The 71,145-nt window shown below is 39.6% G+C and overlaps 5 protein-coding genes and 1 long non-coding RNA gene across 8 annotated transcripts; 3 read left to right on the top strand and 3 right to left on the bottom strand.

The window, feature by feature from the left end:
• The first annotated feature begins 3,158 nt into the window (after positions 1-3,158).
• On the top strand, positions 3,159-7,918 carry LOC126604652 (MLO-like protein 8). Of its 2 annotated transcripts, XM_050271936.1 has the most exons (15): positions 3,159-3,649; positions 4,144-4,201; positions 4,309-4,514; positions 4,600-4,716; positions 4,890-4,950; positions 5,066-5,154; positions 5,271-5,345; positions 5,426-5,514; positions 5,624-5,673; positions 5,775-5,815; positions 5,896-6,069; positions 6,740-6,775; positions 6,872-6,939; positions 7,066-7,126; positions 7,350-7,918. In XM_050271936.1, the coding sequence occupies exons 1-15, from the start codon at positions 3,455-3,457 to the stop codon at positions 7,767-7,769; spliced, it is 1,740 nt and encodes a 579-aa protein (XP_050127893.1). In that variant the 5' UTR covers positions 3,159-3,454; the 3' UTR covers positions 7,770-7,918. The 2 variants fall into 2 exon arrangements, with proteins under 2 accessions (XP_050127893.1, XP_050127894.1); XM_050271937.1 differs by lacking the exon at positions 4,144-4,201 and having other exon boundaries at positions 3,514-3,649.
• Positions 7,919-26,032: 18,114 nt separating this feature from the next.
• LOC126604837 (uncharacterized) lies at positions 26,033-27,133 on the top strand. Its single transcript, XR_007616755.1, has 2 exons — positions 26,033-26,642; positions 26,770-27,133. It is a non-coding gene; the product is annotated as an uncharacterized LOC126604837 (long non-coding RNA).
• A 9,353-nt stretch (positions 27,134-36,486) lies between these two features.
• LOC126605880 (RING-H2 finger protein ATL80-like) lies at positions 36,487-37,493 on the top strand. The gene has a single exon (XM_050273325.1). It carries the CDS (start codon positions 36,699-36,701, stop codon positions 37,347-37,349), a length of 651 nt encoding a protein of 216 aa, XP_050129282.1. The 5' UTR covers positions 36,487-36,698; the 3' UTR covers positions 37,350-37,493.
• A 6,141-nt stretch (positions 37,494-43,634) lies between these two features.
• Positions 43,635-46,376, bottom strand: LOC126604740 (uncharacterized). Its single transcript, XM_050272044.1, has 6 exons — positions 46,108-46,376; positions 45,962-46,031; positions 45,682-45,817; positions 45,250-45,577; positions 44,628-44,759; positions 43,635-44,533 (listed from the first exon to the last, which is right to left on the bottom strand). Exons 1-6 carry the CDS (start codon positions 46,202-46,204, stop codon positions 44,037-44,039), a joined length of 1,260 nt encoding a protein of 419 aa, XP_050128001.1. The 5' UTR covers positions 46,205-46,376; the 3' UTR covers positions 43,635-44,036.
• A 1,279-nt stretch (positions 46,377-47,655) lies between these two features.
• LOC126604742 (monosaccharide-sensing protein 2-like) lies at positions 47,656-51,170 on the bottom strand. Its single transcript, XM_050272046.1, has 6 exons — positions 51,076-51,170; positions 50,652-50,882; positions 49,987-50,553; positions 48,829-49,766; positions 48,507-48,694; positions 47,656-48,277 (listed from the first exon to the last, which is right to left on the bottom strand). Exons 2-6 carry the CDS (start codon positions 50,728-50,730, stop codon positions 47,818-47,820), a joined length of 2,232 nt encoding a protein of 743 aa, XP_050128003.1. The 5' UTR covers positions 50,731-50,882; positions 51,076-51,170; the 3' UTR covers positions 47,656-47,817.
• Positions 51,171-53,122: 1,952 nt separating this feature from the next.
• On the bottom strand, positions 53,123-58,243 carry LOC126604065 (monosaccharide-sensing protein 2-like). Of its 2 annotated transcripts, none has more exons than XM_050271140.1 (6): positions 58,054-58,243; positions 56,116-56,286; positions 55,265-55,831; positions 54,145-55,124; positions 53,834-54,021; positions 53,123-53,757 (listed from the first exon to the last, which is right to left on the bottom strand). In XM_050271140.1, the coding sequence occupies exons 2-6, from the start codon at positions 56,192-56,194 to the stop codon at positions 53,310-53,312; spliced, it is 2,262 nt and encodes a 753-aa protein (XP_050127097.1). In that variant the 5' UTR covers positions 56,195-56,286; positions 58,054-58,243; the 3' UTR covers positions 53,123-53,309. The 2 variants fall into 2 exon arrangements, with proteins under 2 accessions (XP_050127097.1, XP_050127096.1); XM_050271139.1 differs by lacking the exon at positions 58,054-58,243 and adding an exon at positions 56,370-56,689.
• Positions 58,244-71,145: the final 12,902 nt, after the last annotated feature.

Genomic DNA, 71,145 nt, shown 5'->3' with positions numbered 1-71,145 from the left:
TAAGAAGTTTATAACACTTTCTGTTTTTGATTTTTCAAATAAAAAATCAAAAGAGCCAGTTGTCACACTCGTAACTCGTAGGCTAGTATTATTGTATTAACGTGGATTATTGCTGTATCATTTTCTTACACGACTATTATATACCCTAGAGCTACATTCCATGCACGTTGCTTCATTTCCGAAAATAAGCGATGGACATTATTAACGCACATGTGTTTCGGTCGTTTACAATGTCTACAAATGGAGACGACACGGACATAATTAAAAGCTATGTGCTACAAGCCTAGTAAGGACTTGTATGATACAAGTACATTGTTATAGTGATGTTTCGTTCCAATAAAATAAGAAAATTTGGTAATTTTTATCCATGTAATATTGTATCATTGACACGAAATATTATTGTAGTGTAATATCGTGACTTACAAGTTGCACTCCTAAGTACAGGAAAAAAATACCCTAAAAGTTGGTTGTACAGGCATGGGTTCTTGTTTGGTCAGTTTCTTACAACCTTTCCTTTTCCCGTCTACGAATTAATTCACAGATTGACATATTAGGAAATGGTCACAAATTTATTTAGAGAATTAGGAAATGGACGGTGCAATTAGATATGAACCAATTCTATTTAAACCCAAGAAGAGTGGGTTTCTCTTCACATCTATCTTTTGCTTGTTTCCGGGCAAATCTGTTACGAAAACAATCTTCACCTTAGCAAAGCAAGCCAAGGTAACACGTCCTTACAACACTCCCATGTTTCTAAGAATGGCATATGATGTTGTATTTTTCTAATGTGAGATTCTCTTCACATCCATTTTGACTTGTATCGAGCCAACTTTTCCACCAACAGTCAATTGGTGAGGAAAATTGACATAATGTTGTACAAAATTAATTATGCATGCAAGAATTAGTCTGGTCTAAACCCAAAACTCGATGTAGGAAGTTAAATTCTAATGATATCTTCATTTACATCGAATGAGCAAGCTGTTGTGAATATGAAAGACAAATGTTTAGGCACATGATCAGTTCTCTCACTTAATCAATCTAAATTCTAATTTTCAATGAGTAAAATTACGAAGTGTAATATGAAACTCACATACTCTTGAATTGCCAAAGTGTCAATAATATCATGAAAATAATAATTGTCTAATGTTGATGCACAAAATCAGTGAGGACTTTGGTACAACAGAAAATGTTCAGCTTGTGACCTTCGCTAGATTGCTCCAGTCACTAGTGTGAATAAGTATGTAAATGGATAGGGACAGGGAAGCAAACACAAGATGAACGTGGTTCACCCAGATTGGCTACGTCCACGGAGCAGAGGAGTTCTCATTAATTGTGAGGGGTTTACACAAGTACATAGGTTCAATCTCTCCTTTAGTGAGTACTAGTGAATGATTTAGTACAAATGACATTAGGAAATATTGTGAGAGAATGATCTCTATTTATAGAAGAGAGTTTCTAGTTTCATTCTGACATTGACACGTGTCGTGTTGTGATTGGCTTCTGATGTTGACACATGTCGCGCTATGATTGGCTTCTGATGTCGACACGTGTCGCGCTGTGATTGGCCTCCTGGTTGGAGGGAAACTCTTCTGGATCCTTGATGGTATAACGTTAACCGATGTTCAGTAGTTTCAAGATTGGTCAAGTATGATACAAACAGTAGTCACCATTCCAAGCACAATAGATGCCACTATACAATGTCAACAACTCCCATCTCTTTACATGTTCTTTGTGACATCATCAATGGACTAAAAAAACCTTACATCATGGATTCATGCATGCAACAACGGCACTTTCTCATATTATATTGAAGGAATGAAAATGTTTTTTTTTTTTTCTAAACTCCCACTTGCTTACGGGAAAAAGAGATTTTCTTTGGATTTCAATACCCAAAAGTTGATAGACTCTAAAATCCCGACCATTAAAAAGAGAGAAATACATCCGAATTATTTAAATTTTTAGTATTTTGTGAGATGGCTTAGTGAAATGAGACAATGAAAGATATAAAATTAAAATAGAATGGTCCAATTCAAGATCTTGGACTCTGAGATTTAGAATGAATCTCAATTCCTTGCTGGTCAAGGCCTCTCTCTAAAAAGAATAGAGAACTGATCATTTATGCCATTAGTTTAGGAAAAGGATCATCACTAGATACTTTTTCTGTGAATCCTAGAGATTCTATGATCGGGACCGTCTATTGTATATCATGCATTAAAATTAAATATAAATAGTACTTAACAAAAACTAATCGTACAATATATAATAGACGATTCGGATCAAGAGATTCTTATAATTCTCAGAAAAATGATCTGGCGAGATCCTTTTCCATTAGTTTAATCACCGGTTGTCTTATTTTCTGGTCTGAATAGACTGAATTGGTGTGTAATAAACTTATTTAATGAGTTAAAAAACAATATAAATCACAATTCATCCTCGCGTTCCCATGTGCTTTTTATGTTTTGCTTTTTAAATTCTTTTGAGTGTCAAAGGACAAGACCTTCCGCCAGCCGACAACAGTACCAAACTGAAGGAGTAAAGGCGGCTCCCCCCCCCAGATCCCCTCCCTGGGATCCTAGAGATCAACATACGTAGACCGTAGATAAAAAATCGTGCGGTCCTAATTAAATACTTTTTATATTTTTTAAAATAAAATAATCTTATTTTACATGAAAAATATAAAAAAGGAAAAAATTATGGCCGCATAATTTTTTATCAATGATTCACGTGCGTTGATCTTTAGGATCCCCAAGGAGGGGATCCGCCTAGGATCCAAAAGTGTCTGACATCAGCAACTCACCTTATGAGATCGATTCGGACAATCCTCTTTGGAAAGAGATCTATTCGGATCTCTTCTATCAAGATCATCAAATCAAATTATCTAAATTTTTGAAATTTAATTCAACGATTAAAAATAGGAGTCCTCTTTAAAGTGTATAATAATTTTAGACATTGGATTAAATTTCAAGAATTCAGATTACATCTGATGACTTTAGTGGAAAAGCTCCGAAGATGATCTCCTTCCCTTGAAGAGTGCCACAATGCAAGCAAATCTGTCTTAATCCACTAAAACACTGCCAACTTTTTTAATTAATCTGCTTAGTGTTTTGTTTAACCGCGTATTTAAGACAAAACCAAAGTCATTGATTCATATTATTTACTCTCATCCTTTTCACCAAATCAAAACTGCTGCTTTTTGAAAGAAGAAGGAGGAATTGATTTGGGAAATGGGGTAAAGAAACCGTGTCCTGTCCTAATCACCAACTCACCATTCTCCATTGTTCTTAAAGCCTCAGTCTTCGAATTTCTTTCTCTTCATCTCCGCAGATCACGCAGATTACCCAGGAAGGAAATTCAGTAAAGTCACCATCCTTCCAAAAATTAAGTTGCCCAGATTGTTCAATTGCAGCACCGTCGCCTCTGATTACTTTCTCTCTGAAGCTCAAGAATCGAAAAGATGGCGCCTTTCTCTCTGCTGGGTGTGAGCTTCTGCATTGTTGCTGGGTTGCTGGGTACGGCAATGGGAGCAGAAGAGACCACCTCGCACGCGAGGGAGCTCGACCGTACACCCACCTGGGCTGTTGCTGGTGTCTGTGCTGTTATCATCATCATCTCATTTGGTTTGGAGAAGGTCCTTCACAAAGTTGGAACGGTAAATTTAATTTCTCTGCATCTGCAGTTGAACAATCTACCCTTTTTCAATTCTGGTCCGTTTTTTACAGTTTTACTGAGTAACTGGTTTTGTTCACATAGCTGCCATGGTTAATTTGCTGAAAAATTTTAGATCGCAGCTCAAGTTTTCTTTTCGTTGTGTTAATTAATGATTTATTAAGTTTTTTTTTGTGTTAAGAAAGTGTAAATGCTTGAATTTCAGTGAAAGGGAAAAGGGTTCATATCAATAATTCTTAAATATGTTTCATCTTAGATATTTATCTCCTTCATGGTGCTTATGAATTTACAATTTTATATTTACTTTTCGTTTTTTATCATTTTCGGTATTGTTTCGGTACAAATGCTTACTTGAAACCAGTAAGTAAATGTGTTGTGTTAAGAGCAATTTGCTAATTTGACAATGTGGCTTTATGTGCTTTTTGATTTACTTTCTTCTTACACAAAAAAAAAAAAAAAAAAAAACTTTCGATTCAGTGGCTTACGGATAGGCACAAGAAAGCGCTGTTTGAAGCTCTTGAGAAGGTTAAAGCTGGTAATAATCCTGTTTGTCCATGAAACTGATTCAATGGTTTCTGATTTGAAACTTTGCAAGAAATATCAAGTTATGGATGGACATTTGACTGTGTGAAATTGTTGCAGAGTTGATGATTCTGGGTTTTATTTCGCTGATCCTGACTTTCGGGCAGAGTTACATTGCCAAAATTTGTATTCCACTAAAGGTTGGAGACACAATGTTGCCATGTAGCGTGGCTGATGAGGAGGAGGACTCAACAGCTAGTCGCCGGAGACTCTTATGGTACGAACGCAGATCTTTAGCTACTGCCTCTGATTATAAATGCAAGACTGTAAGTTCATCCTCCTCCTCACCACTGAACTTAAGCAGTTTTATTGACAATCGAGAAATGGTCATGATCAGATTCTTGTTAACAGGGATACGAGCCACTTATATCAGTTAATGGATTGCACCAACTGCACATCCTCATATTCTTCTTGGCAGTCTTTCACGTGATATACAGTCTTATCACAATGCTGCTCGGGAGGCTAAAGGTAGGGAAATTGGCTGGATATCAACATATGAATTCTCTTGTGCCTTTTTGAAACTACGGAACTTGAATCAGACCATGTTAGTTGTTAATCAATCTACCTTACTATGCTAAAAGTTTTATCAACTTTGCCTTCAGTGATATATTCCATATTTGCTGAATGCTTCTTTTATACAGATTCGAGGCTGGAAGCAGTGGGAGGCAGAGACTTCAACTCATAACTATGAGTTCTCCAACGGTATATAATCCTTTGAGGCATTCATCCCTCAGTCGTCAATACAAATATTCAAATCTTATGCCTTGACAGCAAAGATCTATGTTGGAAGCTAAACTTGATTATGTGTCCATGCCAGATCCTTCGAGATTCAGACTTACTCATGAGACATCATTTGTTAGAGCACACACCAGTTTCTGGACTAGGATTCCATTCTTCTTTTATGTCGTAAGTGTCCAACATTTTTTTTCGTTGTCGTTCTTCATGTTAGTAATCTCAAGGTTCTGGATTTGTTCTCATAGTATATGTTAAACCTGAGCTTCTGGAAAATTTATGTTTTGCAGGGATGTTTCTTTCGACAATTTTTTAGGTCAGTTAGTAAGTCTGACTACTTAACAGTGCGCAATGGATTCATCACTGTAAGTTTCATCAATTTCACAAATTTCAGAATTCCACATTGAATGTGTCATTTCATTTTATAGAAATGCCATATTTACAGGTTCATTTAGGCGCAGGAAGAAAATTTAACTTCCAAAAATATATCAAGAGATCGTTAGAGGATGACTTCAAGGTTGTCGTTGGAGTTAGGTAATAGCAATATTTATTATCTGCTTCTTATCTTTCACCAGTGTAGATTTCACAAGCCAATCTTGCCTCATTTAGTTCGTCCTGAATTATTTGTTCATTTCGTTGGCAGTCCTGTATTGTGGGCATCATTTGTCATCTTTTTGCTCCTTAATGTTAATGGTAAGCTACTTCTTTCCAAAAAAAATCCTTTGCGAAATATTAATCCGACTTTAAAGTTCAGTTTAGTTGATTGACTTTCCTGTATAATAATGTTCTTTCAGGATGGCAGTTACTATTTTGGGCATCCTTGATCCCTCTCATGGTAAAAAATTGTATTCCTGTGAAAGATTAATCGCGTTTAGTTGAAAAAACTGAAGTTTCTGACCGTTTACATAATTTCAGATAATCTTACTTGTTGGAACAAAACTTCAAGCCATCCTGACAAAAATGGCTCTTGAAATTACCGAAAAGCATGCAGTGGTTCAAGGGATTCCTCTAGTACAAGGCTCCGACAAATACTTTTGGTTTGGTCGGCCTCATTTGATTCTTAATCTTATCCATTTCGCGCTGTTTCAGGTATTGGATTGCCTTCTTTTTTGCAGACTCTAGATCCAGGATTTGCTCTTTATCATCTTAAATACTTTCCTACATTAGAAAAGTCAAAAATCACGAACGAAGGTAGATGATGGTGTTATTGTTTGCTGGAAACTTTAGTAAAGAGCATTCCACCTTAAGAGTTGTTGATTTGGTGTTGATTCTATGTTAAATTTTCAAACAAGTCTTGGTTTTTTATTGGTTGAGAGATTGAAAAGTTTGTGTTAAATAAAGATCCCACATGTTTGTGGCTGGTTAATTTCATCCTAAATTGTGGATCAACTAAAGCCCTCTCGGGGACTTGTTTAAGAAAAAGAAAGAGAAATATCATGTAAATACCATGGAATAAGGGTTGACCCTATTCATGGGCATTCCGTTAAATTCCATTCCAAGAAGAGAAAGTTCGAAGGAAGAACACAAAAGTATTCATCCTAAATTGTTGCTACCAGATATCTATGGATGATCCTTGAACCGTACTTTCATGCTAATGGGTAATCAATATCTAATTTTACTGCTGACCGGTCTCTAAATCTTGTATCCGTCCTGCATATCGACCAACTTCTGAATTTGTATCAATTTCTCGAGTGTTGTGTGTGGATTTCTCTCATATTTTATTTTACTGGTCGTCTAATCAGTTTTCTGGTACATGCAGAACGCATTCCAAATTATATACTTTTTCTGGATATGGGTAAATGCTCTGTTGTCACTTAATATTTCTCACTCTTTGAACTTTGAAGTGCATTTCACGTCTAATACTCAAATCTCGAATGAAACTTTGCTGCAGTATTCATTTGGGTTGAATTCTTGCTTCCATGCCAATTTCAAGCTCGCAATCGCTAAAGTAATTCTCGGGTAAGCATTTTCTCCCTTGATGTATTATGTTCTTGCTTGCCTCTAATGGGATTGGTGAGGTCAAATTTGTAAGTATTTATATTTCATTAGATTGGTATGTAAAATTATTTGGAAAATATTTTGCAGGGTTGGGGTTCTCTGTTTGTGCAGCTACATTACGCTTCCTCTATATGCCCTTGTAACTCAGGTATTATTTTCGTTTATTTTCTCAATCCCGCGTTTCTTCATGTAGTGAAGTTCACTAGAAATTTTATGCGGAGGTGGAGGCATGGTATTGAGCGGTCACCAACCCCCGATGTCATGATGTTGTGGAGCACTAGAAATATCAGTGTTATGCATTAGAATTTCCCTCCAATCTCTTTCTTTATATGATTAAACTGGATGCACATTTGTTGTGGTGAACGTTGCAGATGGGCTCACACATGAAAAAATCCATCTTCGATGAACAAACATCCAAGGCCCTCAAAAAGTGGCACATGGCGGTGAAAAAGAAGACGCACGGAAGCAAGTCTCCTACTCGAACCCTGGGTGGTGGAAGCTCCACCATTTCAACGAAGGACTCCTCATCCTCGGGAGGACCAACACTGCATCGCTTCAAAACTACTGGTCACTCAACTCGCTCAGCCGCCTTTGAGGACCAAGAGACATCTGATCTCGAAACTGATCCCCTGTCACCTTCATCAACAAACTTGATTGTAAGAGTGGATCCATTTGAACAACAGACCAAGATAAATGAACCCCTCGATGGGGAACAGACCAATATTCCAGATGATTTCTCGTTCGACAAACCTGCCCCGGATAAAGAACATAATACTAGGGAGAAATATTAGTAGAATTATTTGAAATGCAGCTACACGTAGTTACATATCTTGTAAATTGAAGTTCTTGGTTATACTTTACTAGATATGTGAGCCAACAATTCATCTTCTTTGTACTGGCCTGATTTTGCTCAATGATTTTGTTATACCGATTTTCGAAACTCATCTCGGCTGACATACGTATTGATTGTGTAACTTATGAGGGATTTTGTTGTACAAGTAGATTGCAGCATAATTGTGGGAATAGTGGAATATATAAAAGACTTAATTGTAGTAATAGCTCCTAAACTCCAACTCAAGTTTAATTTTAGTCTCTAAACTCTTATATTAGGTGATATTGTCCTCCAACTTAGTACTAGTTTGGTGTTGAGATGTTTTTATAAAATGTGAGTATAAAAAATAAAAAAAAGCTAAACTCAAAAACGTGTTTGGTAAATACTTAAAAACAACTTATTTTCACAGTTTTGGGTGAAAAAAAACTGAAAACGTGAAGCGGCAAAAATGAACTTATTCTTGCAACACAACAAAAACAGTTTTTTTTTCTTCAAAACACAGCAATGCCAAACCAGCCTTTAATCCCATATTGTACCGTTGTCCGTAATTTCCAACTCTGTTTTTCCGTCTGATTTTGTTGAATAATTTTGTTCATGTCTATCACATTTTTTTGGGTCACCTTTCACCAAGCGCTAACCTTACTAACTAAACCCCACAATGATCATGGCCTATGGTTAACCTCGGGACGAAATATATATGGCTCATGTCTAACCCTAAAGCCCCAATGGGTCAATCATAAACCCTAGCTCTGAAGTCTTAAACTTTCTAATCTCTAAACCCTAACTAAACCTTCTAATCTCTAAACCCTAACCGTATCTAGAAGAAGGCTTTTATTTTTCTTATTTTCTTTTTGTTTGTTATATTGCTTGCTCAACAAAGTAGGTGTGCAGGTTTTTTCAGAGGCCGTTTTTTTGGGTTGCTGCTTGTTTTTGAAAGACTACAAAAAGGTCTGCAGCTTTATTCACCGGCTTTTCAACATAAGTTTTGTATAGTGAGTTTTCTTTTTGAGAAAGAATGTCAGTTTGCTTTTACATTGACAAGTGTTATTTTTAAAAGGGGTATTTTTCTTTAGAAGTGTATTTTTCTTTCAATAGAAAGTTTGAAATGAAAAATAAGATTTTTGGAGTGCTAATAACAATTTTCAAAGAAAAAATCAATTTGTTATTCATGAGTTTCTTAAAAAAAAAAAAAAATTTCCTTCCATCACTGATTTTTTATTGTGCTTTAACTAAAAATCAATTATGAAAATGTTTCTTGTAGTTTATGTAATTGATTTGTTTTTCAATAATCATTTTATTATATATACATTGTGCATGATTGTGTTAGTATTCTTCAAAGTTCGAGAAGAAGGTGATTGACGGCTGCATTAATGTCTTGCCACTTTCCGTTGAAAGCTGAAGAGAGATCAAACACATGAACACAAAGCTACCATCTAGTATATGTATCTAGTTGATGAGTTTTGTAAGTTTTTTTTGTATTCGTTTCTCTCTTAGTATTTTCTGGCTTGGTAGCCAGATGATTTTTTCAGTGATGGGTTTTGCCTCGTTAAATCCGACATCGTACTTACATTCTTTATATTTCAGCTAAATATTAATGTCTAGGATTTAGTTTGCATAACTGGTTATTTCAGAATGCAGGTTAATTTCTCAATGAGAATATACATTGGTTGAATTTCAAGAGTAATGCTAATTGTATTTTGGTGTTTAAGTTGGAGATGAGAGATTCAGTGCAATCCTACTCCCCGAATCGTTTTGAACTTCCAGTCTCTCGACAGGCCTACCCTTGGAGGACTAGTTGATCGAGGCGAAGGAATGTGTAGCTCTTCTAGGGAAGAATTGGATTCTTAGAAATCCTGAGAATCATGTGGGAGGAAGATTATGTAAGAGTTGAAATATATACATATATATACGCACGCACGCACATACATACACACATGCAATCATGATTCATCAAAGCTGCCATCTCAACGGAGCCTTCGAACCTGGAACCTAATGGAATAATGCTTCCACAATCCACAATTATCCACCAGGCTAGGAAGAAGGCAGGTATCCGTTGAGATGGCGACTTTGATGAATCATGATTGCATGTGTGTATGTATGTGCGTGCGTACGTGTGTGTGTATATATATATATATGTCTATATTTCAACAACATGAGGTATTTTGTTGGCCAACAACCATTGGCGACAGAAAAAATGTGTACAATTAATCAAAACAAACCGTGAGCTCCTACGGACCATATATATAAATTGCATTCGACGTTGACTGTGATTTTGGAGCTCCTAAATATGAATACTAGAACACTTCGAGAGATTGAAACTTTCTACAAGGAATAATGATTGTTCTTTGTACCACTGCTTTATGGCACGCTATATGAAGTTCATTGTGCCGATACATCGAAACCAAAGATTTATTAGAAATAGTTGATCTATCTCCTCCACTACGAAATGGTAATGGGACAAGAAACAATTTCCGTTATGATATTTGTACGATAAAATGATGTCACATCGTCGTCATCAAATAAAAAAGAATAACTCCTTACATATAAGAAAATAAGTATTTTCCATGGGACAAGCATGAGGTATTAGCTATATTATATATGCCTATTTTTGTCTACATTTTTTTCTTCATCTCTTAGTCAAGATTTGCCCTTTAATTTGAATTGGCAAAGATGTGATTTCTGAGTTTACTTTTGATTTTTCAAATGTTTTGATAATGAGGTTATAATAATATCATGTACTTGTTTTCCATGCTTGAGTTGTTGTAGATGTGCATGTCAATTGAATTAGAGTGCGATTTTAATTGGGGAGTTTTACTCAAAAGTTACTGACAACACTTTTTTATTTGGGAAATCCTAAGAATCTTCATATCTTAATCATTCATCGTATATCGTACGGTCAGAAATCATTTGACTTTTTTTATTTAAAATTAAACACAAATAATATCTAACGAAAACTAACTGCACAATGTACGATGAACGGCTAGAAATCCCCACAAAGTGAATTCGGAGAGAATCTCCACAAAATGAATCCGGATAGGATCCCCTTCCTTTTATTTGACCTAAAGGTGATTAATTATCTGTAAATACGCTTATATTTTCATGCAAATATCAGGATATTAACCCTTGATATTAGAGTGAAAAGGTAATATCGATGGCCCCAGGTCTCCCTTTTTGTGCAAAAGACGTGTTCCTATGCGACTTAAAAAAAGAGTCTTGCTAGGACTTGTTGTTGGACGGGTATGCTCAGAAATAAACTGAAAAACTTTATAGTTCTCTCCCAATTGACTACAACCGATTTGCATCATTTCTAGACATCCAAATTTTATTTCAGCGTAGTAAAGAGATTCAACATTGGGATCATGTTTATTCTTTTGACGATGTCCTTCAGAAGAGCAAACATAAAGTCTCTCTCTTGCCACGCTCATTTTTACGAGCTTTACTTTTTTCGAACACTAAAGCTAATAGTATAAGCACATGTATTGTAAAATTCAAAGGCATATTCTCTGTCTCAAAATCCATGCCTATTACTTGAACTAATTCTTTTCGGACATTAGTTTTTTCCATATCTACAGTTTCATTATTTCCACAATCTATCACATGATTTAAGTCAATACACATTTCATAATTCAGATTTGCCTTTTCCATATGCTTTTGTTCCATTGGCTTGACCGGGATTATTTTCTCCGTCCATGTCCTTAAAGAAAAATGAAAAATACAATATATAAGAATCAACTTTATATATAAACAAGAAGCAAGAAAATTCTAAATAATTCAATAAACACACACATATATCAGACCTGGTTCATACGAGTGGTATTTCGTTGCTCAACTTCTCAAGAATAAACTGCAGAGAAAATAGCAGGACAACCAGGGAGAAAAAGATTGGGAAGAGATTTGTTCACCTTGTTAACCCAACAACCACAGAAAAAAAAAAAAAAGTGAAGAATCCATTTTGGATTTGCTCACCTTGTTAATCCAACAACCAAGGAAAAAATGTGAAGATTTGTATTTTGGATTTGCTCACCTTGTTAACCCAATAGTCGGTCCTAATTAGTAATTTGGATTTTTTTTTTTTTTACTTTTATATGTGTTGACCCTAGAAACTACCAAGCCTACGTGGCGCGCAGGCCGAGTAATCTACAAGCTAACTACGTCCTTCGATGAATGCGGGGCGTGCCAACTCGTCGGTCGAGCTCGGCCGAGGAGTAAATTTGTTGGTGTTGCGTTGGTTGCGCGGCTGACTTCTACGTCTTGCGATTGCGACCGAGGAAGGAACGCGTCTCGGCCTCTTGGGTTCTCGAACCTGAAGACAAGGTTTCTATTCTTTACGAAGTTCACGAATCGTCGTCGTCGGATTCGGTCACAGTGATGTTATTTGTCAGAGTAAACTCTCGCCGAATCGACACCAAAGTGTAAGGGCACAAATACTCAAAACAGATATAAGTCTTGATGGTGAACGTGGTTCGGCCGTCCGAATACCGAACTCTAAACCCTACTTGGGAGTATCCAATCATAAAACAACTCGGCATGCAATGCGCCGAGCTCGATATACCGTAACACATCACTTCGCCGAGAAGGCTAATGAGATGACCTCAATCAATAAGGACCCGGAAATCCTCCTCGACCGAGACTTGGATAGGTAACCAACCGTTCTCACCGCAGTGCTGTTGATGCCAACGGAAGATACTGCGAGATCGACTGATTCTACGGTGATAGAGCTATCTATGCCGACTTAAGATATCACTGGTTGCTTCCACAGTGCTGTTGATGCCAACGGAAGATGTGTCAGCGAAAAAAAAAGGAAAAAATCTCAAATTGTTGAGAGTTTGCGCAGGGCAGTTTTGTATTGATTTGCAGGGGGCTTGAATGATGCACAACCTCTTCTATTTATAGCAACGGCTCCCCCCAAGGTCGAGTTAAAACCCTACTCGGACTAGGTCTTCTTCTCCTGATCAGCACCAACTCGACCAGTCCTATTTTCACTAGGATTGTGAACCTAGTCCTTAACCGAGCTGGATTCGCTTCCAGGTTATTAATCCTACCGAGACTCCCTATTGCACTAGGACTCGACTTGTCTTGTGTTGTGACCTAGCCGACCTAGGTTTAGAGGCCCACGTGCTGAACGATCCATGGCATTCTTGTCGCAAAGCCTTCCGAGCCGAGAATGATTCTGTACTCGGCTCAAACTATTATTTTGGGCCCAAACATTGCCCCCTCGCTTCTGAGGTCCTCGGCCTGAATTCGTTGGCTGAGTTTCGGCCTTGAAGAAGAGAATGTAATCCTCAGAACCCCAGTGCTCTATTTCCAAGGCGCATTTATTGAGCACGATTGCACGATCTTGATCCTGTTAACCAACTCGTCACGTGGCGTCTTCTAACACGGCCAATCCCTAATAATGACTTCTAAGGCGTGCGGCTACCTGAACCGTCATGCCATCATGACCTTATGGTTGAACCTAGCCATTCTACCTCAATCCGTGAGCCGTTTGTCATCGTGCAGACGTCGAAACGTCTTTCGCCATTAATCTCGCCATCACACGCAATCGTGCGCCCCCAAAACCTAAGACTCTCGGTCTTCTCAACTGCATTTCCTGAATGTTCATCATGATCAGCGATTCCTTCGGTCGATTTTGCCCTTTGTTTTGAATTTCGAACGATTGCCCTTCCTTCCAAAATCCTATAAATACTGAGAATCCCTTATTCATATTTTACGCTTTCAAAATCTCTCTGAAATTTCTTGCCCTTGTTCTCCAACGCAGTTCTTTTTTCCAGGTCTTCGTCTCCAAATCCCCCAACCCAAAAAAACCCATTTTTCACCGTACCTTTTAAACCTCCTACAATGGCCTCCTTCATCTCTAAGCTTTCCAGGGAATGTGATCAGTGTCAGAAGATTCTTGATCGAAGCTCAATCAAAACCATACGGTTTGAAAGTGACATGAACACTTCTCACCAAATCTTGGGTCCTCTTTTCAAAGCGGCAGTACCGTCAGCCATTACTGGACTTCTCCAGGAGCATTGCCTATCACCCTTGCTCCAAGGGTTTGAATGGTCGAGATGGGATGCGGCGAAACCTCAAGGCTCCTGGCCTTCGACTACTACAACCTGGGCAGCTTGGGTTGTTCGAATGGAAAGGCTATTCGGCGAGCAATGGAAGGCCCTCAGTATCTACGACGCCATCCTCCTTTCGTCTATGGACGTCGTTCTCGACAAGGAGCTTCTCCTAGCCGCCCTATGCTTCTGGTGTTCGGCCACCAACACCATGGTTCTCCCTCTTGGTCCCATCGGCCCCACCATTCTTGATGTCACCGCCATTTTGGGAACTTCAGCAACTGGAATTCCCATCGATGCTGCCCTCTCCGGGTACCCGTCGAATCTTGACCTGAAGACGCTTTTCGACCGATGGGCTTTTGAAATGTTGAGCCGTGAGGGTCACATCCCCTCAAAAGAAGACGTTCAGAAACTTCACAAGAACTTCTTCAACTACCACACCCTCTATCTCCATTTTCCCGGCCGAGAAGAAGAGGCCATGCGAGAAGGGGAACATGAAGCTTTCCTTTTCTATTGGTACAACAAGTACATTTGTTGTACCAAATCAAACAAATGCTTGGTCGAGAACATGCCGGTGGCCGAGGCCCTGGCTAGTGGTCACGTCCTGGCACTTAGTCCTAACATCCTGGCCCATCTCTTCCGTTGCCTGGCTGAGACGACCCTTCATAAGATCGACCCATACCAAAACGATCCCCTCTGGGTCTTTCAACTCTGGGTGCAAGTTTATTTCGCCTCCCTTCGGTCGGCGATCGTCGATTTCTCGCCAACGGAAGCGCTTGGGCCTCAGCTGGCCTCCCGACCAACACCCCATCACCAAGCCGAAGAGGTATTCAGATACTTTTTCGCCCTTGATGACCTGTCCAACGAGGAGTTCTTGATATGCCGTCGTCGAGAATATCCTTCCTCAATCAAGCTACCCACATCAATGTGGGGCGCAGACGAAGATGCCGACCTTCGTCAGTCATTGGGGTCGTTCGTGCTTACTCGCGATCTTCCTCTCGACTGTGATGGGAAACGAGCGGGCTGGGAAGTGTACCATTTTAATTTCCTTGCTCGACAGCTTGGCTACCTCCAAGGCTGCCCGGTCCCCCTTCTCTCCTCTCGAACCGTCCTAAGCCGTGGGCGCGAACCGGGCTCCTCGGAGAAGGAATGCACTATCGCCAAGAGGGAGTTCCAAGAGCAATGCCAAAGTTTCCGCCTTCGACCGGCCACCCCTGAAACCCTTTGCACTGACACCTTCGGTGACTGGTGGGAACAGTATACCCAGGAGTTCTTTGGTGCTCCGGTCGAAAGTATGTTGAACAAACTCTTCGGTGACCGGCCTAAGAAGGCCTCGGCCCCCCAAGCTCAAGGTAACCCTTTTTTTTTTTTTTTTAAATTTTGCACATTGATTTGCCTTGTTGATTTGCTTTTACTTTCTCAGGTAGTCGGCCATTGAGAAAGGTGGAGGTAGTCGCTGCAGCTGCGGTCGAGAAGAAATCGGTCGTTGCTAAGAGGGCCAAGACTGCTGTGCTGAGCAAACGGCCTCGTCAAGAGGCCGAGCCGATCATCGAACCTTCGTCGCCTGCCAAGCGGGTCAAAAAGCTGGCAAAGAAAAGAGCACGGGAGATCCACGTCATCTCCAGTCAAACTACGGAGGCGACGACTCCCGATGTTTCTCCTTCTCCCGCCGTCGGCCAAACTCTGGTTGAGAAACAGCCAACTCCGGCGCAGAAATAGTCCAAGCACGACCTGTTTCTGAGGTCGGGACACCAGTTATAGCTCCATCGGTCGAGGTTGCGCCTGTCCTAGAAAAGGCAGTCCCTGTGACCGAGGAGACTTCTCCCGCACATCCAAAACCTTTGATCCTCGTTCTGGAAGAGAACGAGGGGAGCGATGAAGTTCCATTAGCGAGCCGCCCTCATCCCCGCCGAACGGCTGTCTCGGTCAGCCCTTCCACGGTTGACCGTGGCAAGCGACCTGCTGAGGAGCCAGAGGCGACGGTGGAATCGCCCGTTCATCCTCAGGACCAGGACCTCAATATTCCTTCCTAGGAAGCCGCTTCGGCCTTCGTAAGTACCCTCTACCGCATTTCCTTGATTACTTTTCTGCCTTAGAATTCTAAACGAGGAAAGTACTAAATGTCAGGTGCCTATACATTCTTTTCATCAAAAATCCTATGCGCCGAAGGGCGTTATCTATATTTCTTGGCCACCTCAGTGGCCATCGAACGTAGATAACCTCCATCGGCCGCGTGAACTGAGAAGCAGTCTAAGACACTGGGCTCGGCCATTGAGTTCTTTAGGTTCGAGCAACGATCTTGGAGACATGGCCGAGGTCTCCTCTCGGCAGGTTAAAAGAAACGAAACCTTCTTGCTATCTTTTTTATGACTTCTTTTGAGCTTAACTTGGTTTGTGTGTTCAGGCTTCGTGGGAGGTCGAATTCAAAGCTCTTTTGTCCAGCACCACCGGAGGGTCTGGTCCTTCGGCCGCCACAACTGACACTGCTGATTCAACTGCTCTGACTCGGTTGAAAGAGGTCTTGTCGCTTTCGGCGTCGCAAGTCCTTGAGCGCAAAGGTCTTGATGTGCTGGGTGCATGTCTAAACGACCTTGGAGCCGACGGTCAGCTGAGCGGCGAGGCTGTCGTTCGGGCGTCGACCGCCTTGGAGCGGGTTCGAGAAACTTTCAGTATTTTTTAGAGCGCTCAAAGGGCCGAACAAGACCTGCAGGCTGCCATGGCCGTTCAAGATACTCTCCGTCCGAAGATTGACGCCTTAAAGGCTAAAGGAGAAGCCTTGGCTGACCTCGACCGTCAAATGGCCGAATTGGCGAAACGCCGGTCGGCCATTGCCTCCGAGCTTGCCAAGGACTTCGAGTCTGGCGGTAAGGTTTGTTTGACCGAGTATGCGGCGAACACAAAACGGGTCGAGCGGTTGAAGCTGGACAAGAAGAATCGGCAGGCCGAGGTCATCATGGGTGAGGTGCGGTGGTTGGAGCTGAAGGCCCTGCTCGGTACTCTTCTACCTTCTTCACCTTAAATGTATTTGAATGTAAACCGATCGACTTACTCATTTTGTACATGCTTATCAATCTGAATGAACTGGTTTTCTATTCCTGCATTTCCCATGTGACCGGATAGTATTTCTTCAAAAACTTCCCATTGATTGGTAGTCTGTGAACTACACCGGTCCGGTCTTTAAGATGATACACCCATTTTCCGTATACTTTATGCACAACGAACGGCCCCTCCCAATTTGGCGACCACTTGCCGAACCTAGGGTCTTTTAGTCTTACGGGTAACACCATTTGCCAAACCAATTCACCCTCGCCGAATGTTTTCTGACGCACCTTTTGATTATAGGCTCGCTCAGCAATCCGTTTTTGTGCCACCAGTAAGTTATAAGCGTCAAGTCGCGCTTCTTCCAAATCTTCTAATTCCTGTCTCATGGACTGATTATATTCGGCGCTAAACAAACTACTTTGTTCAATTAATCGCAACGAATTTATACTTAACTCGACTGGTAACATTGCATCGTGTCCGTAGGTTAATGCATACGGGGTTGTCGCAGTCGCTGATCGGGGCGATGTTCGATATGCCCATAATGCCTCGTTCAACTTCAAATGCCACATGCTGGGTCTTTCTTTTATTATTTTTTCAAGGATGCCGATCAACACTTTATTACTTGCCTCGGCCTGCCCATTCGCTTGTGGATAATAGGGTGTAGACTGTTCGAGCTGAATTTTTAAATTTGTCGTATACTCTTTAAACCTTTCGGCTGTGAAGATTGTTCCATTGTCAGTTATGATCGTTTCTGGTACGCCAAATCTGGTCACAATGTGTTCCTCCACGAAGTCGCAAACTTCTTTAGACGTTAGCTCGGCATATGATTTTGCTTCGACCCACTTAGTAAAGTAATCGGTTGCGACTATTATCCATGCGTGCTTGGCAGCTCCGGAGGATGGCGTGATTTTGCCGATTACGTCCATGGCCCATCCTCTAAACGACCATGGTTTAATGACCGAATGCAACGATTCGGCCGGGACCCTTTGTATAGGCCCGTGGATTTGGCACTGTACGCATCCTCGTGCAAACTCGATACAATCCTTTAGTATTCTTGGCAAAAAATAACCGTGTCGTCGAAGTAGCCATCGCATTTTTTGTCTGGATTGATGAGCTCCGCAAACCCCTTCATGGACTTCTGTGATCGCCCGAGCACCCTCTTGGGGGCCGAGGCATAGCAGTAGCAATCCATCCTCCCCTTTTCGGTATAACTCGTTTTGGTACGTGACATAGTTCGTGGCGTGGACTCGTGTCTTGCGACTATGTTTTCCATTGGGATTGTCAAGGTACTGCATAATGGGTTTTCTCCAATCATCTGGTGTTGCCTTGACGGTACAAACCTCGATAGTATCTTGTTGGTCTAGCAACGAAGGTAAAGACATGACTCGGGTGCGTATCACATTGTCATGCCGGAGGATTTGCTGGTTAACCAAGGCCGGGTATAGTTGTCGTAACACCGGTATTTCTCGGCCTAGCTTGCCCCCCAGGAGTTGTGCACCAGAGGCAATTTTATGCCAACTCGTCCGCGTCGATATTATGGATCCGGGAAATATGTTCGAACGTAATACCGTCGAAGGACTCGGCCAAATAGCTGGCAACCATGTGGTAGGGTGGTAGGGTGCCAGGGTACAACTCATGCAGCGGAAAGACCCATTAAGTTGGTTAATCACAAGCTCAGAGTCGCCGAGGACGAGGGCACTGGTGGCCCGCAAGTCATGAAGGAGGCCAAGGCCGATGATAAGGGCTTCATATTCGGCCTGATTATTGGTGCAGTCAAAATCCAACTTAAGCGAAAAATACCAACGATCATGATTAGGAGATTGAATGACAACCCCAACGCCGGCTGAGGATGAAGTACTGGAACCGTCAAAATACATCGTCCAATAGTTGTCGCGTGTTTCAACCATGCCGATTTCGACATCGGTGTCCCCAAAACCGTAAGGGGAGGGGTGGTGAGCAAGGAAATCGGCCAATGCTTGGCCTTTGATAGCTTTCTGGGGCACATATTGCAAGCTAAACTCGGACAACGCCATCGTCCACTTCCCAATTCTCCCTTTTACGATTGGCCGGGTAAGCATGTACCGAATAACGTCGGTCTGGGCAATGACTTGTGTGACCGACGGAAGCATATAATGCCGAAGCTTCGAGGCGACGAAGAACACGACAAGATAGAGTTTCTCAACGGCGGAATAATTGATCTCCGGTTGATTAAGATTGCGACTGAGGTAAAAAATAGCTTGCTCTCGCCCGGCATCGTTATCTTGGGCAAGGAGGCAACCGATGAACTCTTCAGCCGCCGAGATATATAGTTTGAGAGGTTTACCGCGCCGAGGTGGAACAAGGACAGGTGGTGTCATGAGGGAGACTTTGATTTGTGTAAACGCCGCCTGATGCTCGTCCGTCCACGCAAATGTAACCGAGTCCTTAAGTTTCAAAAGCGTCGAGAACGCTTTCATTTTCCCTGCCGAGTTAGCTATAAATCGGCGGAGAAAATTTATCCTGCCGAGTAAAGATTGCAGCTGTTTCTTCGTAGTCGGGGGTGGAGCACTGATGATTGCACGTGCTTTATTTTCGTCCACTTCAATCCCACGGTGATGTACCAGGAAACCGAGAAAATTACCGGCCGACACACCGAATGCACATTTGGCAGGATTCATTTTGAGATTGTGTTGGCGCATACGAAGAAAAGCCTGTCGGAGATCATCCACATGAGTCCGCCGTTGTTTGGATTTAATTACAACATCGTCGATATAGACTTCGACGATGGTTCCAATTAAATCATGAAATATGGTGTTCATTGCCCGTTGGTATGTGGCGCCGGCATTTTTGAGGCCGAATGGCATAACAACCCATTCGTAAGTGCCGAGTGCCCCCGGGCAGCGGAAAACAGTTTTGTGCACATCGGCTTCGGTAATGAAAATTTGGTTGTACCCGGCATGTCCATCCATAAAGGATAAGATCGCATGATTCGCCGCAGCATCGATTAACAGATCTGAAATCGGCATTGTATACTCATTTTTTGGAGTTGCCAGATTTAGATTTCTGAAATCGATGCAGATGCGCAGTGCACCATTCTTCTTTAAGACAGGAATGATATTTGCCAACCATTCCACATATCGAGTTGTCCGAATGAACCCGTCTTTCAAAAGTCGAACCAGTTCGTCTTTAATGTCGAGTTGCACTTCGTTTGAGAATCGACGAGGTGGCTGCCGGAAAGGTTTACATATGGGCTTAATACGTAATTCATGCTCGACAAGAGTACGATCTAAGCCGGGCATTTCATGGTAGCTCCAAGCAAAACAATCTTTGAACTCCGTAAGCAAGGCACGAAGTTCGTCCTTCATTTATTGGGGAAGTACAGCACTAATAAACAAAGGATGTGGGTCGTCGGCCGTCCCAACATTAATCTCTTCCAGGGGGTCCTTAACTTGGGGCTGATGATCTTCGAGCTCGGCCGAGGCGGCTTGAACTTTGTCAAGAGATAAGACAGGACCATTATTTCCTTCGGTAAGGAACTCGACGAGGTTAACGCCCGAATTTGGTTGTTTAGATATAGTATACCAATGGGCCAGCAGTCGTTCCATAGTAGATGAAACCGCGACCCTACATTCTTCCCGATCGATGTCAAACATCGACTTCGGGGAAGAAGTTGGCTAATCCGAGTCTCGCCGAATCCTGATGGACAGTCTCGGCGCCAACCTCGATAGCTTTCTGAACAGAAATCCGAGTCGGCCGTCCTTCATCATTGAAGCCTTGCAAAGTAATGTAGCCGATGTGGTCATCATAATACCGTGCTTGGATCATGTTAGTTTCGAAGGGTTGGCTATCGGCCGGGTGAACAGTGACCGATTTACCGTCCCAAAAAACGAACACTTGATACAATGAGGAAGGAATACAGCTGGTTTGGTGAATCCAATCTCGACCGAGTAGTGCATTATACTCGGTTTTGGAATCAACCACGAAAAAGACGGTCATATGAGTACGACCGGCAATATTCACTGTTAACGAAAGTACACCTTTGGTTTGGGATTTGTCACCGACGAAACTACTCATTGTGATCCCTGACGGAATAAGTTCGTCATTAGAGCGACGTAAGGCCTTCATGATGTTCATAGGCATGATATTAACGGTAGCTCCACAGTCGACAAAAACTTTAGAAACTGGATATTCCTCGATATGGGCCGTCACATACAATGGCTTTAAATGATGGAGGTTGGCCGACGGTGAGCGAGGAAACAATTCGGCCAAAGCTGCTCGGATATTGTCATCTTTTGTTGTAGAGTCAACTTCAGCAACAGATACAAAATCAACATGGCCGGCTTCCTCGGCGACTACATCACCATCGAGGAAATTCGGCTGAGCTGTGTTGGATTGAAAAGCAGCGGGTAAAACATGGACCATACTGATTTCCATGTTATCCAAGACTGATGGGCCCATCGGGTTAGGATCCTCCTCGCTAGCCTCATCTCTCGTCTGGTCGGCGACTACGGCTTCCGTTGTTGTCAGAGTTGGACAAAGAGACTCTTCTGCTCATTCTTCAATGGTTTGATCCTGCGGTGCTGCTTCGACAGCTTGTTGGTTTTGCGTGATTGCCTCAAGTGAGGTTGAGATCGACAGTGTGCTTGGGGTCAAGATCCGAGCCTGCTCCTGGTAGTGTATCCGAGCATCCCTGGTGTCGAGATAAGCATCCAATCGCGCAACCTGTGCTATTTCATCGGTCATAAGGCCGAAGAGAGAAACAGCCGAAAATACTTCGAAGTGATATCGTAAATACTGAAGGTCCTCCATTGAGAAAGGAAGGTCGGCTGCATCGATATCAGTGTATGGGTCGACTTCAAATCCAAGGACACGAGCTTCTCGTATGTGCTGGAACATTGCTTTCAATCCTGGGTCTAAGGTCTTCTGAATGATTCGCTCAGCATCAGGACAAGTCAGGACTAGATCGATTGTATCCTGACATGCCTTCGGCAAACCATACAGATCATTGGTCGAATGTGTCTTATGAAATTCTCGCATGTATTCCAAAGCCTCCCCGAGGAACGGTGGGTGCAAATTCCGTCAAATTTTGATCAAAGGTTCTTGTATGGCTGGCAGGGCTAATTTGCTTTCGGCCTCTTGCCTGAAATGCTCGAGGCGTGCCTTCATCTCCCCCGGCCGAAGAAGAAGTTTGATCTGTTTATCAGCCTCTTCGAACGTGGTTTCGACATCTCGGTTGACTAACCGTTTCCCTTGAACCAACTCTGTCATAATAGCTGGAGGTGGTCGTTCATCATCAGTAACAATTGTGTCCTTCGGTCGCCATTGAGGGACCGAAGTTTCTTGGGCCGCTTGTCGGCGGGCCATGCAATCTATCCTTTGGTGCCGGCGTTTCTGGGATTTGGACAGTGCGGTGTAGACGCCTTTCGAAGAATGATATGTATACCAACGTTGATCGCTAGGTTTGGGAGGTTTGAAAGTTTTTTTAGCTCCGCGATGATTCCGAACTGCTAGAATTACATTTATAGTAGTCCTCGTCATAAAATGAAGTATCAAAATCAAGGCACCGCCTGACTGAGGGTGCCTCTTCCATCCTCACTTTAGGACCGAGCCTATCAAAAACCCCTTGATGTTGGCCTACGTTGGCAACCTTTTGCTGGGTTACGGCCGTAGGTCGTTCCGTTATAAGCGAAGAAGGCTTCTCCTCTGGCTCACTGCCGACCTTGCTCTACATTTACTGCACAAAACCGCTGTCCCACTGTCTTCATCGGTGGTATAATCCATCATAGGTTTGACAATAGCGGGTCCCGTTAAAGTTGTAGGTGGTTTGTTTGAACAAAAATTGGCCATGAAACGGGGCTGAGAATTCTGATTCCGAAAGCATTACGTCGCAACATCTTCGGCCTTCCCTTTCCCTTTGTCTTTAGGTAGGCACGCATCTACCATATTTACTGTTGCCGTGGGGAACGGGTCAGTATCAACACTCATCTTCTTCTCTGGAATTTCAATTTGCCATTATCAATCCAGCTTTGGACGTTGTCTCGAAACACGACACAATTGTTTGTCATGTGTTTGCTTGAATTGTGGTATTTGCAATATATCTTTCCTTTAAGCTCTTCGGCCTTGGGAATGTTGTGCCTAGGCCGAAGTTTGATGATCCTTGCTGATAACAGTTGATCAAAAATTGCATCGGCCTTTGTAATATCAAAAGTATAAACTTTCGACGGATTCAGTGCTCCTTCAGTAGCCGAGCGGGTTTTGACTTCCTTAGAGTCAACTTGAGTCAGTGCCTTGCAGACGTATGGCTTATCTATTACTATCTCAGCTGCATCCACACTAACGCATTCATCCTCGGTTGATGCATAATTGATAGTAGGATTCTTGTAAATCGTCCCCCGAGATGGAGCTTTCGAAATCTTTTCCTCGCGGAGCAAATAATCATACTGCTCGACATGTTGGGCTAATTCGTACATATCCCAAAAGTTTGCCCCCAAGAATTTCTTTTTGTATTCGACGTCAAGACCGTTCAGAGCAAGTCTGACGAATTCAACTTCGGGGAGAGGTACTTGGCACCAATTCCTGGCTGATTTGAATCTAGTAAGATAATCCATTGGTGACTCGTCGGACGCCTGAGCCATCCTTGCTAGTAAGGATACTGACATTTCCATTCCCGGCCGATAAAACTGCTCATGAAATTTCTCGACCAACTCCTCCCAACTCTGGACGGAGTTCGGTGGGAGGCTAATATACCAAGCGAACGCTGAGCCGGTCAACGAAAAATTGAAAAGTCGCAGCTTGTGAAAGTCACTATTAACGTCTCCGCATTGTGCGGTGAAGCGAGCTACATGTTCTAACGAGGATAAGGATGATTCTCCGGCAAAAAGGCTAAAATCCGGGATCTTGAAACCTCTAGGGTATTCGACCTGCTCTACGTAAGCTGGATACGGGTGTATGAATTTAGGGAACTTCGGTCATATCGACGGGTGTTACTTCCACTCTCTGGTCGGATCCGTCTGACCTACTATTCGACCCTTCTCCTCTTTCCAATTGAAGTGGCCTGAGCCGAGCAGGAATTGGCTCGGCCGGTGCGCTTGATAACATATTATTCCTAGGCGGCAAATGCTGGGCAAGATCGAAAGTTCTACCATCGCTGACCTTACTAACCAGTATTTCGAGTAATCTGGTTTATGCTTCATTGGAATTGCGTATCACGTCATGGAGCTTATCGATTCCTCGACTCAATGTCTGTTCAACCGTCCGAGATTGCTCGTCAAGCCGTTTCCGAAGAAATGACCTTGTGGGTGGATCGGATCCTTCGCCACCATCTTCATCACAATCTTCTATTACTCCTTCATTGAGAACGCAAGTGTTCCTGTCGGGAATTTCAAGACTGCGAACCTGACCGCCGAGATTAACTTCCCTTTCTCGGCGAGTTACGCTCATGGACTCAGGTGTCACGGCGCTGATGGGATTCTGCGCTTGTGGCACATGGTGTCCTATGTTCTGATTTGGTAGATCGGCTGTCGACTTTCCAATAGCTGTTTTCTTTTTTACCGATCGTGTTTCAATTGGCATGAACTTCGTAGTTTAGCACTGGGTCCCACTGGGCGTGCCAAAATGTTGACCCTGGAAACTACCAAGCCTACGTGGCGCGTAGGCCGAGTAATCTACAAGCTAACTACGTCATTCGATGAATGCGGGGCGTGCCAACTCGTCGACCGAGCTCGACCGAGGAGTAAATTTGTTGGTGTTGCGTTGGGTGTGCGGCTGACTTCTACGTCTTGCGATTGCGACCGAGGAAGGAACGCGTCTCGGCCTCTTGGGTTCTCGAACCTGAAGACAAGGTTTCTATTCTTTACGAAGTTCACGAATCGTCGTCGTCGGATTCGGTCACAGTGATGTTATTTGTCAGAGTAAACTCTCGCTGAATCGACACCAAAGTGTAAGGGCACAAATACTCAAAACAGATATAAGTCTTGATGGTGAACGTGGTTCGGCCGTCCGAATGCCGAACTCTAAACCCTACTTGGGAGTATCCAATCATAAAACAACTCGGCGTGCAATGCGCCAAGCTCGATATACCGTAACACCTCACTTCGCCGAGAAGGCTAATGAGATGACCTCAATCAATAAGGACCTGGAAATCCTCCTCGACCGAGACTTGGATAGGTAACCAACCGTTCTCGCCGCAGTGCTGTTGATGCCAACGGAATATACTGCGAGATCGACTGATTCTACGGTGATAGAGCTATCTATGCCGACTTAAGATATCACTGGTTGCTTCCACAGTGCTGTTGATGCCAACGGAAGATGTGTCAGCGAAAAAAAAAGGAAAAAATCTCAAATTGTTGAGAGTTTGCGCAGGGCAGTTTTGTATTGATTTGCAGGGGGCTTGAATGATGCACAACCTCTTCTATTTATAGCAACGGCTCCCCCCAAGGTCGAGTTAAAACCCTACTCGGACTAGGTCTTCTTCTCCTGATCAGCACCAACTCGACCAGTCCTATTTTCACTAGAATTGTGAACCTAGTCCTTAACCGAGCCGGATTCGCTTCCGGGTTATTAATCCTACCGAGACTCCCTATTGCACTAGGACTCGACTTGTCTTGTGTTGTGACCTAGCCGACCTAGGTTTAGAGGCCCACGTGCTGAACGATCCATGGCATTCTTGTCGCAAAGCCTTCCGGCCGAGAATGATTCTGTACTCGGCCCAAACTATTATTTTGGGCCCAAACAAAATGTCAAATAAAAAAGTTGACACAATTATCTCCAAGTTAAGTTAGAAGGCGTATCAAATCAAAATATTTGGCAAGGAGACATACAAAAAGAGGACAGCATACCTGCCGTTATGGCTATGAACCTTGCCGCGACATATAGTAGAGTGGACATGTTGAAAAAAATAATCACTAAAACCCTTAATTATAGGAGGCAAATTTTCTACCATTCCACTCTCCGTGCTCTCTTATTTGTGTGGTCACGGTTAAGCCACGTTAACATTTTATATTACTATTCTTTTTTGTCTTATTATCTCTATAAAAAATAATATAAAATATTGACGTGGCTTAACTGTGACCGCACAAAATAGGAGGGCATGGGAAGTGGAAGGGCAGAGAATCTGCCCCAATTATACTTCTTGAAATTAACAAGTTTATGAATATTAGAGTTGAATACATGTATTATGTGAGAGTAACTTACATACAGTGCATTCCTGTTGGAAATTTGCTAAGTATGTTCTTGTAAAAATCCGTTCAGTTCTTTAGGCACCGTTTGGTACGTTGGACGGGATGGAACGCAGTGAGACGAAGTGTTCCATCCCACGTTTCGTGCACAAAAAACAGTGAAACTCGCTGTTCTGCGGAACGAAATTTGGTTACTTTCTCGTTCCACCTTTTCTCTCTGGAACGACTTGCTCCACGCTCGTGAAATACAAAATTATAATTTTTTTGAACAACAATACCCTTACTGTTTTTCATTAATTCCACTATCACCCTCCCTCTCTCTCACGTATCCTCCCTCTCTTCTACCCTCTCTCCGGTAGCCTCCTCCTCCACCACAAACCCAGCTGCATCTTCCTCGACCTCAACGCTCCCTCCACCACAGACCCACGTTCTGGGGAGTTCGCGGCGATTCCTCTTCATCTTCGTCCCATCTTTTTTCTCTGCCGCTGCCTTTTCCCGTAGCCTTCCCCCTCATCCTCTCCCGTAGCAGCTGCATCTCCAGGTTCGATCTTGATCTCGATCTTCTTCCGTAGCCGCTGCATTTTCCAGGTTCGATCTTGATCTCTATAGATCTTTAATTTTGCTTTTTTGATTGGGTTTTACTTTTTTGTTTTCTTGAATTTTCCATGGAAATTTTCAATTTTCTGGGAAATGATTGTTATTTATCTAATAATAGCTCCAGCCTGCAATTATGCGAAAGGAAAATGGGTTGTGGACCATAAGAAGCCGCTGTATTCTGGGCATGGCTGTAAGCAATGGCTGTCAAGTATGTGGTCTTGCCGGATGACACAACGCACGAATTTTTCCTATGAGAAGTTTTCATGGCAACCAAAAGATTGTCAAATGGAAGAATTTGAAGGCTCTAAGTTCTTGAAAAGGTATTAAAATGTTAAAATTAAGCAGTTTCGATCATGTGCAAGGTTTCATTTTATTACTATCTTTTTTTTTGGTAAAAAATTTATTACCATCTTGAATCTAGTGTGATGTGACCTTAGCCCCCTAGTTTGCATAAATCTGATCTATAATGGTTGTTTCTCCTATATATTGAATCCATTACAGGATAAGTTAGTCATTCAATCTTTTGATTTCATTCCGTCCAACGCGTACCAAACGCAAAATGGAGTAACCGTCTCGTTCTGTCCTGCGCGTACCAAACATAACACGGAACCTCCATTCCGTCCCGTTCTGTCCCATCATGTCTCGTCCCGTCTGCGTATCAAACGGTACCTTAGGCATGCATGCTTTAATGGTGTTCTGTACTGTAATGGACTATAATTAAGCGCCTTCTCAGTGAACTAAAAAAAATTAAGAATTGAAGTTTAACCTAATTACGTTTGCTTTATTTATTTATTTATTTATTTATAATATTAGTATTAATATGATGGAGAATTCGAACTTCAAACCTTATTCAACAATTAAAAGTGAAACCTCACTCGACGATAACTAGTATGTGTCTCAATAAATAGTGGGAATGTTTTAAGTTCCAAAAAATTACGGAAAGCTGTCTACCATCGATTACATCTATGATTTTCTCAATACAAACACAATATATTAGTCTCTCTCTCTCTCTCTCTCTCTCTTCCTGCAATTTACAGGTTACATTGATACAGTTATAATACCTACCCTATAAAGATGTTTGTCAACTCCATCATCTTTTATGTTCAAAACCCACACAGGCCATAATATAATCCATACATAGCATACCAGGGGCGCATTCCATCCCAAGATTTTCTTCGAGTAGTCTAAATAACCTTTACATAAGATGCTCCTAAATGCTCTCAATCATTTCAGTAAAGTGTTGAGATTGTCATAAGTCTCTTTTGGGGTTGTGGCCCGCATTCTTTGTATATGTTGTGGAAAACCTTGGAGTATTGAGATAACGACTCCAGGTGGAGTGGACCACATGAAGAAAAAGATTACCTGATCAAGTTCAAAACTATCTTTTGTTCATGCGAAAATTCTAATACACTCCGGTTTATAAGATGTACCAGAACATACTAAAGGATCTCAAACCCTTACCTGTATAGATTCAAAGTTTGGCACCCTCCCTTTTGCACCCAACAGAACAATTGGTTTGGATTGCATTGCTATGTCACACCATTCCCTAAAACCCAACTCTTAAACTGCCCTTTTACCCAACTTCCCCTTTTCACCCAACATATCAAATTGTTCAGTTAGCTCTGTTTCGCATCTGGTTTTCAATTACATCAATGACATGATGACCGTGTCGAGCTCGTATCTACCCTGTCGTTCCATAAATGAACTAAACTTACACATAACACAAGCATACTGAGTGTCATAAAACAAAGAAACGGCATGAATTACAGGCGTCTTGTTAGTTTCATATTTATCTTTTCTTAATAATTAGGCATGTTCGATCCAAATAAAAGGCACGCATGGAACCTTCTAGCTGAAGAAAACTTTTAGATCACGACTCAGTTTCTAAGACAAAAAAGAAAACATATATATATGGATATGATTTGGACAACAGAAAAAGTAGTGAAAGAGAGATATGAACAACCCACAAAGATAGATTATTTTGATAGTAATTAAAATAGAGCTGAAATTTAGGACTTCACTAATTCACCTTCAAGTTTTCCATGAAACACGATAATTACTGATCGGTAAAGTTGATCGAAAGAGAATACAAAATCAACAAGCAGCATGCATGTAAGCCATGAGTTGGTCAATCAGGCCTTGCATTTTAATTGCCTGTTGTGGTAAAATTGTCTCTTGTTGTATGGCATGCATGCCCTTGATGGAAGCGCAAGTATAGTAATTTGGATTTGATTTCCCGACCTCCCTCTCCTCTTATGATTGATTGCGAACCACTTGAGTGTCACCAAGTTCCAACTCCAACCATAAAAAGAGCGGTGGAGGTCGGGAAGTCAGATGGTGTTTTATGCAAACAGTTAGACACGTTGTGTGTAACTGCATTACCTTTGGACACAAGGCAAGATTTGAGTTGGGCGTTGCCTTACCCACCTTCCCTTTACACATCAAATTGTTCAATTGGGTAATGCTTGAATTGCAATGTCTAAACTCTAAACCCAACTCAAAAACTGCCCTTGCGTTAACCGACTTCCCCTTTTTCAGCCAACACATCAAATTGATTTTAGTTCGTTTTGATTGCATTTTGGTTTTTAGTTACATCGATGACATGAATGTGTTGGGTTCGTATCAACCATTTCGTACCATTTATGATCCAAACCGACATTTTGTCCTCGATATATACCTCATTTCTACCATGAAACCTGCTCTATTACGAACCTATATTTCTCACGTTACTAGTCAAGTGAAAAGATTGAAGAGTCTGTCATAAGCTTCTTTTTCTAAAGAAACACTTTGCAATTAACTTACATAACTATATCAACTACCAAATTTAAAAACGGGACAGGTTGCTCATCAGACAATTAACTTACATAACTATATCAACTACTAAATTTAATTACTTTTGCATTTTCTTCCTCTACATTATATATCCCATTCATTTTTTATCTTCGAATTAAAGAAATCGAAGGATATCAAAATGTAAAAATAAACACGGATGAGCGGAAATCATCTTCGTGTGTTCTAATATCTTTTTCTGATGCTATTGCCTACTGGCATTAGAAAATTAATGGTGGGTGCAACACATGTGCAAATGTTGCTGAAAATGAGATTATCATAGAAGATAAGACCCCAGACTGAACTTCAAAAAGAAATTAAAATAATGTCATTTCACTGCCAAAAAGGAGTGAGAGATCGCCCAACTTGGCAGACAGTTGCATATGTTGATTGTATGTGTGGAGGTGGATTGTCTGCCCTTTAATTTTTATACTTTTTTTATCTTTTTTTATGTGTGTGATTACGGTTAAGTTACATTAATATTTTATATTAATTTTTTTTATAAAAATAATAAAAAGTAATAAAAATATAAAATATTAATGTGGTTTAACCGTAACCATACAAAACAGAAGAGAATGAGAAGAGTATGGAAATAGAAGCGCAGACAATCCACCTGAGTTCACTTATCCACAGTGGAACTGATCTTTTCTGAAAAAAGGTATCCAGTTTTGTCACTAGCCCCTATATCCTTTATAATTTACATGAATGGTCTGAATAGCATTATTTAACAAAAAAAATAAGATGCATTTAACCAAATAAAGGACTAAATTCATCCTAATTAAGTGGCTAAATTCATACTAATTAGCTTGTCAAAAGATTTCTTGACTAAAATAAAATGCATGCATCGAGCTATAATGTTCAGGATTTTCCTCTCTTTTGCAGTTTACCAAAAGTCAACAATTTTTATGATTTGGAAATATTTAATGCAGTTGACCAAAATCAACATATTGTGTCAGAGAAATTTTAGTATATAGGAAACACGGCTCGGTATATCAAATGTAATAATATAATTGACTGAAAACTTGAAAAAATCTAACTAATTGTATTATAACATTTGATGTATTGAGCTGTGTTTTCGGCACATTGAAAAATTTCTCTACACATACAATTAGATGTCTCTCAGCTCTTAATTCAGTGTTATTTTCTTTTGGCTTTTTAGTCAAAATGGTTCCTGAGATTTGAAATAAATAGAAGTAGTCTTTGAGTTTGCCCACCATCAATCATTTTGGTCATTCCATGAAAAATCTCCATTAAATAAGGCTAAAATAACAAAAATACCCTCAATTTTGTCAAATCATTTGGCCCATTATATATTAAATTCAGGGTGTTTTTATCATTTTGGTCCTTATTTAATATAATTTTTCATGGAATGACTAAATGATTGATGGTAGACAAACTCAGGAACCACTTCTATTGATTTCAAATCTCAGGGACCAAAGTGATGAGTTATGCAAATCTTAAGGACAATTTTAGCTAAAAAAACCTTTTCTTTTTAATGTAGAAAAATATTTCAAACTTGAAATTCTTTCATCCCATTAATAGTTAAAAAAAGTGAAATAATGAATAATTGTCCATCGATAACGGTAGGTGTTTCTCAATGTGACATCCCATCATTTTACTTGTTGGGTTAATATCGTCCATTAATCACTTAGTACTACAGTTTAATGGTATTTCTTTTCACTTGTAAGTGAGAGATCTTATGTTCGACTTTCATCAAAGGCGAATTTGAATTACATTAATGGCTAGCCCATTGTAAGGCTTAGCCCACTCTCCTACCCCTAGTGTAGATAATATCGTTGTTCAAAAAAAAAATTAATGCTAGGGAGACCAAATTTTTTAAACCAAATTTGTAAACTAAATGATGTGATTGTATGTGATTTGATTATTAATTAAGTATCCATTAACATTCTTGTTTCTTATTGGTGACACATCATTTGATTTTAAAAATTTGGCCTCCCTAGCATTGCTCAAAAAATATACTTACCATTATTAAGTTTTTTTTTTTTTTTATATACAAGCAATTCTACACTAATTTATACTAAAAACAAGGAGAGGGATTGAATCCATGGTACATTGAGTTGGAGAAGAATACCATACTATTAAGGCAATCCATCACCTGCAGTACATCCCATTATTTTAAACCATGGTGCTTCTTAAAATAAGAGAAAATGTGGCCACATGGCAACCCAAGAGGAAAAAACAAGCGAAATTCTACGGTCGGTGCATTCTTGTGCTCTATGAAAGTGTTGCTTAAAATGATGATTAGTCTTAATCACAATTTTCTCTTTGATTCTATTATAGGAGTCTAGTATTTTGAAGAATATAGACACTTGTTGTAACTTGTTATATAGAGATTGCAACTTTTGTGCTAACCCAAGTGGTGGGGTTTTGTTTGCAATTTCCAAGTTGGTTTAATTTAGTTCAGTAGGTTTGAAGGATCGTTATGGAAAGGTGACCTGACTTGTACCAATATAAGTTTGGTAGTTTTAATTACCCTTCAATAGGCCATAGCCTTTCCCATGGGCAATCTAATTGACAAGTGCCATTTTTCAAAGTAATTCCCAACTATTAGTATATTAACTTCTTAATTCAAGTTGCAAAGTCATTTTCTTTTCATCTACTTTCTTACGTGCTTGGTAACGTGAAATAATGATAGCGAAAATGGACAACTGTAACTAGAATGGAAAAATGTTTTCCGTAATCAAGAACACATTTCACTCATTCATTCATCTACTTCCCTCTTTCTTTCTTCCGATAACCAAAAACCAATGGAATTTACCTCCCTTTTTGGTAAATTCTTAAAGATATATTTGGGTTGCAAGTTAAACGTTTTAAAGGTAAATTGGTTCAAACTTTAAAGGGTGATTCGTGACCGGAAAAAGGACGTGAACGAAGTTATATTTTGACACTTTAATTTTCCTTTAATACAAAGGAGTGTATCTTAATACACAGCCTTGTTCACACTTTAACACAAAAAAATAGATTACTTAGAGCAACTTTAGCATTGCAAAGGCTCCCTAGGGCAAGTCATTATTGAATAGCCTCCAATGAACAGTAACTGCCTTTAATGAACAGTAATTGCCTTTTGTATCTCCACCTCTACACTGAATAGCCATGGCAATAGGCAATAAAATATTAGTATTTTTATTTTATAAAATAATACAAAATAATTTTATTTGTAATTTCCGATAAGATTTTTAATCGTTTTCATTGTGTCACGTGTCATTATCCGAGAAGACAATTTTTGGTGATAGATTTCGATTATTTATCCAATGTCGTCGTGCCACGTTTCGTTACCTTTTCAGAATTGTTAAGGATAGATTTAGAGTCGTTTCGATCCATCATGATGACGTTCATCATTCTTTACAACATGATTGTGGAAGATGAGTATGATTATGATGCCGTTGATAAATATGAGCCAGACACCATGAACAATTTCATAACATAAATATATTGTGCTCATGACGCCACCGAAGAACCTGTGCAACATGAGCCATCACAAAGAGATGGACATTATAATGAAAGGCTCATTCAACGATATACTGCACTTCAGGACCCATATATGCACAATGCCCGGCAAATTGACTTGATAGAGCACCAGTGGGAATTGAAACAAGCTCAAGAAACTTAAGATCATTTAGTGTGTTTGCTTTTATTTGGTGTGTTTATTTAATTTTATTTGGTGTGTTTTTTAAGTTCATTTAGTGAGTTTTATTTTTTATTTTGTGTGTTTGTAATTTTATTTGGTATGTTTTCGTAATTTTATTTGGTGTGTTTATGTCATTTGAATAAGGATTCTCTTAGTTTAAATAAATTATCAAATTAAATAAATATACTCTTAGTCTAAATAAAGTATTAAATTCAATAAATTGGAAACCCCAATTAAAAATTCCCTAGTCCCTAGTGAATGGAAAATCATCACTTAACCAATTTGTGGTGATAGGATCATCTCCTCTTGTGGTGCTAGGATCATCTCCTCTTGCTCTCGCTTCCCTTGCACGCCTCCTTCACACCACGTCCGCTTTCTCCGAATTCCATAAATATTTAGAATTCAGTGACTTCTCCTCTACAGGCTCTGTCATAATGTCACAACCTTGTTGAGTCCTTCTTTCTTCTTTAAGCTCTTCCTTTCTTGCCTAAGTAGCTCTCTTTCTCTCTCATTAGCTTGAAATAATCTCTCAACAGTTGCAGCTTTTACCTTCTCTCTAGCCTTATTAGCCTCAAATTTAACCATTTCCCACTCCAAAGTCAATTCACCTTGGCGAGCAAGTTTTTCCATATATTTTCCATAATCATTCTTGGAAGCACTCCCTTTTCTCTTTGAAGCCTTCTTACCTGGAGGCCTAATTGGATAACGGATCGACCCTGACGCTTGTTCAGGGGGCGTTTCCTGCACTTTTTGTGTTTTGGTTTCATGAACATGCGAGTCATGAACGGGCATAGAGTGTAGAGGGGTGTTGTTTATGACAACCTTTGGATCGATAGGCACAACTCTAAATTTAGGACAATCTTTGACAATATTCCAACATTCCCACCAGGTGAATGATTTGTTTTTGTTTTTGGTTTTGGCATTATACCAAGCTTATGCTTGAAGTATCTACACAATGCGGGAGAAGAAATAATTATAATCAAAGTAACTAATGTAAATTTGGGTATAGTACAAACATAAATAATATATTCTTACCTGATCCGCTAAATTTTCTCCACTTTGAAGATTAGCACTAGCTTGTGCCAAGACGTCTCTCCAAAGACTAAACGATTGGCTGAGTATTCTCCAACGACTGGACATCAATTCTTTGGTTCTTTTCCCACCAATTTTCTTAAGACAATTGGTATGAATAAGACTCCACATTTCTCGCAACTGCATCTCATTACCCGTAATCAGATCATGAGTAACTTCAACCCAACTAGAACACAACGTAACACCTTCAATAAGTGTCCAATTCGTACCTGCATCATTAGTCATTTTGTTAGAAACCAATTGGATTGAAACTTTGAGAGAACGCTTGGAATGTGGTTGAAAGTATTTGAGAAAATATGAAATTGTGGTGTAAGGTAGAAAATAATGAGAAGGTATTTATAGAAAAGTAAAATAATTTCTTTTTTAATTTAAAAAAATATCGGATTTTTTTTATTAATTTTTAACATTTTTTATTAAATTTTTATTAACTTAATTAATCTATGTCGTTGGATTAAAAAAATTTGAAATCCAACCCTCCAGAATGTGCCACATGGCACAACGGTAACTTTTTAGATTTTTTTATGTTAATTCTTTTTTTTTTTAATTTGTAAAGGCGAATAACGTGGACCGTTGATCTCAAATCCAACGGCTAATATTTAGGAAGGTTTCAAATTTTTTTTTACTGTTGGAAATCTAACAATCTAGAACAAGTAATCGTTGAAATCCAACGGACGAGAAAAAGCCACGTGGCCACCAACGGTAACATTCTGCCGTCTACACCGCGAGCGTTAGGCTTCTGAAATGTTGTCGGGACGCGCCCCCACTTGTTTATGTTGATCACGCACTTGACACAAAAATAATTAAAAAGTGGCCGACGCCACCCTGGCGTCAGCGTTGCATCATCTAGCCCTCGAGCTCTCTGCCCACCAAGGCCTCTTACTCGGGCTCGGTCCCTCCCCAATCGCTCGCATGGGCTGGAGGTTGCTGTTGGGGCGTATGGGTCTTCAAAGTCGCCTGTCTATTGGGCTCCAGCATACATTGGAGATGCTCTTATAGCATCTCCAGTGGAAGTCTCTATTTAAAGACTCCTACCAGTACTTTTGATTTTGAATACCATTTAAGGATTTAAAGTGAATCTTTGTGTCCCTAAAGGAATATTGCCTCCAATGGTAGAGTCCTTATAGTAGAATCTCTAAATTTGAAGTTTTTATTGTTTTACGTGATAATTTGATTAGGTGCACATTTTTTGCTTATGTTAACATTTTTTAATTAATTAAAAGCATTAAAAGAAAAATCTTCAATCAAGATTGTAGGTACCGTTTTTCACTCGGACTTGGATTGTCTGCCCTCTAATTTTGGTGCCCTCCCCGTGCCCTCCTGTTTTTGTGGTCACGGTTAAGCCACGTCAACATTTTATATTACTATTTCTTTTTGTTTTATTATTTTTATAAAAAAATAATATAAAATATTAACGTGGCTTAACCGTGACCACACAAAACAGGAGGGCACGGGAAGGGCACCGAAATGGGAGGGCAGACAATCCAAGTCCTTTTCACTCAAGGTGCACCTTTTTTTATTTATGTTAACCATTTTTAAACAATTAAAAGCATTAAAAGCTATAATCAAGATTGTGGGCCCCGTTTTCCACCAAAGGTTGTCCTTATACAGTCCCTATATGTGAGGACATACACTATGCATCTTGTGAGTCCTTATACTTTAGGGACTCACTTTCCGATCTGTTGGAGATTTATTTTGTCCCAATGTTTGTTTTATACTTATTTTATACGGTAGTTATCCCTATTTAAGGACTCCACTAGAGATGCTCTTAAATTCAACATTTTCTTAAATGTGGGAGATCTCAGGATCAATGCTTTGAGCTATTGAATCTGCTTGATTGTGGCCATGAGTAGAGTGAAATTCCCCATTGCCTCTCTGGGCCTGGAAGGGATGGATAACCGTAGCTTGCCAGCAGTTGTCCCTCTTTTAAAAAAAAAAAAATTGAAACATAAACATCTCTTTGTACAGTCTTATCTCTGTGGTGGTGAATAATTGTTTTTTAATTGTTTATTTTTCAAAACAAAACCCATTTGATTAAAGGGGTTAATAATTGTTTTTTAATTGTTTATTTTTCAAAAGGTTAATAATTGTTGAAAGAGTGAAAGTACAGTAGAGTGAGATTAAAATTGGATTAATTGAGAGGAAAAGCATTGTTTGTCAATTGGTTAATGCAGAAAAAGATAATAAAGATAAGCCCGGCTAAATATAGAAAATCCACCGCCACCTGGACCAACCTGGGCCGACCCTCCCCGCCTACCTCTTTCTCTCTCTAAACCCTTATCTTCACCCAACGCCAAAAACTTTCCCTTCAGAAGTTTCAGACCGAACTGCTCTCTCTCTCTCGGCTCTCAAGCTCAAACTATAAAAACCCTTCAAACCCTTCCCAAAATATCAAACCTTTCTTTCTTTCCATTGAATATTTCCACCTCTGGTTTCTGAAAACGACATTAGATTATAGATATACCGCCGTATGATCAGCCATGCCTCGCTCTCAAAGATTTCTAGGCAGCAGCACCCCCTCCGCCAACTTCTCAAACATAACGGCAGCTCCGCCTCCTGAGGCCGTGGCTCTCGAGTCGGACTTCGTCGTCATACTGGCAGCGCTGCTCTGCGCCGTCATATGCGTGGTGGGTCTACTCGCCGTCGCACGCTGCGCCTGGCTCCGCCGCGGATCCGGGGGCAGAGCCGCTATCGGATCGGCTTCTTCATCCGCCAACAAGGGCCTCAAGAAGAAGGTCCTCCAGTCCCTTCCGAAGTTCACGTACGGAACCGGCGGCGCCGAGCCCCCGCCGAAGCTGGATTCGGAGTGCGCCATCTGCTTAGGGGAGTTCGCGGAGGGGCACGAGATCAGGGTTCTGCCGCAGTGCGGGCACGTGTTCCATGTCGGGTGCATTGACACGTGGCTTGGATCCCACTCCTCGTGCCCGTCGTGCCGGCAGATCTTGGTGGTGGCTCGGTGTCACAAGTGCGGTGGGTTTCCGGCTCCAATATCAGAGGCGGAGCTCAAGGCTCACCAGGACCACACCAACCATTCAGCTCCTCCTCCGGCAGCGGCGGCTGCAGCTGCACCCAGTACTGCCATTAGTATCAGTTCTTCTAATACGGCTGCAACTACCAATTTTCTGCCTTAAAGTTTGCTAACTAGCAAACCCACTTTTTTAATTTTTCTTAATTTAACTAGCCTTTTATTTTTCTTTTTCTCATCAATTTGTATTTCCTGCCACTCTTTTGTGTACAGAGAGAATCAATGGATCATCATGTTTATGCATCTGAAATTTTTTTCCCCCAATTGACATCAATGCAATGCAGTGGTTGTGTGTTATTTTCTTCCCCATTTTTATCAAAAAGGGTAAAATTACATAACTAGGGAAATAGAGAAACCAAGAAACTACATTGGATTTGACAAATGTGCACACATTTTTGTTTGTGTTTTGTTTGAGTAATCACGTGAGAGAGAAACTCTTACTAAGGTAGATGCAGTAGATGGGAGAGTTAATGAATATTTGCTTATAACTTGTATAAAATTCGTATTACTTATTGACACGTATTATCGTATCCAAATTCTTAAAATACTAGAAATTTCATATTTTGTGTAAAATTATTCAAATACGACACATGGTTGGTGAATTTCAAAATCTTTTTTCATGTAATAAGACAAACAACGTTGTTATACTTAATTATTTAGTTAATTAATATTTCAAATGCTCTGAAATTTCCCTCTCCCAAATCCTACTTGTCATGTTCTCCTCAATTGGATCTGGTTAATGGATTGTGTTTGGCCTGTTTATATCATTTTCGTATTATAATTGTTATTTTAACGGATTGTGTTGCGTCAAACACATTATGTTAACAAGTTATTAATAGGTGATTCGATAATGACCTGATTTGTTAACATGTTGTATCTTTTCGTGTCAAATTAATAGGTCATGCAAGAAATTGCATGCTTAGTGTCTAAACCTTGAAAATGGGTGTGTTCGTGTCGTTTAAGTGTCATACTTGTTATCGTAACGGATTCTTAACAGGTTCTTAACGTGTGATGCGAAAACAATTCAATTCGTTAATGAGTTCTTAACAAGTGATCAGATAACAACCCGAGTCGTTAACGGATTGACCCAAAACTTGTTATTTTCATATCCTTTCACATAAAGTAAAGGGTTTTGCAAAAAATTGCCAGCCCAACATAAAGTTAATAAATTACAAAAAGAGAGGTTCAACGGTTCTACTTCTAAAGCAACACCCAATTATGTATGTGGCTATTTTATAAATGATTGTTGCATGTTGCTTAAAGTGGGCAAAGGGTCAATGGGGTCATAGATGCTTGGAGACTTTGGAGAGTGGAAAATGAAATAAAATTGAGGCCTAAGTTAGAGAGGTCAGATGGTTGGACTTGGAAGCACAACCATTGCTCTCACTTGTGAGTTGGGATTTTTTATTAATTTTTGTTTCCATTTTTGTTGAACTTTGTGGAGCACTCTTTGCAAGTTGGAGTGTCATTGACGCTAACTTCTCAAAGCTTCAAAGTATGCTCAATTTTGTACCATCCAAATCTAAAAGCAGGTCCAACAGAATAATGACAGGGTTTTAGTGATTGCTAGAATTTATTCAAGCACAAGCATGGTCACTAAATGGAGAAGGGATACTCTTCAAAGTTCAAACCCCCTTTTGGTTTTTTTATGTAAAACTTTAGGTTGCATTTCATCTTTAACACGACAATACTTGTGTTCAGCCTACGACGGAATCATTTTGTGAATAATTAATCAAATTGGTGTTCATCTAATCATTAGGGTATAAATATGTAACTTGATTGTCAATTTGTCGATGCAAGACAATACAAGTAACTTTTTAGGTTGAACGTTAATTTGTTGATGTATGAATAACTCAACGATCTTTAACTTGATTGAGTTTTTGCTAGAGATATAAAAAAAATTACTACGGCAGTTTGCCCAATGAAAATACACAAGTCACAGTTAGATGGATAAAGATGTGCACTCAAAGAGGGAACGTAAATTTTGTCCTTGCGGACTCCTTACAATTAACATTTAGTACTATAAAATATTAAAACAAAAATTACGACTCATGTGTTAAATGATGATTTATTAATAAAAGGAAATTTTCTTGCATTTGAAGGAGCCACAAAACTTCAATTCTTTTTGTGCTATAAAACCTATGAGCTGTAATTTCACTATCCTACCTGGTTATCTCCTCTAATTACAAAAATATACAGTTAATAAAATTATACGTACCTCTTTAAGCTTAAATTTACTACCTAAACTACACTTACAAACTCAATCCAAAATGTAAATTTATTTTTACACCTAATTATAAAATAAAAAAACTAACTCGTCCTCAAGCAAAGAGTAGCATCTACAATCAGCAATGACTTTACTCACTCTCTTCCTTTCCCTATTCATTCATTTTAGAGTAATGTGTTGATTTAGTCTTTGATTATTACCAAGAGAAAATTAGGTCCCTAAACTATTTTTTCAAAAAATCAATTATTCAACTAATTAAATCTGCTAATTATATTCCTAATATTAGATTCGAAACTATTCTATTTAATTTTTTGTCAATTTAACTTTGGAAGGTGAATTAGAAATGAGATTCACAAAGAATATACAACGTTAAAGACTTATAAACGAGAAAATGACAAGGTTATCCTCTAAAATATGTCATGTGCAAGTCGCGTGATTTAAGTTGACAGAAAATTGGTTAGAATAATTTTGAATATAATAGTAGAAAAGAAATTAGTAATTTTAATAAACTTGTGTGGAATTATTTTATTAAAAAAATAGTTTAAAAACTTAATTTTTACTCAAATAATGATTCAGAATTTAAATTGACAATTCATCTTTTATTTTATATTAAAAGAACAAGTGACAAGACTTTGGGTTTATCTCATCCTCTGAACATGATGAGCTTTTGAGAGTGGTGCTGATATTCATCCCACAGAAAAAGCACATCAATTTCTACTTTCTGTTAGTCTTCAAGTAACTTATTGAAAATAGAAAGAGAAAAGTGATGAATAAATCTTATCTATTCTATTAAGAGAAAATGGCTTGTCAAAATTTTATTTATTTATTTCAATTTTATCTTCACTTTTGAATGCATAATGTTAACATGAGGAGGGTAAAATAGTAATTTTGTACCTTTTGACAAAATGACAATCATATCCTTATTTTTTCTATTTTGTCCTTACTTTTGATACACAATATTTACACAAGGAGGGCAAAATGGTAATTTGAATTAAAATATTTACATAAGATAAAAATATACACTTATTAAGAGAAATTGTCCTACCATCATTTTTTCATACAAGGTAAGTGAAATCATGATGTTTTTTTTGATAGTTTGAATTAACTGAAGCGGTTGCGCTTGAGGAGAACCTAGGAGGAGGTGGACGGTTGTTCACACACACAAACTATGTGCTCTCTGCTAGTAAGTATTAAGAAAAGGGAAAACGATCCTCTACAGATTCCTTCCTCCTAATCCATCAAATCAGGAAATTTGTACTGTTGAAATTTGATTCAAAGGCTACGAACAAGGGTCAATTTTAAAAGTTATAATAACTTATGTCGTTTGATCAAATTTCAACAGTACAAATCCCTTGATTTGGTGGATTATGATGAAGGGATCTGAAGAGAATCTCTTTCCTAAGAAAAGAAATGCCTTGGGCCCCCCAACTCTAATCCTAGGTTATATATCGTTATTAGATATCTTCTCATAAATGATGAATAAATCATTGAGAAAGGCCTTTTCTAATTATTAAGAGCGTTTCTTTCTTAAATTTGCAAGTGTTTTAGATCAAAAATCTTATTGAAAATTGTACATATTCGCTTACCTACTTGAATATCTCACTAATTGATTAGATGATCAAGAACGTTCTTTCTTAACAATTTATAATTGTTTTAGATTTTAAAAAAAAATATATATATATGTTACTGGTGTTCGTATATAATCACTTACCTACATATCTAAATATATCATCAATCAACTAGAGAACCTTCTAATAATCCAAAAGTGCTTATGAAAATATCAGTAAAAGCGTTTTTCAGATAACAAAGAACGTTCTTTTCCATTACTTATAATTGGATTTGGATTTGAAACTTGGTGCCGTATATTGTTCACAATCACTTACCTAACCAAAATATCTCTCTGGTCAAATAAAAAACCTTAAAAGCAACTTATATTCCTGGTATTCATGAACAAAAGAGCACCGAGCCCCAACTTGTTCAAATGAGTTTATCCTGTGTGCTGCTTAAGTGGCTATGTCAATAGTTTAATGTTGATCCGCCGCTCCAGTCACTCTCGGGACATTTGTCAGTCGAAAGCCTAATTTGGCCAACCCTATTATTTCTCCCTACCTTCCACTAACCACTCCTAAACTCCTGCCTAATAAGAATTTGACATCTCATCGGGCATGAAACTCATATATTCTCGATTGTTCTCGGTTGAATAAAACTATATGTGGTCTCTCGCTATTATTTGTTGGAAAAATTCTTGAATTCTATTGATGGCATACAACACGTATAATATTTTATAATCATATACAATCGGTGATAGAGTAAATTTTCTTTGAAAAAAACTCATATAGATTAAAGAAGATTATCAAATGTATCAATTGTGTCATCTTTCTAATGATTTCATGAAATCGGTGATAAATAAATTTTCTTCGGCATAAAATTCACATTCATTGGAGAAGATTCTTGAATGTTGCCTGTTGCTACAACTATGTGCTCTCTCCCATGATTGCATACATGTGATAGGGAAGATTTTCTCCACGGTTCACGCCCCCTTTCGGGTTGTCAAGAACTACCAAATGCGGCGGTCAAATTTGGCAACTCTCTATGTTTACGGCTCCTACCACCATAAGAAATAGTAAACCATCACTCCTACCACTCCTGTGAGCTGTGATTGGTGATTTTCAACTTGGTAAAAGTTTCATCTGAGTAATTTTTTCTAAGTAAAATAATTTGCACAAAGAAACCAATTTCTTTTTTTTTAATAATACGTAATACTGAGTAATACGAAAAATAAATGACTGAGATTGAAAATAAAATATTTAAACAGATGTAGAAATGAAATCTAACGACTAAAACATCCGTACACTAAGTGCTACGTAGCATTGAAGATACACACTGGAGGAAATTTCTAATTTGTATGTTGATTCCATAGCAAAGTTTAGCAACATCATCATGCAACGTCATGAGACCACAGCTACTCGTGATCATACAAAAATGTTTACAAGAAGATATCTAATTGATTCTTCCCTCCGATATTCGAATACAATCCTAACATTTCCGCTGTTTCATTGAACACGTAAGTTTCTAGCAACTCAGTTCGGGCACGGGTAATTAGTATTGACTTCTGAACCTCCTTATGCAGTACACGAGAACAGAGTACATGAAGCACAAAATATATCCAAAAAGCTCATCCTATCTTTCCTTTTCGTAAGGAAGACTGCCGATTCCCCCTTCCTTAACAGCTTGTGGACAATAGTACGAGAAGGAGACTCAGGGATGCGCAATTACGCACCTTTTAAACGCTGATGGACTTTACTCGCCGATGCTTTCCACTTCATCACCACTGCCGATACTTCTTATTATATAACGGAGATGTCAAGTTCTGTGTCTTGGTCAGGTTCTTCTGCATTGGATACCCCTCCTTTGCTGATACCATCATCCAACGCAGCTGTCGAGCTTGAGGCATGGGGCTCCTCCTTACCACTAACCACTCCTAAACTCCTGCCTAATGAGAACTTGACATCTCATCCGGGATGAAACTCATATTCACATGGGAGATTCTCGAATGTCCTCGGTTACATAAAACTACATGTGATCTCTCGCTCATGTATTGGAGAAATTCTCGAATTTTACTGATGGCATACAACACGTATGATATCTTTTTCATGATCATATACAATCGGTGATAGAGTAAATTTTCTTTGGCAAAAACTCACACAGATTAAGGAAGATTCTCAAATGTATCGATCATATACAATGTGTCTCTCTCTAGTGGTTTCATAAAATCAGTGGTAAATAAATTTTCTCCGGCTTAACATTCATATTCACTGGAGAAAGTTCTCGGATGTTGTCAGTTGCATACAACTGTGTCGTCTCCTCTCTCTTATGATTGCCAAAAGCGGCAGTCAAATTTGACAACTCTCTATGTTCACACCTCATGCCATCATAAGAAATAATAATACCAGCACTTCTACCACTCTTTTGCGTTGCGATTGGTGCTTTTCAACTTAGTATAAAAGTATGTAGCACTAAGTGATACGGAAAATAAATGATAGAGATTGAGAATAAAATATTTTCGACATATGTGAAAATGAAATCCAACGGCTGCTACTTAGCATTGAAGCCACTCTATTCTCTATTTTTGGGGTGATCTCTAAGTAAGAATTGCAGCAATCATTGGAGGAAAGTTCTAATTTGTATGTTGGTTCACATATCAAAGTTTTGCAACATCATCACACCACGGGTACTTGTGCTTATACAAAAACGTTTACAAGAAGATATCGAATTGATTCTTCCCTCCAATTGCGAATACAATCCTAACATTTCCACTGTTTCATTAAACACATAAGTTTCTAGCAGCTCGGTTCGGGCACGGGTAATAGGTATTGACTATTCTGAACCTCCTTATGCAGTACAAGAGAGCAGGCAAATGAACAAAATATTTCCACAAAGCTCAACCTATCTCGTTCTTTTCGTAAAGAAGACTGCTGATTCCCCTTTCCTTAACAGCTTGTGGACAAAAGTATAAGGAGATTCAGGGATGTGTAATTACTTACACCTCTTAAACGCTGATGGACTTTACTCGCCGATACTTTCCACTTCATCATCACTGCCGCCCCCGAACATCGTAGCCATTTTCATGGCCAGCTTTGCAGCCATATCTCTTCTCTGAAAATCGGGCATCAATCTCAAACTGTCACGCATGTTCCCAATCTCAGACATCAACTGTTCCAAATCCTCAAATTCAACATTCGAACCCTCATCTGGTTCTTGGGCTTGGTCAAGTTCTGTGTCTTGGTCAGGTTTTTCTGCATTGGATACCCCTCCTTTGTTGATACCATCATCCAACGCAGCTGTCGAGGTTGAGGCATGGGGCTCCTGCTTACCACAGCTGGTTCCATTCTCTTCTTTGCATTTTTGGACAAGATTACTTTGAGCAGCCAGTCCTCGCATATCTGAAGGTCCAGCAAAAACATTTGCAGAAACCCATTCTTCCGTGTCATCAAATGGGTCAGCTGAACCCGCAGAGAGGACTTCATACTCAAATTCAAAATCAGATTCTTCGTCTGACAAGTCTAGCAGAGAGGATTCAAATTTCAAACATTTAAAATTCTACTTAATATAAAACATATTATATAAACCAGATGTAAGCGGTATGGAATATATAACCTTCTCCTCTTTCAGGTAGTGATGGTTCAGCAATCTTATCGCCTGATTTCAAAATCATTCCAGGCCACATGTGTGCAGAAAGAGCACCAAAAATCCGTTCAATACCTTGTGAATCGCCATCAACTGACAAACCTGTAAAAAAAAAAACTTTAACTTAAAAGATCTTCAAAAACAGACATTGGGTGTACTGTGCAATCGACATGTTCATTCACCATGATATAACGTTTTTTTAATTTAAACAGGCGAGTCAATTCTTTTTAATATTGAAACTGACACGTGAACTCAAGATGTACTCTCTTTCTTACTCGGGTATATATGATGTAAAAGTCTTACTCTCCTAAATCGCTTCAGCATACAAAGACTTATGTCACAACGGTATGCCCTTAAAATTTGATTATCGTGGTCATCCTCTACAGCGATTATGAAGTTGTGACAAGACGCTGAAATTGAGTCTGCTACAACTTCTAATCCCAACCCTTAAAATTTTATCAAACACCGAGTGACAATATACTTCGATCGTCATAATTGTACCATGAATGTTTCACCTTTGAGCAGGGTACTTTTATTCCCCACTTTTGCATAAATCTTGCCATAAATATGTCAGAAAGAAGAGTTGCCTTACATTTGTCAAAATCAGCATTTGAAGCACAAGCTTCGACGAACTCAATGTTATGCTCAGTGCACCATTCCAAACATGTGTGCCTAGCCTCCCCAGGTGGCTCGTCATTCCCCAATAAACTGCTTCCTTCAGCCTCGGAGATTCCATACACAGTGAAAGCTGGACCGTCATCAGCAAACGGGTCTCCAAGCTTCTGCAATTGTCTTCTATATTCGGCATGAACTGGGTGACCCGGAACAAGATCAACCTTATTCCCTACACATACTAGTATATCGAACTTTTGAAGATCAGTTCGAGACACCCATTTCTGAAGTGCAGACAGAGACGCCAACTGCAGCATAGTGTAAGCAAATTGATATAAAACGAATCTATAAATCATGCTAAACAAGTAAACAAAGTGACAAAGAGTGAGGGGCAACGGCAAGAGACAGAAACCTCAGTTGTGTCGAAAACCAAGATCAAGGCAGCCAACTGGTCATACATTGGGAGGGTCTCAATCGAAAATTCGTCATGGAGATGAGCCATCCATACCGAAACATCAGCAGTATAGTACTTTGTAGAGATATTCCATCTAATTTTTCCAACACAAAATTCACATTTAAAAATAATTACAAACGAGTTCCTTGTTCTCAAAATTCCTAAAAATTGTAGTGTTGTTCCCAAAATTCCTACAAATTGAAATCTTTGATCGCAAAATTAAAAAAAATTTACATACCCATTAACCACCAGCTGAGATGACGATGATGAAGAATCAGAAGCGTCGTCAAAATCCAAACCCAGTAATCCTGGAATCAACAGATCACGAATTTAGTAGTGGTCAAAGTAGGGAGAGGGGGAGAGAGAGAAAGAGAGAGGGATTACGAGAAATAAGAGAGCGTTTGCCAACGCCGGGGGAACCAAGGAAGAAGATGCCGGGCCGCTTCTCCAGAGAGTCTCCTTCTTTTGCTTGAGCTTCCATTTCTCTGATTAATTTAGGAGAGTGATTAAGTTAGGATCTTCGCGGATCTAAAACCCTAATTCTTCGACCTCAATTTGATGAAGACAAAGACTGACTTTCTCAGCAGACTTTCCTATTGCTAGTGCTACACGGCAACAGGGCTCGGCCTTTTTTTTTTCTTTTTTTTTTTTTTTTGGGTCAGACTAGAGAAATTTCATAAAATAAAGTCAAATGAACATATAAAATAAAGGAAATAAACATGAAACCGTCTCAACCCAAAATAAATCATTCACAATGGCTTAAACAGTAAAGACTCAACGGTGACTAATAGAGAAAACCCTAGAAGCCTAAGTGAGGAATCATCCCCCACAGTTGCTCGAAAACCAGAAACAAGCCACAATCCACATAACCAGATTTGCACAACAAAATAACAATTATTCACCCTTACTTCTTGCCATACACACTTTCATAAGCCCCAAATAAATAACAATGCTAAACCACATAACAACATCATAAAAAGCAAAACAAAATTGATCACCAATAAACCTTCAAACCGAAAGGAGAAGCCAAACCTCATTGCATAACCACCACCTGATGACCAGCAAGAACAAAGTTCAAACGTCGGAGAAGTAGGATATGAATTCAGAACCAAAGAAGGAGGCGGGGCAAAGCTCGGCGCGGAAACCAAGTGCTTGGTTTCGCACACCTTCAACTGAATGAGCGATGATTCGCTCTCGGGGTGGGTTTCTTTTCTTTTCTTCCTTTTTCCTTCAAAATTTAAGTGACATTGTAAAATTCATTTTATACAAACTTAAATAATCTACATTACGGTTCAAACTTAGTTGTACATAATGTACGTTTTGAATATATAAAATTAGTGATTTATCCTTTGTAAAATAAATTATTAATTATTACGAGTTAAATAATATCGATAGGCTAGTATGTAGGTCGAATTAATATTAGACACGAGTTTTGTAAAAAGAAAAATTGTTACTCACGAGTAACTTGATTTTGATTAGTTTCATGATTAACAATAAATTAGACCATACTTTGGTAAGAATTTTGGTGAGCCATATTCAGTTATTTGGTATATGATTATTATAATTAACAAGAGTGTTTGCAATAATATCCGTCTAATGGGATACAAGTTTGGTTTTTTTTTTTTAAACAAAAGATATTATCTACATTAAAAGGTAGTGGGTGGGGCTTAGCCTTATAATGAGCTAGTAATAATGTGGTTCAAATTTGCCTTTGGCAAGAATCGAACCTAAGACATCTCATTTACAAGTGAAAATGAATACTATTAGACCATAGTACTAAATGGCGGGATGCATGTTTGGTTAAGTAGGCTGTTTTAAACTTCAATCGGTACTTTGGAATATGCTTAAGGGGATTTCTGAAGCTTATAAGAAGTGCAACTAGTCGAACAAAACATGTCACCTTAAGAGTCTATGACCCAAGAGAATTGATACTTGGGTGTCAAAGATACTTGTGCGGCATTAAGGGAGGGATAGTGATGATTACAAAATCACTTTAAAAAAAAGCAATCCGCTCAGAAGCACTTTCTCCAACTCAAATCCTGTAGTCATAATCCCAGTCTAAAACCAAACTTCCAAACTCTCTAAACAATCAAATCACTTATCATTGGAATCCGCAGATGAATCAGCAGCAGCTGGTTTTACACCTGCAGCAAAGAACTCGGATATAACTTCTAAAGGCATGCCCTTCGTCTCAGGCACCTTCAAGTAAACAAATATCCAGGAAACGATGCACCCGACAACATAGATGCCGAAGACACCGGTGAATCCAACAGAAGAGAGCAGGACAGGAAATGAGTAAGTGATGATGATGTCTCCAATCCAGAGTGCTAGGGCACAAATGGCAATGCAAAGGCCGCGGACACGCGTAGGGAAGATCTCTGCGCATAGAATGTTCGGGATTACTCCAAACGCCATGACGAAGCAGCAGAGATAGACCACAACACTGGCTGTGGAGATTGTTGCGTTCACAACAGTTCCCAAGTTGACAATGTTGACAAGTACTAGTAGAGCAAGGGACAATATCAGGATTGGTAATGTGGAGAGCAGCAATGGCCTGCATACCAAGAAAGGCAAAAAGGAAAGCTTATTTTCCCCAAATATACACAGATAAAATTGGTTACAAATTTTTAGTCTAAAAATAGAACTGAAGGGGACACTTAACAAACCATAAAGGACACTAAACTGTGTTTTATATACGTTTGGATAGTGTCCCCTATTAATGATTTTGATTAAAAGTTAGTAACCGGCTCTATGAAATCGAAAGTGTTAAAAGAGAGAATTACCTTCTGCCGGCTATATCCATTAGCCACATGGAAGTAGCAATGCAAGGAAGCATTAAGAATGTTGTGATGGCACTTAAGAAGAGAGATGCAGATGTCGGATTCAACCCTATATTAGATAGAAGAACGGAGACCCCGTCTTGCTGATAGAACTGAGGAGTGTAGTAGAGAACACCATTTATGCCGGAAATCTGCGCAGTTGAAAAGAAAAGACATAAGACGGCTGACAAAGAAAACAGTTTTTCAAAATATTTGTGGATTTTTTTAATAAAAATCCAATTGTTTTGTAACCCGTAAGCACTTTTTAACTTTTTTCGTGATAAACCTGCTGAAGAATTTGAAGTCCAATCCCAACAACTAATGCACGCTTTACTCCCGGTTCAAGAAGATCTCCCCATGTCGGCCTTTTAACAACAGCTTCTGATGGATGAGCCACTTCTGGTCGAAGAGAATGCAGACTTGTTAGTTCCTTGGCAGAAACAGCAGGTTGGCTAACCAGAGCAGCAGCATGAATGAGTTCACTTTCTTGCCTTACACCAGAAACTGAAACAACCGAGGCAGGCCGACACCCAAGTGCACTATCCTGGTGCAAATACACACTATCCTGGTGCAAATACACTCTTTGCAATCCTCCTTCATTCTTTCCATCTTCGCCTACTCGGTCAGAATATTTATAAGCTAGCTGCCAGCCTCCACCTATGTCCATACTACTACTGAAAGCTGCCTCACTAGCTTCTACATTTCCTTGCATCAAGATTGTATTGCATCTCACACCTAAAGCACTACCGCCAGACCTAGGCGTTCCCATGCTCGTTGTTTGGCGTGAGATCAATGGACTTCTCAAGCTGTCATCGCAATAAGCCCCAGAAGGTTCAGATTCGTGATCCTCACCATCCGTCTGGCTCTCCATGTCCCAGTGTGCATTTTTATTATGATACTCCCCGACATTCAAATTGCTGCCTAGATTCAGATAAAGCATGCTGCCTTTACTTCCTTTTTCGGAAATCTTCTCGTGGACACTGCTAAAGAGAGTGACCAGAGGATCTACGAGAGGGATGATTTGGTTCAACGCGCTCCCATGGTGAGATATTAAACTCTGTCCAGTTGCAGGCTTGGCGATATATGATAAGCCCTCTTGAGGACCATAGAGCCGTATTTGATTTGCCTGATTTTCAGTAAGCACATTGGCTGGACTAATGATGAACTCTTCCAATGATGTCTCTTTGCCAGTGCTAAGACCCTCAACTAGCAAAGCTAACTCACCTGTGTATCATAGAAGCCAAAAGGTTAGCTCGAAAATGTCAATGGCATGAAATAAATGGGCCCTATAAATCTCGACGCTCCTTTTTTAGCCTCTGCACTCCGCTTGTGAGCGCAAAGAAAATAGTTATAAAAATTAGATTTAGAGTGCAGATACTAAAAGATGAGTGCTAAAATCGCTTCCCTAAAAGAAGGGGAACAAAACAAGGACGGATGTAGGCACCTGAAACATCTTCCCTGCCATTAAGTCTTTGCAGAACTTGTTTGGCCTCGAGGATTCGACCCTTGCTCACAAGCCATCTAGGGGATTCGGGCAGGTAAAACACCGTCAAAGCGAAATAAAGTAGAGATGGAATGGAAACAACTCCTAGCATTAATCTCCAGTTCGGCGAATCCATCAGTGACAGTCCAAACACCATGCAATAGGACAAGAACATCCCACCAGAGCCTATGAACTGTGGAAGGGTATTCAACCGTCCTCTTATATCAGGCGGCGCTATCTCAGATATATAGGCAGGCACAAGTGTAACAGCCAGACCAGTTCCAAATCCGTCTAGTAGCCTCGCGAAAAGTAAGACGTAAACATTGGGGGACAACAACATTACCAGACCACTAATGAAGAAAAGAACCGATGAAATGATTAGCATTGTACGCCGACCTAGCCAGTCTGATGCCGGTCCAGAGAATGTTGTTATGAATGTGGCTCCGATGAGCGATGAGGCTGGGATTAGCCCTTCAAATGTTGGTTCACTTTCCAATTCAAATTCCTTTTTAATATAAAGAACAGATCCTGCAACATTTTGTGGGACAAATAGAGAATTAATAGAATTATTAACACTAGAAATAAGTGATTAAACACATAAAACACATAAGATTTATGGTACATGCCTGCAATGACTGAATTATCCCATCCTTGCAACAGGTTCCCAATAGCTGCAGCAACCGCTACGAAAACAGCTCCCCTCATTTTTTTTCTTGAGTGACCAAGTACTACTTTCGAAACCCAAAAGAAATTCAGATAACAGATGCAAAATTGTTGACTAAATTTTTTTTTTCAGATTAACTATTAGAATGAACAAAGATTAGTAGGGTTGTGTTCTCCAATGGTAGTCATCAAACCTGCGTAAAGATGTCGAAAATTATGAATGAAATGAACAGATTTCAGACATGTTTAAACCAATGTAATGCAGTTTTTTCCACCAAAAAAACTGTAATGAAATTTGAATTTTGAATGGAATAAGTCGAAATCTGTACGTTTAAAATTTTTCTGAGATGTTAATTGGTGGGTTGTCGAAACTGCAAAAAGCATTACCTGTTGAAACGTGAAGTTTTAGCCACTTGTGACCGAGGAACTTGATTTTGCAGATCTTTTTGCAATATTTAAACTTGGAATTTGAATTTTGAAGGAAGAAGACAGGGAATATGAGATTGACAATGATTTACATAAGCTAATGGTTCTACAATTATAACATAATTGGTAATTTTTTTTGTTCAACAGTTTGGCAAGAGAAAATTACTTAGGAAATGTAATTGTAACAATTTTACTAATTAATTCTGTAAAAAACAATTTTGTTAATTAATTTACTAAATAGGTAAGTGAGACAGTCAACAGATATGAACAGATGAATATATGCATGAATTTAATATTGGAAATTTACTCTAGCTTCCATTTATATAAAGAAATTGGACCATTAGTGAATGGTGCAATTATAGAAGATGTATAAACCCTTTGCACTTGAGGTCCTCTATTTCAATTCTCCTCCTCTTCCCGGCAATGGGATTTTGATTTTCTAAGACCGTTTCTTTCTTTAGCGGATCAACGGGCTATCCAGGAAACAATTATTGGAGACTCGAGGTGGAAGGACAGGCTTGTTTGGGCTGCTAACCGGAATGGCAAATACTCGGTGAAATCGGGGTACAGGTGGCTGCAAGTTCGCTCTATTGAGGTGAGGGATCATCGGATGCCGGTTGTTCGTTCGATTTCTAAAACTCTGTGGAAATGCATTTGGCAGTTGGCTGTTCCTCCCAAAATTTGGCATTTCTTATGGGTTTCGTTGCATCTTGGCCTGCCTACTGGTAAGGCTCTTTTTTCAAGAAGGTTATCCTCCTCTCCCTCTTGTCCTCTTTGTCAGAATGCTGATGAAACTGTGGAGCATGTCTTCCTTCGCTGTCCTTGGGTAGCGGCTGTTTGGTTTGGTGGAGCGTTGAATTACAAAGTGGACGCTGCCGGTATTGTCTCGTGGGATCGGTGGTTGCAGGATGTGTTTTCTCCTAACTGGGGTTCTTCGGCTGACAGGCAGTGGTTCCAAGCTTATGTTTCGTTCTCTTGTTGGTTCATCTGGAAAGCTCGCTATGATTTTGTGTTCAACCAGGTTCCTGTCAATCCGTCTAAGGTTATTTTTTCGTTGTCGACCGCCTTTGGGAACTTTTTGCTTGCTGTGTCTTCTGTGGGTATTGCTCGGCCTGTCTCGGTTTCTCGGGAGGAGGTTGATGTCAGGTGGTGTCCTCCTTCTTCTCCTTTTGTTAAAATCAATGTGGATGCTAGTTGGTCTAAATCATCTCGGATGGGGTTTGCGGGGGTGGTTGCTAGACAGGACGGTGGGCATTTCCGGGCTGCGGTAAGGTCTTCTGTTTTGGCTCCTTCTTCTCTTGTGGCTGAGTCTTTTGCGATCCTGCGTGGTTGTGAATTGGGTGCCTCGTTGGGTTTCAGTTCTGTTATCATTGAATCTGACTCTCTTCAGGCTATTTCCTATTTAAATGGTTCTCTTGAAAATGGCAGTTGGGAGGCTTTCCCCATTTTGGCTAGAGCTCAAAGGTTGGGATCAGCTTTTCAGAACTGTCGCTGGTCTTGGGTTCCAAGATCAGCCAATTTGGCAGCGGATGTTCTTGCGTCGGCTGATTTTACGGAGATGTGTGATTTTGTTTGGGTTGACAGACCCCCATCTTCGTTAGTTCATGTATTAAGTAATGACGGACTGCCTTGCCCTCATTAGCAGGTTGTGGTGGGTTTGGGGTGACACTATCTCTTAGTGATTGTGTCGGTTGTTGTATCCCTGCTCACTGCTTTGCTTGGTCTTTATTTCGTTGTGTTTGCCTTGTCGTAGGCTCTCTTGCTTTTGTTTGGCTTCTTAGCCTTGGGTTTCTTAATTTAACTCAATTCTTCAAAAAAAAAAAAAAAATTAAAACGTTATGATTTTTTTTGGGCAGTGGGGCGGACCGAAGACCTACCAAAGAACAAATTTGAAAAGAAATGGACCTAGTTCATCTCAACCCAACATGTTCAAAGTGGAAGACTCGAACTTGAGACTTTTTTTTTTAAATTGGGAAAAGAAACCAATAGCTAGTTATAAAACGACATCTTGGTTAAAGCGTTTAGACTTTATATTAGAAATAAAACCAAATATAGACCTAAATCCATACTTCGTTTCAAGAGATGACTTGCTAGAATCTCACATATCCAAAGATTATATATACAACAGGACAAATCAAATGTAAATATAACAAAGAACAAAACTCCAAACAACATGATCATCAATTCCTTGACTGTCAAGTCAACTTTTCATCAATTTCTGCCTGCTTTGCACCCACAGAAAAGAACTCAGAGATAACTTCCAAGGGCATTCCCTTTGTTTCTGGCACCTTTAAGAAAACAAACACCCAAGAAATGGTGCACACAACAGCATATATAGCAAAAACACCGGCAAGGCCAATCGACGTGAGCATAATAGGCAGTGTGTAAGTCACAATGATGTCTCCAATCCAAAATGTCAGGGCACATATGGCAATGCATATGCCACGGACCCGAGTCGGGAAGATCTCCGAGCAAAGGATGTTAGGGATCGGTCCGAACCCCATGACAAAGGTGCAGAAGTAGACCACAACGCTAATGGTAGAAATTGTTGCATTGACAACTGAACCCAAATGGACAAGTTGTCCGAAAATTAGTACTAGGAGGGTGCCAGTTAGTACCGGTAATGTAGTCAGCAACAGCGACCTGCGGCGAAGACAGACGAGTAAGAGATGAAGTTAACAGTTAATGGTTTACTTGTGAAGCAAGGGAACTACTATACCTTCTGCCAGAAGTATCCATTAGTCTCATGGCAATGCCGATAGACGGAAGCATCAATAGGGTTGTGAGAGCACTTATGAGAATAGATGAAGAGGTGGAACTAAGGCCTAAATCTGATAGGAGAATTGCCACCCCTGCTTGCTCAAGAATTTGGGGAGTGTAATAAAGAACCCCATTTATGCCGGAGAACTGCAAAGATGAGAAAACAATCAGATAATATTCAAAACTCTCAGACGGATTAATTAGGAGTGCCTAGTACATATTACAATATAACTGTTTCTACCACATTTACTCAAAATCATGAATTAGTACCTGCTGAAGAATTTGAATTGCCACCCCGACGAACAATGCACGTTTAACTCCTGGTTCTAAGAGATCCTTCCAAATGGATCCTTCAACAACAGTGTCCTGGGTCTCAGTCTTTCCTTCTCCGCGATGCTGGCTCAGTTGGTTCCTCTTGGAAATTAGAGAAGGTTGGCTAACCAGAGCAGAAGCTTGAAAATATTCGCCTTCTTGAGCCATTTCAGGACCGCCAGCAACTGAAAGCATTGAGCCTCGTCGAGACTCAAGTGCACCCTCCTGGTGCAGATAGACTCTTTGGTACTCTTCTGTCTTTTTTCCATCTTTGCCAACCTTCTCAGAGTATTTGTATGCCAATGCCCAGCCACCGCCAATGTCCATACTACTCACAGCTTCACCACTAGTCCCCGGCATGAGGCTGCTATTGCGCCTCATGCCAAAGAAGCTACTGGACTTTCTAGGCATCATGTCATTTACCATGCTTGCTGATTTTTGACCTGAGAGCAATGGCCTTCGAACATTGTCATCGAAATCAGCTGCATTTCCATCCCCCTCCAAATCCCAATTCTCCGTCTTGTCTTGGCTTTCAGGCGGCACCACATTTAGCACGCTGCCCATGTTGAGAATGCTGCCCATGTTAGGCAAATTAAGAAGGCTGCGCATACTTCCTGTGTTTTCGGGAAGCAGCTTCTCATGGACACTGCCAAATAGAGTAACAAGTGGATCCACATAAGGCACATTCGGATTCAACAAGCTTCCTTGTCGTGACACCAAGCCGAGATTGGCTTGTCCTGTGACAGATTTTGCAATCATTGAAGCCCTCCCTCCAAGCATCGAAGCCCTCCCATCCTCCGGTCCATACAGCCTTATTTGATCTTTATCTGAAGCCATTTCCTGGCCCTCACCACCCTCATTGGCCGGGCCAATTATGTACTCTTCCAACGATGCTTCCCCTCCAACTCCAAGTCCCTCAAATAGCAAAGCCATCTCACCTGCATATCAATCAATTCTAAAGAAAATTAAGCATTCAAAAAATCGAAAAGGGAAAACCCCGCTATATTTTTAGACATAAGCACAATATCTTCTCCAAAAACATAAGCATTCATAAATTCAAATGCACCACGTTATGCACCTGAAACATCTTCCCGTCCACGTAGTCTCTGCAGAACTTTCTTAGCCTCGGCCATTCTTCCTTTACTAACGAGCCACCGTGGAGACTCAGGCAAGTAAAACACAGTCAATCCAAAATACAGCAAGGAGGGAATAGAAAGAACCCCAAGCATCAATCTCCAACTAGGGGCATCCATCAGTGACATACCAAACACCATGCAGTATGAAAAAAACATCCCTCCAGAACCAGTAAACTGTGGGAGAGTATTCAATAGCCCTCTGATTTCGGGTGGGGCAGTTTCGGAAATGTAGACCGGGACAAGAGTTACGGCTAGTCCAATCCCAAACCCATCTAGTAGCCTTGCCAACAGAAGAACATAGACATTTGGAGCCCATAGCATTACCAAACCACTGAGAAAATATAAAACTGATGAAATTATCAGCATTGGACGTCTTCCGAGCGAGTCTGAAACTGGCCCTGAGAATGTTGTGATGACAGTGGCACCGATCAAAGACATGGCTACTATTAGCCCTTCGATCGTAGGTTGGCTTTCCAACTTAAATTCCCTTTTGATGTAAAGCACAGCCCCTGCAAATTTGATTTGTAATGTCACAGCTTCCATCATAAACTATAAATCACACAACATAATGCGCCTAGTGTGATACATTTTCCGGTAACAAAGAAAACCTACGACTCACATTAAATCCAGATACGTGCAATCGTTTGCAAAAGAAATTATTAATCGTGCCTCAAATGAGATCTCAAAGATTTTTTATTTAGATTAGCATATACCCAAGTTCGAATACACTCTTTCAAAGTTTATATTACATTAAAATGTCGCTCAAATATAAAATATATTATTTAAACTGTACCTGCAATGGTTGCATTGTCCCATCCTTGCAACAAGTTTCCTATTGCAGCAGCAATGGCTACAAAAACAGCTCCCCACATTCTTTCTGCTGCCACAAACAAACAGGACCTTTGAAACCCAGAAGGGATTGCAACTGAGAGAGAGAGAAACTCTTGGACTTTGTAGCATCAACCTTTAAATATAATTTTATTAGAAACGAATGCCAAATTTGAATATATATTTGCTTTCTTGGAAAGAAAGAAAGAAGGAATTTACCTTTCAAGAAGAGAGAGAAACCATGAAATTAAAGTACATATCTTCTGATCTCAAAGCAATGTAATAAGTTGGGGAAAATTTTACAGTGGTGAAATGAAGAGAGAGAGAGAGAGAGAGAGAGAGAAGAAGAAGAAGAAGTGATCTAAGTACGTACTTTTGGGTTTTAACAGGTTCCAACTTGTTTGCCTCTTTTCAACCACACAACATGTAGCCCTCTTCTTGCGCTTAGATAGTGGGCAACTGTTAACTACCTAATTTTTTTCTTTCAAATTTCTCCTCTAATACCGGTGATGTAAAGAGTGAAACAATCAATGAGAGCAAAACTCAAAGAACTAAATAAAGAAAGTATTTTGTGTGGTGGTTCAAAATTGGCTTTAAGATTTACTACTTAGCATGTTTTGTTTGGTTGTTCAAGTATGAGTTTAGTCTTCTTGGCAAGGACGGCCCAGGTATTGCACATATTTTTCAATTTGCCTGGAACACAGGGTGGTACGTTATATGTTATTATAAAAGTGCGGATGTTTTTTTTTTAAGTGTCCCTCTATTTGTATAATGACATAGGTTAATATTGCGTTATGATGAGAGGTTGATAATTGAATTTGGAGTTTACTGATAAATTTTAGTTTTGTTGTTAATTTTATCTTGTAGTTGGTGGTATTTATGCAATAGGTAAAAAAAACAATTCACATTTAAAGTTTAAGTTAGGTGTAAAGTGAGGTTATATTGGTTCGAACAAATCTTAAACCAAATACAGTGCATTAAAACGTAATCCATCCCTGATTTTGGGCACATTGTTTTTTCCATTTCTGTTGTCTGTAAAACCACCGTCTTCACCTATAAAATAACTCACGACTGAGTTGGTATGCACACAATTGCAATCCAGTCATATATCATTTTATAATTCCTTCAAGTGTTGATTCTCATTTTGAAAATGATCAAGGAGATCTATGAGGCATCTGAAGGCCGAGATGAGAACGAAGATGTTAATTTTGTAGAGTCAAACATGATGTGTAAACCAAATCGGATCGTTGATTTACCAAAGGCATACATTCCTAACATTTCATCTGTCCAATCCTTCCTTCATTTTTTTTTATAAACAAACATTCTTTATTATCCTTGGTTTTATGTTCTTTTATTATAAGTGACATTTTTTAACAAACGATAAAATTTACACTGAGAGAGTGGGGGAGTTGACTAAGTCTCACAATGAACTAACCATAATAATATATGAACTAACCATAATAATATGGTTCAAATTCGTCTTTGGCGAGAATTGAATCTGAGACCTCTCACTAACAAGTGAAGAGGAATATCACTAGACCGTAGTACTAAGTAATGACATTTGTTTTTTTTTGAAGTAAATTAATTATACTTGAAAATAGTTAACTTCTTTTATATAAAAAAACTTAAAATACTGCTTTTTGAATTTCAATGTTGAAGAAATTTACCGTCTCATATCTTTAGTTTCTATTGTAAATAGTCTCTGAGACTAATTCAACTCTTTATTTTGGTCATTTACTTTCCAATTGAATAAATATTGTCCATGAGATTTGATCTAATGTAGTCTATGCCGTTTAATTTTGTCAAATTTTCTATTAATGTGCACATAAACAGGTTTCACCAATCCAATAATAAAGCGACATGTGGATTACCAGAAAAATACTAAAAGGAAAAGGAAAGATACCATCGTTTTCATCCGGGCATGGCACCATTCTCCACCCAGCTGCCACCGTGCACCATTTCAACCCAACCTTCCACGTCTCCTCACTGATCAACCAGCATTTCTCACTCATTGGAATACGTGGTACACCATATGCTTTTATAGAAGTGATAGGAAATTTTATTTTTTAAGTTATTAACATTTTAACACATATATCACACTATACGTAAAGCGACACGTGATGTGTTATTTCATATACCAATCATACTGAAAAATCTCTCCAAACACAAAGTCAGGCGAGAATAGCTCTGGAGGAGTGGGACTCACTGATTTAGGTGGGCTCGAGCTGTTTTTGTTGGAGTAAGGGGATTGAATCATCCAATTACAAGAGCAAGTGGAAGGGATGAAGTTGCTCTTAGGCGAACATGCTTGGAATTGTGGTCGAAGTGGTATGGACAGTTTGCCATAAAAGGGGTCTAAAGTTGGATGTACGTATTTATTTATTTATTTTTCAACATGAACTTCAGAAAATGTAAAGAGATAGAAACCTAAGAGCCCAATAAATTGATTTAAGGTGTCTATTCAATTGAGATTTTGAGAGATTTTAATGGATTAATAAACTTATGAATTTTGATGGAGTTTAATTGATTTGTAGAGATTTTATATAACTTCTGAATGAATATCTCAAATTCTCAAGGGGATGTGATTTGAGAATGATTAAATACACTATGAAATATCTCAAATTTCCTTAAATTTTTAAGATTCTTTAAAAATAATTTCTAATTTAATACACCTGAAATGTATAAATTCCTCTATGCCACATTTGCCCAAATTGCTTCAATTTGTAGAGTGAACGCCTCAATCGAAATAAGATTGAAAAAAAAAAAAAGGATTTGTGACACAAATGGCATAATGTACAACAAAATTTGGATTTTGACCTATTTCATAAAATATGGCTGTAACTGAAGCCCAAAACCAATTGGGCATATTATATAAATTTTGGGGTTCAATGGCCCATTTTGAGTGCGCCCAAGTTAAAAAAAAAATAGATTTATGACACAAATGGGCATAATAATGTACAACAAAATTTGGATTTGCACCTATTTTCATAAAATAAATTAAATAAAAAGTTTGTAACTGAAGCCCAGAACAGATTTGGGCCAATTTTCATAAAAAAAAAGGCCTGTAAATGAAGACCAGAACCGAATTGGGTATTTTTCATAGCAAACCGACCCAAACCCGTCAGGTTTGGTATCAATTCTGTTTGGATTAAAACTTGATTTTTTGGCCCAAAGATGGAGTCGGCCCAAAATGAGGTCTGGAGGAATAGAAGATCAAGGCCCGGCCGAAACTTGGGAAAGCAGGAAAGGCCCTTTTTCTGACTTAATACAATTTATAAGGGCCACTTGCCTACCTACTCAAGGACCAAGTGGTGTAGACTGATCAGACTGCACAGCCCATAAAGTACTTTATGGTGGCATTACATGTAATAAAGCTGATGAGTCATCACCCTCAGACCGCATTCGGGCAAAGCTGTCGCTACAGGAGCCAAACCGAGTTGTCTATAAAAGGAGGAAGAGAAGACAGGAATAAGGACACTCAATCAAACAAACAAAAGCACAAACTCTGCTCAAAAAGCCAGATTTGCCTTTCAAAACGAAGTTGTAGTCAGCCCAAGCCTTCATCCCCCGCGGGATAATCTTTTCTCCCAACCTCTGTAATAGCTCTGCTACCTTGTTCGAACTTGTTGTAGTATCGATTCACCTTTTGTATTCTCTTTTCCCCTCTCCCCCTCTAAGCTTTCAGACCTTTGACAGAACTACAAAGATAGGGACCTGCAAGACGATCAGCCTTAATTGATAAGGTTTAATCTTGCCCGACCTGCTTTGCTCTGTCTTTGTCTTCTCTTTCTTTAAAGTCTAGCAATATGTTGTATATTTCCAGTTATATGCAAGTTGTTTCTAGCAAAATCACGATGACAAAACTTTCTCAGTACTTGGATCCGATTTGAATATATCTTCAGTGTTTAAATCAGATCCAAGTCCTAAGCCCTCAGGCATGTAAATCTGATTAGTTTAAAAGTCCTTGGCCTCAAGGCATAAAAAAGAACTTTATGTGGACTTAACCCATCCACGACAATCCTTGATAAACGAGAAGTCCGAAGTTACTTGGGGCGCAAGTAATCGACCTACGTCTTGGTTTTATTTCTATTATATCATGATTATCATATAACGCTTAAGTATGGAATGGATTCTGATAGGAAGCCTCAAGGCCTACACCTAAGGCCCCACAAAGGCACTTATTTGGATTCACTCTATTCTGCGGTCTAGATGGTTTAAGTATAAGAACGGACTCTAATGGGAAGCCTCAAGGCCTACACCTAAGGCCCCACAAAGGCACCTATTTGGGTTCGCTCTACCTCTCATACTCGGATAATCAGAAATATAATAGTTATAAGACTCCGACAACCATAAAGACCAAATATAATATGCTCAAGTGCTGGTTTAGTTTGACAGGAAGCCTCAAGGCCTACACCTAAGGCCCCACAAAGGCACCTGTTATATCTAACACGGTTTCTCGGGCATATGCATATTCACAACTAAAACTTGACATCCATTCGACATTTGCCATGCTGAATATGGCAGTGGCACGCCTGAACACTAAAATGTTAACCTTGATTGTGAGCCTCAAGGCCTACACCTAAGGCCCCACAAAGGCACCTCTCAAAGTTAACGTTGTCCTTCTCTTTCAGCCTTGCCCGAAGAGTCTTGCCCGACGAGACTTGCCCGACAAAGCCCGATAGCAGTCCTCTACCGGCGCCAATCTCCCAGGGGAGCTGTGTGCTCGTTGGCCAGGAAGTCATCCCCGATGGAAATTCCTGCCACGAACAAATTCAGCATACATTCTCGTGCCGAACCGAACCGTACTGAGTTAATTCCTTTTCGGTTTTAGTAGCAGCCCTGTACCAAACCGTTCCGAATTGAGGCTAAGCCTACCTTTAGGGCCCGTTTGTTTGACCAGAATAGGAAGGACTGGACTGGACTAGACTATAGTCCCTTATTTGGTCTGCACCAGGATTAAGTTTAATGACACTAAGTCGGACTCGCACCGACTAACAGCTTCACTAGCTGTTCTTAGTGAGACCCCCCAAAAATTGGAGAATTGCTAGTCCTATCTCTAGTGCGTGCGTCGTCTGCAAGCATGCGATGCCGATCTCCATCATCCCGTGAACCCAGTCACAAAACTTACCTTCTCCTTTGTACATGAGCTACAGCCCCTTCTCTAGTCATCAAATCAGAAACTCGCCGATCTCTGTCCCGCGAACCCAACCCCCTCTTTGCTTCAGCGATGAATTTGTCTAGTTAAGCTTGCAATAAGTTTAATCCACCATAAACAACAATTCAATTCAAAGATTAAAGCTTATAAATCCCAATTACAGAAAATATCAAAATCTGTGATAAACCCAGAAATCTATTACCTTGGGTTGCAGTGCACTACTCCAAAAATTTGTAGGAAAAAAACAAAATCAAATTTGGAGTTGTAAAACATAAATTATAGTAGAAATTTGATATGTGATTTCCAATTTGCAATGCTCTCTCTGCTTTGAGGAACAAGAAAAAAGACCTCCTTTTGAGGAAGAAAATGCACAGATCCTCCTTTGAGGAAGAAAACTGGGAGAAATGGGGGAGAAAAAGAGAGAGAGGAGGGAGATGGTCGACCGGAGAAAAAAAGGGGAAGAAAATGAGGGAGAGGGGAGTGAGAGAGTGGGAAGGAAAAAGAAAACAATGGGACAGAGGAAAAAAAGGACAGAAAATGTGGGAGAGGAGAGTGAGAGAGTGGGAAGGAAAATGATAAATTTATAATATAATATAATATAATATTTATGAATTAAACAAATATAATATTAAAATTTATTAATTATTTTGTTTCTTAATCCAACACTGCACCAAACGCTTCACGAAGTCAGTCTAGCTTAGTCTAGTCTAAGCCAGTTCAGCTTAATCCTTGAAGCTAATCCAGTTCGAAATAGTCTGGTGCAACAAACGCACCCTTAAGGTCTAAACAAGTATATATGTACATAAGAGAAATTATAGTATAGTGAATGTGCAAAAGATAAAAAAAATAAAAATAAAAAAAAAACAAAAAAAAAACAAAAAAAAAAACGAGATAAGACTTTGTGGAATTTATTTCTTGTATTTATATCTTCTTTCAGCAGCTAGAAATGTCATTATACTATAATTTCTAGCAAATGGTCCAATCATGGAATTAGCATTTGTGGAATCTGGAGATAACTTCAGGTGAAGTATGATTATACGGTCCAAACACGACTCGAAGTTCTTCTGTTGATCCCAGAGTTCTTTTTCGACGGCCAGACAACTCTATATCCAAGCAATGTTTGAGCTGAGAAGATACAACATCCATTGTCGCTCTGTGTTGGGAGGTGGAGGCTATGCATGTCATTGCCATTTCTATTGATGTATGTATAACTTCTAAGTTCATGACATAACAACTATGTCGGCCATTTAATAATATGTGGACTGGTGCACCAGGTAACGTGCCGGTGTAGCTGCCTGTTATACTAAAAGAAACTCTTAAAGGAACCAAGTATATACATGAATCTGTGCCCGCCATAAAATAAGGAAGAACTAGGCTTTTTTGCCCTCTATTTCTGTAGTACTCAATTTAAATAACGATGAAACATTCATGTTTTGTTAAGGATCATGAGTGGACCTTTGATCAGAACAAGAGGTTTGGAACTGCTCCTACAGATCATTGATGACGATACCCCGGACTTCTTTGAAGAACTACGTTCAAGAGTTCCCTGGAATACTGATGAGCAAGATGAGAAACACTTGGAAGCATTGCTTCAGGACATTTTGATGATCGAATCGGGTCTTATAACGTACTGTACCTAAGTACGAGGCTAGCATCAAAAGAAAAGTTAGAGAAAAACCAATATTTACAAGGAAAGGTAGTAAATGGACCGAGAAAGAACTCCAGTAAGTGCAGTTAAATGTGTGGTTTAGGTTGACAGCCTGTTAATATATATTTTAATTTGGGAGATATAGGACGAAAACACATTGCATAACACATTGCCATTTGCCATGCTCAAAAGTACTTCCTCCCATGATCACAGTTCTGCAGTTAATTCCTCTTTTGTCCATCAACAAATTAGCTAGATGACATTTTAGTCCTAATTTTACAATGAGACAGTAACACCGTTATTGGTGTTACAAATTCACTAAATTTGACATGTGCATAATTTTTTTTAATACTAAATGTTAGTTTTATGACATGTCAACGTAATTATTTATCCATTTATAACGCATTTGATTAATAATACTACTTACATGTGTCCGTTGAACTCAAAATTTCTCCTGTCATGGATCTTCAAACTGTTACATTCACAATGAAGCCAACCCAAATGCAAAGTCCAGTCAAGTAGGTCACTCTCTAAGCGTACTTCCGCACATCAGTGTTACAAGCCCAATTGAAGCCATACTCCTCAAGCGTTGTCATTTTGTTCGGACCCGGCTTCTCTCCCCTTCCAGTTTTCATACACTCTCATCCCCTCCTATTTTGTGCGGTCACGGTTAAGCCACGTCAACATTTTATATTGATTTTTTTATAGTGATAATAAGACAAAAAATAATAGGGATATAAATATTGACGTGGCTTAACCGTGACCGCACAAATAGGAGGGGATGAGAGTGTATGGGAACTGGGAGGGTAGAGAAGTGATGCGAAAATTATCTTAACACACAAATTTAACCCTATTTTGACAACTGTAGTATAAATATAAGTAGGGATCGTTCTAAACCGGGGATTAGGAGGGCTTGCTAATAACCTCTAAAAAAACATAAAACTAAACTTAAAAATACTAAACAAGACTCACAAGACTCAAAGCAAACTTAAAATACTCAAAACAACTTAAAACAACTAAATAAACTTAAACTAGACACTAGGAATGACTTTGGACGAAAATTGACTTTTACTTCAATCAAAACATTTAAAAACACAAATTAAAACAGATTCTAACTAATTAGACACACTAAAGTAAATAGGGATTGAGTTTTGGACGAAGTTGAAACAAACAAACAAGTATGAAAAACTAGACAAATTGTAAAACAAATTTGAGAAATAAGATGATGGATGGGATAGCTAGAGGCTTTTTCTCCACACATGACATGTATGCAAATAACTCGATTTCCAGTTACTACTTCATTGAATTATGAACGACAATGCTCCAAATTAATCGTGACATCACTAGTTAACTCTCAGATTTTCCTTGTTTTATTGGATTGGATGACATCATTCGACAACCCAAAACATTCTTCTAAAGTTCCCTACATGACATCATAATAGAGATACAATCAAAGATCATTACGTTTAATGAAAATCATAAGCATTGACAAAGCACTTGCAACTATGACATCATGTCACTCATGCTAGGAATTGAACTTAACGCGATCGTTTATAAGCGACCTTCACTACATGTGAATATAAGTTTGTAACGATTATGTGAAACTTCCTTATATTCTAGCAACGGATTTATACAAGCCAATTAAGTGTCGACCCTTAATTAACAAATACAAATAAGTTATCAATCAAATAGTTAAGCCAATTGCATTCACGATTCAAGAGTTTGTAACTGGAATTTATCAAATTATATTGCACACATAATCATGGCTTTGAAATCACCCATAGCCAAGAGGGGTTTAGCCACTCATATTTACAACAAAACGAAAGGAAATGAATTTAAACATTAGAAACAAAAGAAAGAAAACACCTAAACGCTCCAACGATCCAAGTTGGACAGCAAGCACGTCCAAGCATTTTCCTTCCCTTCCTTTGCTACGGCACAAGGTGTTGGTGAGTGTTTGAATGTTTGTTTCTATGGAGGAATAGATTTGAAGATGAATGGATGTGTTTGGATGAAGGTTGTGTTGAAATGGGAGTGAATGATCTAACTAAGTATGAACTAAGCTTATGTTACACACACTTCCTTTTATAGAGGAAGTGCATGGCAATGGAAGGGAACATGGAGTGGTGTAGCAATTGAGTGCAATGATGCATGAAATCTGAAATGATTGAGGGAACAAAGAATGGTGTAGCAATTGAGTGCAATGATTCAATGTAATGATGCATGAATATGAAATGATGGATGGAACAAGGAATGGTGTAGCAATTGAGTGCAATGAGTGGTGTTTGAAATGATTCAAAGGTGCAAGTAAAGTGATGATGCAAAGCATAGGGGTAAAATGGAGTGTTGTTGTAGCTAGGGAACATGAATGATTGTGCACATGGTAGAGAAAGGAAAGAGAGGTGGAATGATGCAACAAATGAGTCAATGGAGGGAACATGGATGATGATGCACGGCATAGGAATCCAAATGGAGTGCAATGGTGGTGCATGGCAATGATGGAAAGGTGAATGGTGGAGTGACACCTCTTATGGCTGAGCTATTTGTCCTTTTTACATTAATTCTTCTTTCTCTTTAACACATTCCTAGCCTCTTTAGTCTTCAATTTCGTCCATCCACCTTGCTCCATGCATGTGCTATTCATTCCAAGTCCAAAACTGCTCCAAAATGCACCAAAATGCATCTTATTACTTCATAAGGCCTATGGACATACAAACACACGAAAATAGCTTAAAATACATAATTAACTAAGAAATAACAACATAAATGCATGAGAACAAGCTAACTCAGTCGCATAAATATGCTCCTATCAAATTCCCCCACACTTAACTTTTGTTAGTCCTCGAGCAAAAAAAAAACAAACGAAACAAACAAAACACAACCTAGACCTTCCAACATTTGCCTCAGGGATCTTTAATGAAACATGACATGTTAAAAATCATCATTCCCACAGATTTTGGTCATCTTTACACTTGAGCACATACTTAATCACAGTCACCACTTACTAGTTCACAATTAACCAATTAAAACGATGTTTTCAATGTAGTAACATGCCTTAGAGAATTTGCTCAATCTCTTACAAGATACTCTTTATTTTCACACACATTTTCTAACTACACACCCTACACTAGTATATGTGAGAAGATTACTGTAAACACGAAAGACTAGGACTCACATATGTTATAACAAAGAAAGCAATTTTCTGGAGTTATTAAGCATGTTTAGATATGATCTCATGAATGGAATGCTACTACTTAGATGCGAGAACCAGTGACACCATATGCTCATACCAATTTTGAACTCCACAAATTGAAACACACAACAATCAAGATTAAAGTCAAGGGTTGTAACGGGGCTTGGGGGTAATGGCTAATAAAGAAATGATAGGAATAACAAACGTTCTTAAAGCGATAGCAAGCAAAGCAATGAAATAGACACTTGGAATTCACTTTAGAATACAGAATCAACTTTTAAATACAAAGGGAAGATTCATGCAACACTTAGGGCCGAATTCAATGTTTTGGACCCTTTTTTAACAAACTTTTTTTTTTCTTTTCTACCCGTGCCTTATTAAGGACTTTGGCACACACACACACACACACAAAAGAATCACTTCCCCCACACTTGCTTTCGCAATAGATTGATAAAAAAAGGAGTTCATTTTAAGTCATGCTTTACTATGCTTCAAGAACAAGGGTATGGATCGTCCTAAAACTAGGCTAGGTAAGGATAGTGTGGATTAACAAAGAACATAGGCTTAACAAGGCTCAACGGGGTTAAACTTAAACACTTAATGAAATAGGGGCATGGTAATTTGCCTTTGGTGGTCACTACACAACTTCATCTTGAATATGTGTTATGCAAATCAATAGCATGCTTTGAATGAAATAGGCATGAGTTCTAGCATTTGGAACTAAATGATGAAACGCCTTCTAAGTAGCAACCAAGCAAAGAATAATGAGATCATGCAACGACTTTAGAAAACAATGGTGCACAGATTATTAACTCTCCAAATAAACGTTTAGGCTCAAGTCTCACAAGGTTGTAGCGTTCATTTGAGTTCATTCCTTCAAGCATGTTACAAAAACTGATTTTTCATTTATGATTGCATGTGAATCATAAATTATAACCATAACCAAGCATACACCAAAGAGTAAATCAAATTTTCATCCATGTTTATAACTCTCTTTAACAATCATGTAATTAAAAATCAAATCCTAATCATTGTGTTGGAAGGTACCCCTAAGATACAAATAAACACACAAAAACAACTATTTTTGGGTTTTTCAAAACAATTTTTCAAATTTTTATGAGATTTTCGGATTTTTATGTCAAAACACACTAAAACACTCCAAAACAGCTTAAAAACACTTAAAAACAGCAAGGAACAACACTAGAAGTAATGGGTGATAAACTCCTACGAATTTTATGCAAAACAACTTGGTTACCCCCCACACTTAAATCAAACATTGTCCTCAATGTTTCAAGCATAAAATCACACAAAAACAAGCAAACAAACAAACAACGAATAAATATGACAAGTATAGCACAGTAAAAACCAGACAGAGTAGAGTTTAAGAACGCAAATCTGGTTTTGGAGATAGATGATCTTGTTGACTTTCCACAGCTTTGATCTTGAACTGGTTTGGAATTCTGAGCGAGGGATATTAGAGTTCCTTAGTTGTGCAGTCTGCATTCTTCTCTGCTTGTTTTTTTTGCACGGCAGGCAGGCACGAAGTAGAGGTGATGGTCTATTTCTTTCTTCAATCTTTCCAAGTGCCTACTATTTGCTTTCTTTCTCCTTGTCCCTAGCTGAGGATGAATTAGCACATTGTCTCCACATGCTTCGAGGTATCATTGTCACTTCCCTTATCTGTTCCCCAAACAGATGTGGTAGACGAAGAGGAAGCATAAGATGTTGAAAATGAGTACTCGAGAGCAAGGCTAGGTAAGCAATCAGGAATGGGTTCTAGGCAGCCGGTTCCAGATTGGAAGATTGATACCAAGTGCTGGATGATTGCTCTCTTTCTCCTTGTCCCGCACATGAAAACAACGACAAGGAGAAGGACAGAGAGAAAGCATGATATGAGATACTCTTGCTTTCAACCTTCATGATATGAAATACTTTTGCTTTGGATGAGTTGTTTGCAGAGGTACCCCAAGGAATAAGGAACACTGAGTGACTCGAGAGGCTTTGTTGGGAAGGCATTCTTGGAGATGAAGAAAGGTTATATATGTCTGCCTTGCAATGGAGGGTAAAGGTTGACATTTATAGGAATTAATAACCGATACTATTCTTTCACTCTTGTCGGCAACTGTTGGATGATTTAACAGTAAACTTCATGTGCCTTCTACTTCATAAGAAATCTTTGACAGATTGCCCGTAATTTCCGCAAGGTTGAGTGTGCATGTGACAGGCGCTACACGTCTGGAAAAGTAAGTGCCTCTTCGATATCTGGAATCGGCGCTTCGACAAACTGCCCGTGATTTCCGCAAAGCTGAGTGTGCATGTGACAGATGCTGACACATCTGGAAAAGCAGATGCCTTTCCGATTTCTGAGCTTGCCTCTTCGAGTTCTGAGCTCGCCTCTTCGAGTTATGAGGTCCGTCGAGTGCAAAAGTTGCATGTGACAAGTGCGGACAAATCTGGAAAAGAAGATTGGCCCGTGGTTTCTGAGCAAGTTCAGCTTTTGAGAAAGCTAGCGCCTCTTCAATTTTTGAATTGGCCTATTCGATATCTGAAATCCTGTCGAGTGCTGGTTTTTATAGAGGCACGCAGTACGTTTCAAAGCACACTTAAATTTCTGCCTGTAGAAACTCCCTTCTTGCATTTCTACGATCTTGACTTGTCTGACCTCTTCTTTCTTCAACACCTTTGAAAATGTCTGGCCCATCCGACCGTCGTTTTGACTTGAACCTTGATGAAGAGGCATCCATGCCTTCTCCAGACAACATATGGTGCCCATCCTTCATATCCCCTACTGATCCTCTTACCGTTGGGGATTCGGTGATGAAGAATGATATGACCGCTGCGGTGGTGGCCTGAAACCTTGTCACTCCCAAAGATAACAGACTGCTTTCCAAACCGTCTGATGAGTTAGCTGTTAAGGATTCTCTGGCTCTCAGTGTGCAATGTGCAGGTTCTGTGTCCAATATGGCCTAACGTCTATTTGCTCGAATCCGTCAAGTTGAATCATTGGCGACTGAAGTGATGAGTCTCAAACAGGAGATTATAGGGCTCAAGCATAAGAATAAATAGTTGCACATGCTCGTACATAACTATGCTACCAACATGAAGAGGAAGATTGACCAGATGCAGGAATCTGATGGTCAGATTATACTTGATCATCGGAGGTTTGTGGGTTTGTTCCAACAGCATTTGCCTTCATCTTTTGGGGCTGTACCGCATAATGAAGCTCCAAATGATTAACCTCCGATGCCTCCTCCTTCTGAGGCTCCGCCGACTGCTGAGGCTTCTCCTAAGCAGCCTTTGTGAAGGCTTCCTCTTGTATTTTATGCTTAATGTTCCTTTTTTTTCATGAAAATGAATGTAAAAATACCTTGCATATCTGTCAATGTTTCAAAAATAAACCCACACCAAAAACAATTAAACAAGCAACAAATAAAAATGACAATCATGGCAAAATAAAACTGCAGAAAATGGAAGGTTTTTAGGAACGCAAAACCAATCGTGGAGCAATTCAAAAATCTTCCTTATTTGAGTACATGGGTTGCCTCCCAAGAAGCGCTTACTTTAACGTCTTCCAGCCGGACGATACCTCAATTTAAGCTTGAATAGGGCCCACAACATGGAGGGGTATGTCATCTACGGCATGCTCATCAAAATACTCATACATTGGCTCTATGAATGGAAGGGGATAGTAATCCTTCCCGATTAGGGCGTTAAGCATCCTTAAGTTAATCTAATCATTCCCACCAGCTTGGATTCGATTGGGGACCTGCACCATACAAGGTAACAACCTATTAGATGAAATGGGAATCGAAATTGGAATAGGTGGTTTACCAATGTGTTGCAATGAAGTGGCAGCACTGTCAACAAATTTTCCAAATGTGCTTTCGGCCAGATTATGCATTTGGAGGTTAGTGGTGTGTTCTTTGTGCTCCACTCTAACTTCCTCTTCGTTGGTGGTTGGAAATTCATCCTTCTTGGTTGGTGTTGAAGGTTCTTGTCCTATGTTTTCAACTGGATCTTTGCATTTGGGTGGCAGCTTCATTTGCAACATTGCAGAGACATTCTCATTCACATGTACCACCTCTTTCTCCCGAATCCGGTTCCTTGTTGTGCAAAGCTTCTTTAAAAACTTAGCGTACTTCGAGATTTGTTTGATGGCATCTAAGAGTGGAATATTGACTTGTACTTTTCTGAATGTTTCGAGGATGTCTTTTTCACTTTCTTCATTCTGTGTTTGCATGAACCTGCGAGGGAAAGGTGCACTTGGTGGAATAACGTTAGAATTAACCGAATTGGAACCTTTCTTACCTGTGGTCGACAGATTGGATGGATTAGGGAGTGTAGGGGTGCACGGCAAGGTTGTTTCCTTCCTTGCCGTGGGTGTGTGTTGGACATCCTCATCTTGTTGCAGCTTCTCGTCCTCCGTTTAGGCAGATTTTGATGGTTGGGGGTCCGTTCCAACTTCTTTTCCACTTTTCAAGGTAATGGCCTTTACGGATTCAAATCCTCCCCTTGGATTCATAATGGTTGTGCTAGGAAGTTTGCCTTGCTCTTTGATTTGCCCTATGAACTCCGCCATTTGGCCCATTTGTTTCTTCAATTCATCCACCTCCTTAGCTTGATTGAGCATTGTTTCATTTTGATTTTGCTGCCTTTGCACTAAGGAAGTTAGTAATTGAACAATTTGATAATTATCCATGGATGTACCTGAATTGGTTTGGGTAGATTGTGGTTGGACTTGAGTGGGTACATATGGCCTTTGATACATCCCAGGGGGTTGTGGCCGAAATCCTCCTTGTTGGGCAGATTGTTGTGGTTCTTTCCACTTGAAATTTGGATGATCTTTCCACCCTGGATTGTAAGTGTTGGAGTAGGGGTCATTAAGTTGCTGATTGTGGCCTTGAAAACCCACGACATTGGCAGATTCCCACCCTTCATTCTCGATCAATTGAGGGCACTTATCCGTGAGATGTCCTTGCATTAAGCATATGCCACAAGA

This window comes from Malus sylvestris, chromosome 15 (genome assembly GCF_916048215.2).
Source record: "Malus sylvestris chromosome 15, drMalSylv7.2, whole genome shotgun sequence".
NCBI classification, from domain to species: domain Eukaryota; kingdom Viridiplantae; phylum Streptophyta; class Magnoliopsida; order Rosales; family Rosaceae; genus Malus; species Malus sylvestris.
This window is presented reverse-complemented; position numbering and strand designations above follow the sequence as displayed.

Excerpts from the sequence above, each read along its gene's own strand:
- LOC126605880 (XM_050273325.1), top strand. The coding sequence starts at position 36,699 with ATGCCTCGCTCTCAAAGATTTCTAGGCAGCAGCACCCCCTCCGCCAAC.
- LOC126604065 (XM_050271140.1), bottom strand. The coding sequence starts at position 56,194 with ATGTGGGGAGCTGTTTTTGTAGCCATTGCTGCTGCAATAGGAAACTTG. Across the intron at positions 54,022-54,144 it reads CAATTCAAATTCTTCAGCAG|TTCTCCGGCATAAATGGGGT; the intron begins GTACTAATTCAT and ends TCATCTTTGCAG. Across the intron at positions 53,758-53,833 it reads ATGGATACTTCTGGCAGAAG|GTCGCTGTTGCTGACTACAT; the intron begins GTATAGTAGTTC and ends TCTTCGCCGCAG.
- LOC126604652 (XM_050271936.1), top strand. The coding sequence starts at position 3,455 with ATGGCGCCTTTCTCTCTGCTGGGTGTGAGCTTCTGCATTGTTGCTGGG. Across the intron at positions 6,070-6,739 it reads TCCATTTCGCGCTGTTTCAG|AACGCATTCCAAATTATATA; the intron begins GTATTGGATTGC and ends TGGTACATGCAG. Across the intron at positions 6,776-6,871 it reads TATACTTTTTCTGGATATGG|TATTCATTTGGGTTGAATTC; the intron begins GTAAATGCTCTG and ends ACTTTGCTGCAG.
- LOC126604740 (XM_050272044.1), bottom strand. The coding sequence starts at position 46,204 with ATGGAAGCTCAAGCAAAAGAAGGAGACTCTCTGGAGAAGCGGCCCGGC. Across the intron at positions 45,578-45,681 it reads TGGTTTTCGACACAACTGAG|TTGGCGTCTCTGTCTGCACT; the intron begins GTTTCTGTCTCT and ends ACTATGCTGCAG. Across the intron at positions 44,760-45,249 it reads AAATGCTGATTTTGACAAAT|GTTTGTCAGTTGATGGCGAT; the intron begins GTAAGGCAACTC and ends TTTTTTTTACAG.
- LOC126604742 (XM_050272046.1), bottom strand. The coding sequence starts at position 50,730 with ATGAGGGGAGCTGTTTTCGTAGCGGTTGCTGCAGCTATTGGGAACCTG. Across the intron at positions 50,554-50,651 it reads GGATAATTCAGTCATTGCAG|GATCTGTTCTTTATATTAAA; the intron begins GCATGTACCATA and ends AAAATGTTGCAG. Across the intron at positions 49,767-49,986 it reads TGGCAGGGAAGATGTTTCAG|GTGAGTTAGCTTTGCTAGTT; the intron begins GTGCCTACATCC and ends TATGATACACAG.